General features: G+C 50.1%; 2 protein-coding genes across 10 annotated transcripts; one reads left to right on the plus strand and one right to left on the minus strand.

Moving 5' to 3' along the window:
* Positions 1-4,555: 4,555 nt before the first annotated feature.
* Positions 4,556-20,707, plus strand: SKP1 (S-phase kinase associated protein 1). The gene is made up of 6 exons (XM_039242299.1): positions 4,556-4,675; positions 8,129-8,225; positions 14,098-14,171; positions 17,500-17,643; positions 19,136-19,276; positions 19,986-20,707. The coding sequence occupies exons 2-6, from the start codon at positions 8,129-8,131 to the stop codon at positions 20,019-20,021; spliced, it is 492 nt and encodes a 163-aa protein (XP_039098230.1). The 5' UTR covers positions 4,556-4,675; the 3' UTR covers positions 20,022-20,707.
* A 6,648-nt stretch (positions 20,708-27,355) lies between these two features.
* On the minus strand, positions 27,356-59,877 carry TCF7 (transcription factor 7). Of its 9 annotated transcripts, none has more exons than XM_039242261.1 (12): positions 59,453-59,877; positions 59,226-59,292; positions 58,613-58,737; positions 36,315-36,426; positions 35,397-35,487; positions 33,880-33,972; positions 32,460-32,579; positions 31,687-31,849; positions 31,486-31,593; positions 30,984-31,032; positions 29,035-29,055; positions 27,356-28,909 (listed from the first exon to the last, which is right to left on the minus strand). In XM_039242261.1, the coding sequence occupies exons 1-12, from the start codon at positions 59,702-59,704 to the stop codon at positions 28,605-28,607; spliced, it is 1,506 nt and encodes a 501-aa protein (XP_039098192.1). In that variant the 5' UTR covers positions 59,705-59,877; the 3' UTR covers positions 27,356-28,604. The 9 variants fall into 9 exon arrangements, with proteins under 9 accessions (XP_039098192.1, XP_039098190.1, XP_039098191.1 ...); XM_039242259.1 differs by adding an exon at positions 30,107-30,179 and having other exon boundaries at positions 27,356-29,055; XM_039242266.1 differs by having other exon boundaries at positions 28,833-28,909; positions 29,035-29,078.
* Positions 59,878-69,775: the final 9,898 nt, after the last annotated feature.

The raw sequence follows: 69,775 nt of genomic DNA on the forward strand, positions 1-69,775 counted from the left end.
ATGGAGTGAGAGGGGAGGGGGCCGGAGGTTGTCTGATCATGGGTCATCATCTGCCTTCCTCTACTGCTCAGGGAGGCAGGCACCCCCCACCCCTGCCTCGCTGGTTGTGAGATATCATCCTTGATTTCTGCTGTGCTCACAGATGGCTGGATTTGTGCCAGAGCTTCTGGCTTGGTCAGTGTATGTTCACCTAGTTCATCCAGGTTCCCTTGATTACATCCCACAAGTGTCTTCTTGGTCGTCTATCCCTCTTCAAGCAGTTTCCATGCTGCTTTAGGGCTTCGGGACATATTTAGATGCTCTCTGGGATCCATACACATTAGACATGAGCCTGAGACACTTACAGGCCCACACACCTCGGCACACCTAGCAGCCATTTCTACTTGTCTGATCCCATATTTTCTCATCAGGAAAGACTTGAGACCTTTCTCACAGATCAAGGCATAGATTCTCTCTACTTTCAGAGCCTGCAAACGTTTCTGAGGGTCCTAATCTCTCCCTATCCCTGTGCAGAGAGGATCAGGGGAGGGAGTGGGAAAGTGTCCTTTCTCAGACAGCCACCCCAGTAGCTGACTGCAATGCTTCCTTTGCTTCAATTCTCCCCCCACCTCCCCCGCGCCCCGCAACCCTTATCACTTTGGAAAATTGGTTCTGGTCTCATCATACCTTCTTTTTCCTGACTCTGCTGTTGCTAGTATAAAATTTAAGATTTGAGTCCTTCGGCCCCTTGGGCTTTCAAAGTGCTCTCCTCTCTAAATGGCGGTGCAAGAATTTGGGTCACTGAACACACAGGCTTTTCTTTATGGTGTTGACAGAACCTACTTTATTCCAGTCATGGAGGAGGATTTAATGTTCAAGATCAGGAACTTAAGGAATTGTCCTGAAAGCCTGTCAAATCAAAATCTCATCCATTATCCTTATTACAATTTTGCACCAAATTCTAGCTCTATAACATTAAAACAAGTTCTTTTGAGTATTAAGTTGGACATCACAAAGTGCATTTAGCATTCTCTCTTCTGGAGTAATAAGGTAGCCTGATTTTTAGATGGAGTTTGGAAAAAGGAAGAAGGAAGGCCAGAGATCTCCTGGGGACTGAATTACTTCTTAGCTTACATGCTGTCCTATAGCCTTGAACATACATCCAGAGTTCAGAGTCTGTCCCTTGGGCTGGTGCCTGACAAAGGGAGCCTGAACTGACTTCTGGGCAGCAGAGTCCCATTTGAGATGGGCTGAGGGAACTGGTCCTCATAGGAATTCTTGTGTGAACACTTTACAGCAATGAAACTCGATTTACAAAGGGAGATAATCCCTGGAAATGAATTCACCATAAAAAGCAGATTTTCCACGGGTGCCTGAGTGGCTCAGTTGGTTAAGTGTCTGACTTTTGATTTGGGCTAGGGTCATGATCTCACGGTTCTTGTGAGTTTGAGCCCCACCTCGCTGCTATCAGTGCAGAGCCTGCTTTGGATTCTCTGTCCCCCTCTGTTGGCCAATTCTCCACTTCTCCACTCTCTCTCTCTCAAAAAAATAAAATTAAATTAAAATAAACATAAAAAAAAAAAAAGCAGGAGCGCCTGGATGGCTCAGTCAGTTAAATGTCTGACTTCAGCTCAGATCATGATCACGGGGTTTGTGAGTTCCAGTCCTGCCTCCAGCTCTGCACTGACAGCGTGGAGCCTGGAGCCTACTTCGGATTCTGTTTCCCCCCTCTCTGCCCCTCCCTGCCTCAAAAATAAACATTAAAAACTTAAAAAAAAGAAAGTCAGATTCTCCCATCTGTACTTGAATGTGGGCCATTTAGCTTCCCTGTAACAGTAGTAAATTAGAAAATATTCTGGGCATTTGAGGGCTGTAGCTAAAATTCACTATCTGTATAGCTGAGGCTGGAGCCTCACTCAACCCTGCTCTGCAGTGGCTGTGTGACAGTGGAAAAGTGTCTTCTCTTTCGTTTCCTTCATCTGCAGAACAAGGAGCTTTGATTACGTGGTGTGTGGAGTAACCGAACTTAGGACAAGACCTCAGCCATCTCAGGGACAGCTTTGAAGCCAGAGAACCTCCCTTTCCTCGCGCTGTTACTCGCCAAAGGGAATCTGTTGGAGCCAGTCCTTTGTGACCTGGGCTAGTGATTATGGTTAAATGAGAGGGGATCTGAGATCACCAGCCTGGACCCCAAAGTCCTGCAACTGACCTGTCCATCCTGAGAGGACAGTCTGAAGGAGGGTAGGGTTGATTCACAAAGTGTGGAGCTGAATAAATCACCATCGACACACGCTGCTGGCCCCTTCTTAGCAGTGCTTCATCACTGAGACCTGACTACAGAGGTTTTCCTACTTAGCCTGCGCTTAAGAATCACTTGGAGAATTTATTTTTATTTTTATTTTTTTATGTTTTATTTATTTCTAGGAGAGAGAGAGAGAGACAGCGTGAGCAGGGGAGGGTCAGAGAGAGAGAGGGAGTCACAGACTGAAACAGGCTCCAGGCTCTCAGCTGGCAGTCAGCACAGAGACCGACGCAGGGCTTGAACCCACGAACCGTGAGATCACGACCCAAGCGAAAGTCGGACGCTTAACCGACTAAGCCACCCAGGCGCCCCGGAGAATTTTTAAAAGGCAGAAAAACCTGCCACCAGGGAATAGGAGTCATTAGATCAAGAGTGGACCCAGGAATCTGCGTTTTCTTGACTTGGTGCCAACTTACATTTTGAGGTAAAACATTTTTGAATATGTAACATTCATATGAATTGAAATCCAGAAGATAGAAAAGGTTATAAAGTGAACACATCACCAGAACCCCTGTCCCCCAGTCACCCAGTTCCCCTCCCCATGAGGCAATTTCTTGTGTATGTTTTCTGAGATAATCTATAAATAGAATAGAGTGTATATGAATAAATGAAATCTGCATTTTGTTTTTCTGATGTTTATTTTTTGAGAGAGAGAGAGCATGCAAGTGCGAGCAGGGGAGGGACAGAGAAAGGAGGACAGAGAATCAGAAGTAGGCTCTCTGCTGACAGTGGAAAGCCCAGTGCATTGCAGGGGCTTGAACTCACAAACCATGAGATCAGGACCTGAGCTGAAGTCGGACGCTTAACAGATTGAGCCACCCAGGCGCCGCTGAAATCTGCATTTTAAAAACCAGTATTTCTGGATGATTCTAATATTGGGGGTCCCCAGGTATATGTGGAAAAACATACACCTACTTCATACTGGGTCCTCAGGCTGGATGTGTGACCCCGCATTCCTCAGTCCTGCTTAGGATGCTTAACAAGAGTTTACAAGGCGCCACCTTGTGTGCCATGGGCAAGGTAGCAAAGGAGCTACAGGGCCTTGCCTAGGGAACCTGAGGCTAGAGGTGCGGAGGGCGGGGCTGTGTTGTGGAAAAAAAGTATGAGAGCCGTGGGCCCTTTCATCTCCCTGCCATCAGCTGTGGCACCTGGCAGACACTGGATACCACAGCTAGTAGACAAAGACCTGGAAACCCAAGAAGCTGCTTGGCCTCCCTGCCCAGTCCCATCCCAGAAGAGCTGGAGGCCTCTGATTTCTTTAGGGGGCCCTGTGTGGAAGTGTCTTTTGTCTCCCTGGCGTCAGGAATCCCATCACATGCCTGGTGGTTAGGTGAGCCAGGCGCCTCAGTCTCCGAGGGAGGGGTGGCAAGGTTCACGGAACAGCCAAAGGGTGGAGGCCAGCGAAGCCCCTGACCGGGTGGCATGGGGCTGGGGGCCAGTGCTTTGCCAAGCTCTAACCCCTTTCCTGCATCGCTGGCTCCATCCTGTGGACCCAGACGAGAGTTCTGTGCAGGGTGCACCCAGGCTGCATGGTACACCCCAGAATCCACCAGCACCGCTTCACACACAGTTTGTTCAATACACGTTTGCGTTTGCGGGAGACGCCTGGACTTGGGGGTTTCCCTGCCACAATGGTTATTTTTGGCCTGGAGGCCTTTTCAGAAAACAACCGTAGGAAACAGCGGTTAGGAGCAAGCACGAAACTGTGTCGTTCTGAATCTGTTCTCAGGCATCAAACAGGAGAAAGGGTAACGCTTCACTTCATGGGTTAGTGGGGAGAGTGAGCTAACGCAGGCTGGGCTCAGGGGATGACTGGCACCCAGCGGTATCTCACAGCGGTGACTGCAACCCCCATCTGCCATGACTCCTCTGAGTCCTCTTTCTCCGTCGTGAACGCGGAGCCACAGCCCCTCCCGAACACTACTCCTCCCCACCCTCGCTCCTCGCACCCACTAGCAGTTTCTAGGTTTTTCAGCACTGGGGTCTTTAATTCGGCTTAGGCCAGTCCCTGCCTGAAGGACCCTTGCAGGCTGCTGAGAACCCCAACCAGGCCCGCGCTTCTGCTTTCAGGACAGCTAGCCGCGTTGTCGGGGTTGCGGTGGGTGGGGTGGGTGGGGTGGGTGGGGTGGGAGGGTAAGGACGAAGCCCCGCCCCGGGCCTCGCGCCCGCCGCCTCGCCATCCTCGGCCTGCGTCAGGCGATCTCCGCGGCCAGCCCCGCCGGCTCTGTGACGCCTTGGGCGCCGGGGTCCTCGGCGCCTGCGCCCGCTTCTATAAAAGCCGACGCCGCGCCGCGCCGCCGTAGTGGCCTTGTTCTCTGCCTTTCTCCCCTCGTAGTTGAGGCCGCTCCTGCTCTTGTCAGCCTCCGGCCTGCAGTCTCCTTGAGACCGAGCACCGTGAGTAGACGCCGGTCGAGCGGGAAGGGACGGTAGCGCTGTGGATTGCGAGCCGGGTGGCCTCACCGCTGCGGCTTTGGCCTGCCGGAGGCGGGAGGCACCTGGGCCTGGCGTTCCTCAGGCCCAGTGGAACCTGTCGCCGGCTCCGTTCTTGGGAGCTGCCGGCGAGCCCTGGTCTCCCGCCCCACCTCCCCCTCCCCCTCGACGGCGAGGCCTCTTCTGGCCGCGCGTCCTCCCAACGCCTCGTGGGCGCCCAGGCCGGCGGGCGGGAGAACGTGCGAGCCGGACCCGGGATTGGTCCTTCCTCGAACGGGGAGAGCGTCAGCCTGCGCGGAGCTCGGCTGCGAGGCCCAGGCTGCGGCCCCGGGCCTCTGTTGGGCTGGGGTGGCGGCAGGGCTTTCAGTGCAGGTCCATGGGCGGGTGTGGGCGTGGTGTGCGTGTTTGTTGTTTTGGTGTCCGGAGGGAGCGTGGTGGTGGGAGTCTGGGAGCGCTGCATTTTTGGCTCTCGTTCCTTCGCCGTTGTATCTGGCGTCCCTCGTCACCAATCCTGGCTGTGTTTGGGCCGCATGTTTGCTGATAGCCGCCGCCTCCTTCAGAATATTTCTCGGCATTATTTTGCCCCAGCCTGGAGTTGCTGAAACAACTGTTGAAATAGCAGATGCCCTAGTCATGGTGGTGTGACTTTTAGGGAGGCCTAACTCTTGGAAAGCCAGAGGCTTCGAGTTAAGTCTTCTTACAGGGTTAGAACGTTCACCTGGATAGGACCTCACATTTGGGCTTTGGGATTGTGAATTTATCAGAGCATCACAAAACTATCTGTGTCATAGAGCAATGCAGACTTCGCTCTCCTCTGAAAGGAGGTGCCAGAATTCAGATCACTTAAAACACAGGTTTTTCTTTATGTGGTTGAGGGAACCTACTTCATTCCAGTCATGGAGGAGGGTTTAATATTCAAGATCAGGAACTTAAGGAATTGTGTTGAAAGACTGTCAAATCAAAACCTCGTCCGTTATCATTACAATTTTGCACCGAATTCTGGCTCTATGACATCAAACAAAGTTCTCTTTTGAGTATTAAGTTGGCATCACAGAGTGCATCCGATTACAGATTAACCGATTGCCTCCCTGCTTATTTAGTAAGATCTCAACTCACTTAAGAGTAACCTAATACAGGGGCGCCTGGGTGGCTCAGTCGGTTAAGCTTCCGACTTCGGCTCAGGTCATGATCTCATGGTTTGTGGGTTCAAGCCCTGTGTCAGGGTCTGTGCTGACAGCTCAGAGCCTGGAGCCTGTTTCAGATTCTGTATCTCCCTCTCTCTCTGACCCTCCCCTGCTCATGCTGTCTGTCTGTCTCTCTCTCAGAAGTAAATAAAACATTAAAAAAAAGAAAAAGTAACCTAATACAGGAATTTGACTATGACTAAGCAGATCTAATTATTTACCAAGAGTTATTTGAGAGAAATATGAAATGATCACCTTCCATAAAACTAATTTTATCAACTCAAGTGCCAGACTTATTCTGTAGTGTCCATTCCAGTACATATAGAATATAAAAAGAATGTAGAATGTTTTGTAAGAAAAATTGGGTTTATGTTGAAGTATTCTCTTTGGGGATACCTTTTGTTATTGCCTTATCACAGGGAAGGTTCTCTGCACTGGGCCCTTGTCCCTTGAACAGGACAACTGCATTATTGGCAAGCATTGAGCAACATGCAGGAACAGACATATTTGTGAACTGAAAAGTGAAATGTGATTCTAACCATTGATGAGTGAGAGGAGGGTATTTTCAGTGGCTGGTTTTAAAACATAGCTTTTCATTGTTGGTTTCTTTCTCTAACAGCTTTGTTTATTTGGGGGAATGGAGATAATGGGGGAAAAGCGAATGAATATATTAACTGATTTAATGTGTTTGAAGTCTTTGATCTTAAAATAGGTGCAGTGAATGTTTGAAAAAATGTTTTAGTGTTTATTTGAGAGAGATAGGACAGAGAGCATGCACAAGCTGGGTGGGGTAGGTTGGGAAGGGGCAGAGAGAGAATCCCAAGTAGGATTTCCCATGTCAGCACAGAGCCCTATGTAGGGCTTGAACTCACAAACCATGAGATCATGACTTCAGCCGAAATCAGGTGTCTGGTGTTTAACCAACTGAGCCACCCAGGCACCCCACAGTGAATGTTTTAAACGCCAAATTCTGCAATTTCAAGTTGCTGGTGACATTGCGGGATTATGAATACTCAGAAGCATGGGCCTTTGAATTCAATACTTGAAATTTGAAGAGATCGTGGATTAATGTTGAGAGTCACATATTGTTGCCCTTCCTGTCTCCCCCCAACAATTTGAAGATAAGAAATTGATGGCTTCGAACTTTTGATTTAAAAAAATATTTTTTAACGTTTTTTAAATTTTATTTTTGGGAGACAGGGAGACAGAGTGCAAGCAGGGGAGGGACAGAGAGAGGGAGACATAGAATCTAATGCAGGCTCCAGGCTCTGAGCAGCTGTGCAGACAGCTCAGAGCCTGATGCAGGCACTAACCCATGAAGCAAGGCAAGATGACCTGGGCTGAAGTCTCACACTTAACCGCCTGAGCCACCCAGGCGCTCCAAAACTTTTAATTCTAAAGCAGTATGTTTTTCAGTTTTTTCAGTTTTTTTGCTCAGGACTCAAGTCCTTTGAGATTAATTTTTATCTAAGAAGCGTCTTTTCCCAGTGACTCATAATTAATCTGAGGTAATAAACACATTTTTGGAGCACGTAATGGGTTATTTCTTTGAGGATTTTAGCAGAACTCAAACTTGGAAACCTGGACAGTCAGTAATGAAGGATAAGAACTGTTAACTTTAGGTACCTTATTTGGTTTAGTGAATTAGATTGATATTTGTTTATCCTTAAACGTTTTATTATCTTGTATATTTTACATTGATGCAAACATGGAAGTATATTCTCCTAATACTGCTTGGATTTGAACTCATTTTTCACTTGAAGTCTCACTCTTGGAAAATTAGTATCTTATTTGTTAGCTTTGTTTGTTTTGGACTGACCACCCTCAGGTTTGCAGGGTTTTTGTGGCAGTTAACTGTTCAGATGAGAGTAATCAGTACTTAATAAGAGCAGAAAAGCAGACAAAGATAAGTAAATAAGTTTATTTGAAATACGTTTTGCATCAGAAGTATTGAATGTAACTCTTAAATTCATACCAGTAATTAGGTCATTAGGGCAGCCCCTAAAAGTTTGTGTTCCTAGGAGTTATACTTTGAAAAAATTTTCTGCCCACACGTATGTGCTAGTCTGTGAATAACCACTTGCAGTGTTTAACAGGTTTTTATAGATACTACACGTTCTTAGGATTTTGTAGTTCATAAGATAGAGGTCTTCTAACAGCCATTAGTTGACCACATGTATAGAACTAATATCTCTTAAATTTCAAGTTCAATATAATACCTTTTTTTTTTTAGATGCCTTCAATTAAGTTGCAGAGTTCTGATGGAGAAATATTTGAAGTTGATGTTGAAATTGCCAAACAGTCTGTGACTATCAAGACCATGTTGGAAGGTAAGTTTATTAGAAAACCTGGGTGAAGGGAAAGCAGAAGTAATATTTAGGTGCAGATAATCTGTGAACATTGAGTTTATACAAGGCACAATTTGTCATTAAGTTCTCAAGAGTATGAGGGTTAAAGTTTACTTTTTTTTTTTTTAAGTTTTATTTATTTCTAGGAGAGAGAGAGAGAAAGAGACAGTGCGAGCAGGGGAGGGTCAGAGAGAGAGGGAGTCACAGACTGAAACAGGCTCCACGCTCTGAGCTGGCAGCCAGCACAGAGCCTGACGCAGGGCTCGAACCCACGAACCGCGAGATCATGACCTGAGTGAAAGTCGGACGCTTAACCGACTAAGCCACCCAGGCGCCCCAAAGTTTACATTTTTTAAATTAAAGAATTACCTACAGTTTTCTGATGCAGGTCATCCTTGCTATATTGTCTGAATTAATGAGGTGGGGTTTTTTTTTTTTTTGCCCATTACTAAATAGACAAGACCATAAACTAATACTGAAGTGATTTCTAGGCATCAGACAATAGCCCAGTTCTCTTTAAAGTAATTTGGGTTCACTGTTTTTAATGAGAAAAATAGAAGCCTCGATGGGGGTGGGGAGGCGCGGGCGCTGGAGCGGGAGATGCCTTCCTATATGGTAGCTAAATAGAGTACTTTGTTTCAGCAGAGGGAGTAAGCTGAGTAGATGGTAAACTGAGATGTTGGTCTTTTTTTTTTTTTTTTTTTTTTTTTAACTTCGTTTTCCCTTTTGTCATTCCTCTGAAAGTGCTGCAAAGCATATACACCACACATTAAAGAAGTAAGGTTAGAAAGCAAGTCCTGAAACATTTTGAAACTTACTAGTTTACGTGAATCTTTTCTTAATATTACTAATGGGCTGGTAGACATTCATAGTATATGGAAACATTATAAATCAATTTCTAGCATTGGTGAAGAAAAATGAATAGTAATAAGAATGTTCTTCAGTACTCAAATATCAAAGGTGTTTAGGTAGCTTATGATTCACCAAAGAGAAAAGTTGCACGCCAAGCAACTGGTTGTATGTTGGGGAAAGGAAGGTAAGTCAGAACCCGTCTTTGCCCTTGAAGGATTTATAAACTGAGAAGAGAGAAAGACACCAAACAAGACCAACTGTCATATGATGTAATTAGTGCATTAATCAAATGTGCCAAGAGGTGCTGGGGAAATATCTTAGCAGATAGTATTTTTCAGGCTTGTTTAGAGACCATAGTGGGTAGTACTAGTGAGGTGATATTTCAAATCTGGTAAAATGAGGATGTTATGGGAGGCTATTCTGAGGTAAAGTAGACAAATGTGTTAAAGTAAAATGAAGTTTTTAGTTGGGGTTTATTGGTGTTGCATGAGATTGTGATACTCTAGTTAGTAGAGCTCAGGAATGGGCTTGAGAGAAATGGAAAGAACATGACTTTGAGCTTGAACACGTTATGTATGTTTGGTTCTATCCCTCCCCCAGCCCTGCCAGAAGAGTTTTGTAACCATCTCCTTGGCAACTGAATGTGTGGATTGGTCCCTGAGCTGTAGACTACTAGAGATATATAGACTTTGTATGGTGGGTTCTAGGAGGATTTATCTGTGAAAGAAAACTGAGGTTGGCAGTCAGCCATATTGGAATGGGAGACGAGTGGTGTTAAGAGAGTAGAAGTCAGAAATGGAGAATCAGTGGAATAAGATTTGTAGAAGCCAAGGGAGACATTTTGAGGTGACCAGAGTGATTATCACATTCATCTGCTACAGACTCGTCATTTGGGATAGTAAGAGGATTTCTTACTGTATATATTAAGTTTGGTAGAGGCAAAAACTAAATTACAGAGGGTGTGTCTCCTATTTTCTAAGCTGGTAACTTCTGTTTGCTGATAAAAGCTGAACATATAATTCTTGTTGGTAATTGGTACCAATCATGTGGCACTTATAGTCCTATATCCTGGTAACTTACATAGATCACTTCTATTAATTTGTAAACCCCTTGGTATATCCCACAGTCACTGTTCTTCAAGTACCTGTTGAATGAAGAAATATGGTATGGTCATTAATAAAGAGTGTGAAAGCAATCCAAGTGTCCCTAAAGGCATGTGAGTAAGGCTTTGTCTAGAAGATGTAGAAACTGATAGACTTGCTTTGGCAATGAAAGTGTTCTTTATTTTATCTTAGTGGTGTCTGGCACGCTAATCTGTCCTGTCTGCTTCAAAGAAGCATTTGCCAGTATAAGAACATAGGGCTCCGTGAAGGTTTTTCATTCCTCCTTTGATCACTGAAGCAAGTGGAGTGATAGCCACAACTTAAATGATTCTTTGCCTTCATAGCCTTTGGGCATTATAGGTGAATGGTTTTTATCTTAAGTACCAGTGGTTTATATAAAATTCTAGCCTCTGCAGGATTGGAGTCTCTTGGATTTGGCAGCTTCCTGCTTTCCTTGTTTTGCATCTGCAGTATCTCTGATTATGGGGTTTTTTGTGACTTAGAAGACAAAAATAAAACCTAAGCACAGGATAATCAGAACTGAAAATCTTGGCATATGTACACGTGTACTGACTGATTTGTTCAGGTCCAGGATGTGGTATCAGGATACAGGTGTCTTTCAGAAGTCCTTGAAACTAAATAGCTTAAAGGAATGACTGTTGATACTTGTGAATTCAGTCTAAAAGTGGAAAAGACCTCGTACATCCTTAGTTTAAATGCTAGGGAAACGATCCTTGATAACTGTTGGATTTATTTTGAGAGAGAGCGAGCGAGCACATGTGCATGCCTAAGCTGGGGAGAAGCAGTGGTAGTGGGAAAGAGAGAATCCCAAGCAGGCTCCACAGCTTCAGCCCAGGGCCTGATGTGTGACTCGATGCCATGAACGGATCCGTGAAATCATGACCTGAGCTGAAATCAAGAGCCCGACGCTTAACCAACTGAGCCACTCAGGTACCCCATTAAGGCCCTTATTTTTAACAGGACTTAATTCTTCTTTCAAATAATATTTGGATCTAAACAAGTTGGTCTTCTGTATTATGGTTTCTCTACTATCTTAATTCTCCAAACACAAGTATTTTATATAGTGTAACTTCTTTTTCTGTCCTCTGATTAAAAATACTTTGCATTAGGGGTGCCTAACTAGCTCCTTTGGTAGAGTATGTGACTCTTGATCTCAGGATCATGGTTTCAGGCCCCACATTGGGCCTTGAGCCTATTTTAAGTAAGTAAGGAAGTAAATAAATAAATAAATTTTTAAAAAGGCATTTAGTTTCCTACCTTTATTATTATTTTTTTTAAATGTTTAGTTTTGAGAGAGCCTGAGCCCAATCACAATGGTGGGGGGAGAGGCAGAGAGAGGGAGACAGAGGATCCAGAGCAGGCTCTGACCTGACAGTAGGGAGCCTGATGCTGGCCTTTAACTCCTGAACTGTTAGCTCATGATCTGAGCCAAAGTCTGACACTTAACAGGCTGAGCTACCCAGGTGGCCCTAAATTAATTAATTTAAAAAATACTTCATATTAGCACAGGAAAAGCACAAGTGGCTTAATTCAAATTGAGATAGTCATTTTTATGCTTTTACTCTAGGTTGAGATGAGATCAGGGAATGACATTGGTAGAGGAGAGAAGAATGATCCATCTGTACAGGGAAATAAGATAATTTTTCATTCTACTCCCATCTTTACTATTCCCCTGGAACACTTGTTAACCTCATTGACCTCCATGTTGTCAAGTGCATCATCTGTTTGATTTCTCATCTAGACCTGTTGACAGCATATGATCATCCCCTTCTACATTTGACTTCCAGGACACTTCATGTAATACTTAACTCACAGCTTTCTATCCTCCCATTTTTAATTAATTATTTATTTAGAGAGATGGAGTGTGAGTGGGGGAGGGACAGAGAGAGATTGAGAAAGAGAATCCCAAGCAGCCTCCACATGGTAAGTGCACAGAGCCTTATGTGTGGGGCTTGAGCTCAAGAAACAGATCATGACCTGAGCTGAAACCAAGAGTTGGACGCTTGACTGACTGAGGCACCTAGGCACCCTTCTGTCTTCCAATTTCTAATATCTGTAGTTCCCCAAGGCTGGATTAATCAATCATTGCGCCTTTTCATAATATCTGTACTCTTTGATTCCCTTGGTCATCTCATCTAGTCTCAGTGTTACATGCCATCTGTACACCAGTTCCCAAAACTAGCTATAATTCTGATTTCTTTTAATTTTTAGATTTGACATATTTAAGTTAAACTTTTAAGTTCCTGAAACTTAGGAAACTAGAGTTCTTCATTTCTGCCTTTCACATTAACAGTTCTCTGACAGCCTGCTCCATATCAGTTAATGGGAACTCCAGTGGCACTTTCATCCATCTAGTTCCTCATGTTGTAAACCTGTCTTCTTTGACTCTTATTCTATTTCCCATTGTTGGCACACCTTTTTGCCTCTACCACCAAAATACATACAGAATTAGATCATTCTTCCATAGCTATAAACTTGTACAAACCACCAGCCTCATAGTTGGTTTCTTTCTTTCTCCTGATCTCTGCCACCTCTTCCCCATACAGTAGCCAAAGTGGACAATACCCTATTACCATCAGGTCCTCTGTCATTGGTCTCATTTGCTTTCACCCTTATTAATCCTTCTCTAGTAACACTAGATCCCTTCAGTGTTAGTAGAACAAGCCATACGTTCCTATCAGAAGACCTTTGCATTAGCTATTTCCTCTGCTTAGGTGTTCTCTCTCCTTTAGGGTTTTACTAAAATAACATCTTCTCAATGACACATCTTGAGCAATTCTGTCTAAAATTGCAACAATTCTTTCCATCCTCCTGTGTCCATTGCTGACTCTTCATTGCCTAGGACCCCTGTTACTTATCAGGAACTCAAGTGGTTTGACTCAACACTGGCCATGTCAGCATAACTGATACTTTGCTACAACCAGTATAGTGCCAAAGTAAGTTTGGGACTCTAATCCTGGTACTTGCTAACTAGTAAATAACTTTGGAGGTCTTTTTTAGTCACGTAGAAACTGAAGGATAGACCCATTTGGCATGAAAAATTCTCTTATTTAGAACCTTTAATGAAGGGATTTTATTTTTAAGGTTTTTCTTCAGAGTTCACCAACTACTTTGAGCATCTGAAAGTTAGGCCTTTTTACCAGGACAACCTGTAGTTTTAAAATTATAGGTAATAGGTACATGATGAATAACTTTAAACAGGTATACACTGAAACTGACTCCCTCAGCCCACATTCTTGTTAATTTTCTGCACAGAATATTGTTAATACTTACTTCTATATCCTTGTGAAGATATTTCAAATCTAAATACATAAATGTATACCCATTTTTATTCAGATAACATTTATTTTCTTAAACCTGGCTTTTAAAAACTTTAATCCTGAAATCATACCAGTATATAAGGAGCTACCTGCCTTATTTTTGTTACTGGTTGCATGATCTGCTATGTGTGTATATATACATCTTTGGGCTTGAGATTTTAATAGATTGAGATTCTATTCCTTGCAGTACTTTTTCCTCTGTTTTTGTAAACAGCATATCTAGAGAGTTTGGTATTAAGAGTAAGATGAAGGGTTGACTGTAATTTTTTCCCAAATGGCTGATCAGTCCTCTCAGTCCCACTTATTAAGTGACTTTTCTTCCTCATTAAGGATCCTATTTGTGTACTATTCCTAAATTTGTCTACTCACACAACTTTATATAGTCTTGGGTGTTTATGGACCTGTTGGGAACCACTAGTTTTAAATTCTCATAAGAGAATATTTTTAGTAGAGTACTTTTCATAGTCATCGACAACATTTTGCAGATTACTTGTTTGAGACACAGTCTCATTGGTATAAATAATGGAAATAATGGCAACTCTTTTCTGGTTTTCTTAGATTTGGGAATGGATGATGAAGGGGATGATGACCCAGTTCCTCTACCAAATGTTAACGCAGCAATATTAAAAAAGGTAAAGTAACAAACTATATACTTGGATATATGCTTTTCTTTTTCCATTGAACATCCTTGTGATCTATGCCACATAGACTGATGATGACTACGTATTTGTTGTATTTATTTAACCAAGCCCTGTGAATATTTGAGTTGTGTAGTCTTTTTGGTTAACACATTTAAATTACTGAAATATAACAGTATTTGCTTAGCAAAAAGGAAGAATTTGTCCTCAGAAAAGATGTGCTGCAAGGAGAGCTTGAGAACAAATATACCCACACCATTGATCACCTTACCTGTGTCTAAGCATGAAGGGCCATTCACATGAATTGAATTAGAGCTCTCCAGGGTATATGGCTCCTTAATAGTGCCAGCTCTTTAATTGGATGCTCATCTGAAGAAATAGCACCCAGATTTTATAAGGTGGAGGAAACTAGTTAGGCTTAGAGATGAGAATGGTTGGTTCCAGTTGGCCCCTTGTTGATTTTCAAAAGTCATTGGCTATCTGCAGTTTCATCTTAATGGTTTCTTTTGACCCTAGTGTGAGATGCAGCTGTGCTGCATACGTTTCCATATCCTACCACAATTGGGTATTAGCAGTTCTTTTAATTGCCCTAGACTAGGTAAAAAGTGATTCTCTAAGCCTGAACATTTTTTTGCATATATTATTGGCCATTTATATTTTCTGCTTGGTCTTTTTTCTTTTATGTGTTTTTCTAATAGGCTTTTTAAAAATTGTTTTTACGGGCACCTGGGTGGCTCAATTGGTTAAATGTCTGACTTGATTTTGGCCCAGGTCATGATCTCATGGTTTGTGGGATGGAGCCCTGTGTTGGGGCACTCTCTCCCTCTCTCTGTCCCTCCCCTGCTAGTGTGAACACACACACTCTCCCTCTCTCTCTCAAAATAAAACTACTTAAATTGTTATGAAATACACATAACATAAAAATTACCATTTTTGGGGTGCCTGGGTGGCTCAGTGGGTAAAGTGTCCATCTTTGGCTCAGGTCATAATCTTGTGATTGGTGAGTTTTAGCCCTGGGTTGAGCTCTGTGCTGACAGCTCAGAGCCTGGAGCCTGCTTCGGATTCTGTCTCTCCCTCTCTCTCTCTGCCCCTCTCCCATTTATGCGCTTGCGTGCGCGCTCTCTTTCTCCCTCTCATAAATAAATAGGGGCCCCTGGGTGGCTCAGTCAGTGAAGCATCTGAACTGCTTAAGTGCAGTCTGTTGAGTTTGAGCCCTGCGTCAGACTCTACTGACAGCTCAGAGACTGGAGCCTGCTTCGAATTCTCTGTCTTCTCTCTCTGCCCCTTCCCTGCTCATGCTTGCTCTGTCTTTCTCTGTCTCTTTTTCTCTCTCTCTCTGTCTCAAAAATAAACATTAAAGATTTTTTTTATACACAAATTACCATTTTAACTTTTTTTGAAGTGTATAATTCAGTGGCATTACGTACATTGTGCCATCACTATGACTCACCATCTCTAGGAATTTTCATCATTCCAAACTGACCAAAGGTGGTCAGGAAATGCCTTAGTGAGAAGTCGATCTTTGAACAAAGACAAGAATACGTGCGGGAGTAGAGTTCTGGGCATGGGCAGCAAGTGCAGTGACCCTAAGACAAGAGCATGTTCTACTTTTTGAGGAAAGGTGGGAAGGCAGGTGTGGTGACTAGAATACAGTGAACACACAAGGAGTTAGTAATGGGCTGGTGATAAGGGGCCACTTCTGAGAGTAAGTTTTTAAAACCTATACTTAGGAATATTTGAGCTTACATAATGAATAATTGCATGACCCAAAACTGCAAAAAAGTATACAGTAAAACTCCTCATCCTTGGCTCTAACTGCAACCCCCTCGAGTAATAATAATCAACACTAATTTCTTACATACACTTTTCAATTTTTTTAATGCTTACATAAGGAAATACTGCTGTTGTTTTCTTACACAACTGAAATACTTAAAAACTATTGTTTATTTCATTGAAACTCTTTGGCTTGACTTTCCCTTCTAGAAATAGCTCTTTCCTTTCTTTTTTTTACATCCTGGCAGTATATGTTCTCAGCTCTGCCATTTTTTTCTCAGCATTGTTTATTCTCCAGTATTATACTGAACAAATTTTAATCATACAGAAAAGGGAAACTATACAGCAAAAACCCATTTACCATGTAGATTCTACAACTTGTAACTCTTTTAGTGTTGATTTTGGTCTTTATGATGGTACATATAGTCTAACTAGCTCCCTGAAACTTTGTATTTGTTTATTCCCCTACTAAGGGAACTTGTGGGCTTTTCTTGCTTTGTTCTTAGACCTAGTAGTCTTGTGCATGTGTCAAGGATATTTAGAATTGCTTGGTGATAATGTATGCATAGCCTCATTTTCACTAGTAGTTGCTAGATTACTTTCCAGAAGGGTTATTACCTCTCCAATTTAAGAGTTAATGTTATCCTCACACTCTTGCAAGATTAATATCAGAATCTTTATTTTTTTTTTTTTTTGGTCAGTCTAAAGTAAAAACTCTAGTATTGGTTTTTGCATCTAATGAGACTGAGCATTTTCCCCTGAGATTTCTTTTGTGAATAGCCTGTTCATATCTGTAGCTCATTTCTTTGCAGTTTTGTTTGTTTTTCTTTTTTAAGTAGACTCTGTCCCCAGTGTGGGGCTCAAACTCCCTATCCTGAGATCAAGAGTCACATACTCTGAGCTAACCAGTGCCCGACTTTGTAGTGATTTTTAAGATTGATATTATAGAGGGGCGCTTGGGTGGCTCAGTTAAGTGTCTGACTTGAGCTCAGGTCATGATCTCCTGGTTTGTGGGTTTGAGCCCCGCATTAGGCTCTGTGCTGACAGCTCAGAGCCTGGAGCCTGTTTCAGATTCTCTCTGTCTCTCTCTCTGTCTCTCTCTCTCTGTCTCTCTCTCTCTGTCTCTCTCTCTCTCTCTCTGACTCTCTCCTGCTCATGCTGTCTCTCTCTCTCAGAAATAAATAAAACATTTTAAAAAATTTAAAAAAAATTGATATTCTAGAGAGTAATCCATTGCTGGTTGCTCATGTTGCATGTATTTTCCACTTGTTGTCTGTCTGACTTTATGTATTTTTTTGTACAGGAGCTTTTTAGTGTGGTCAAGTATAGTAATCTCTCTGCCTGGTTTGTTGTTAAGATCTTCTAACCCCTAGGGTTATAAGAAGATACCTCAGGCTTCAGTTTTGCTTTTCAATCTTGACTGCTAACTTTGTTACTCAAGTCAACTTGTAGCTAGTTCTTAGCCCAGTGTAAGAATAATCTTGCCCCAGTAGTGGAATGAGTACCTTGTGATGAAATGCCACAGAGGAATGAACTTTCATTGTTACAGGTCATTCAGTGGTGCACCCAACACAAGGATGACCCCCCTCCTCCTGAGGATGATGAGAACAAAGAAAAGCGAACAGATGATATCCCTGTTTGGGACCAAGAATTCCTGAAAGTTGACCAAGGAACACTTTTTGAACTTATTCTGGTATGTTCTTAATGCGTTCTTTAAGATCTCTCTAGTCCAGAGCCTTTAGCATTTCTGAGAGAGTTAAATTTGTTAAATTCATTGACACTGAATTTTAATTCTCTGTAATCTCCAGTACAGTGCTATATTTGAATTCACATATTAAGAATGATATTAAATGTAAATGTAAACGCAATAAAGGGTAGAGATGGTCACATTGAATTTAAAAAAGCAAGATTCAGCTATGCTGTCTCCAAAACACCCACTTTAAAGAGACAGATTTAAAGGGTGGGAAAAGATTAAATTATGCTAACAGTAATCAGAAGAAAACTTCAGTGACTGTAGTAAAGTAGATTTCAGAGCAAAGAGTATCATCAAAATTAAAGAGGGTCGCCGCATAATGATACAAGGATCATTTCATTATTAGGACATTACAGTCCTAAAAGTTTATTTGCCTAAAAGTAGAATTTCCAAAATGCAACAAAAACCAGTAGAACTCAAAGGATAGACAGACAAATCCACAATCATAGCGGTTTTAACACATGTCTCTACTTAATTGATGAAACGAGTTGAATCATTAAGGATGTAGAAGCTGTGAATGATGCTACTGACTGACTTGTGCTGATGGACATTTATAGAATGTTCAATATAATGACAACAGAATGCATACTCTTTTTCAAATGTGTACTACTAAGATAGACCTGTTAAGGGTAAAAAAGAAAAGTCCCAAATGTAAAAGGATTCAAGGTGCACACTGTGTGTGTGTGTTATCTGATCACAGTGAAATTAAATGAGAAGTCCGTAACAGCTATCTGAAAAATCTAAATATTTGAAAACTAACACTTCTCAGTAACCCATGAGTCAAAGAAGAAATCAAAAGAAAAATTAGAAAAGAATTAAAAATTGTATGCCAGAAAGTATTTTGGTCTGAATGGAAATAAAACCCAACACACGAGAATCTGAGATGCAGCTGAAGTAGTCTTCAGAGAAAAGTTGATAGCACTAAAGCACCTGTATTGGAAAAGAAGAAAAGTCTCAAATCACTGATCTAAATTTTACTGTAACCTAGTGAAAGATGAAATTAAAGCTAAAGAAAGGGACTATTAAAGGTGAGAGTAGAAAACAGAGAAAACCAAAGAAACCAAAACTTGATTGTTTGATATCAGTAAAGTATAATGCTGTTACTGCTTCTGCCACTAAATATTTTTGTCAAGATTTGACATGTGCTTGTGCACACACGTGCACATGCATACACACCCACAAGTAGCGGCTGTTCTCTAGCATTTGAGGTGGTGTAGTGTGCTTAGAGCAGCAGCAGGACTCCGGATTATAGAAGGTATAACAGAAGGATGTACAAAAATATTTCACAAAAGAATCTGGTTTGTTTTCCCTTTAATTTCACAAAATTAACTAGCATTTTAGTTTAGTTAATTAGATATGGATTGGCAGTCACTAAGTTTAGATTTAGGTTACAACCTCAAATAATGCTTTAATGAAAACAATCATTTCACAGGCTGCAAACTACTTAGACATTAAAGGTTTGCTTGATGTTACATGCAAGACTGTTGCCAATATGATCAAGGGGAAAACTCCTGAGGAGATTCGCAAGACCTTCAATATCAAAAATGACTTTACTGAAGAAGAGGAAGCCCAGGTAGGTTGCTCACAGCTTGTTCTTGATCACACACTTTTTTCTTTTCTTAAAGAGTAAAACTCACAACGTGCCCAAAAAAGATGGGTGCCTATCAGGGAATCTTGACTTAAAGTGTTACTAGGTTACCTTCTCTGTTACAAAAATCGGTCATTTTGAGAATGATCTGAGAGTGGTCTGTGAGTCTAGCTACTTGGAAAATAACCACTCCTGCCTAAGTACAAGAACGATTAGTTTTCAGCCAAAGGTGCTCTTTGACATTTACTCCGTTGCAGTTACTTGTTTTGGTACCTGGGACCTTACGTGTAAGCCAGAAATACTTGACTTCAGAAAAGCAACCCCTGTGGATGGTGTTATGTCAGGACACTTTAAAGCATCTCAGTGAGCGAGGAAAGAAATGAAAAGATCAGAACGTCGACACAGCTACGAACTGAAATGATGTGAATGAACTATTTGCATTTGTTCTGTCATGTCTGGTGACTGAAGCTTTAATGCCCATTTCCTTTGCTTTTTTGATAATTTCAGCAGGGCAGAACAAACACCTGGGGAGGTGAAGAAGGGTAACCAGGAAGTATACTTGTATCCTGGTATTTTTCCAGTTTTCTGTCTGTCCCTTTTGGACCCTCTTTACAAGCTGTTGATAAATCATTAGGTAGGAGTCTAAGGAAAGACTTGTTAAGTTAAGGTGCTTCCTTATATCTGTCTCTCCTAGGTACGCAAAGAGAACCAGTGGTGTGAAGAGAAGTGAAATGTTACGCCTGACACTGTAACACTGTAAGGATTGTTCCAAATACTAGTTGCACTGCTCTGTTTATAATTGTTAATATTAGACAAGCCGTAGACAAATGCAGCAGCAAATCAGTTGTTTTAGCAGAATATTGTCCTCCTTGCATGTGTAATTTGAGTACAGATTCAAAACTTAAGGCTGAGTTTCTTCTAGTATGATCACAAGTTTCTTTTTTCTTGACTCTGAATAAAACTCAATTGTGGGTTCTGAGAAGGTGACATTTTGGGATTTCCCTCTTTGCAAAACGATTTCTGCCTAGTTTATTGCCAGTTAACTTTAGTTTAATGACCTCTTAAAAGTTGGCATTGTAAATAAAACAAGTTGCAAAAAAGTTTTCTGAATAGAATTAACAACGTATTATCTTTATTCATGAGTAGGAAACTAGAAAAAGGCTACTTGAGGTAAAAGTTTGGAGTGGGGTTATTAGGATGTCTTCCAGCTTCCTGGAGTCAAGGAGTACCACTGGTATTGATGAGCCTATATGTAGTAGGGCTCCCTTAATTGGATCTAAGGACTTGTTTTTGGATTTTTAATCCTGAGCTTTGAATGTGTTGGCTAGAGACTCAGTTACTCCTCATTTGTTGTTTTGGGGGAAATATAACTAGATGGTCTGTTAGCTTTTCAATTAAAAAGGACAAATAACCTAAGTGATCTGTCATCTTTTTATAATCAGTGATTCCATGTGGGGGAAAAGTCACACTACTTGCATGTAAAAATAATTTAACCTTTAACATTAAAATGTCTGGCAAAACCTAAAAAGCATCCATCATGAATGCAAGATACTTTCAATAAAAAGTAAGTTGCATAGTAGGTGGTAAATGGTTTGCTTTTGTGTACTTAACTGTGTCTCTTCGCTTGTAATTAAATGAGTTAAATATACATATGGTTGTGTAGCTGGAGACAGCTTATAGGCAGTTCATGTCAGCTCACTGGAGGCTGGTGACAAACAATGGGGTTCTCATAGGCTTGTGTCTTTTCTGATTGCCAGTGATAGGGTTTGCTGGGGCCAGTGCTTTATCTTTTATTTACTTACTGCCAATGCTTTCATTCTTTTTTTTTTTTTTTTTAATAATGTTTTGTTTATTTCTGAGAGAGAGAGAGAGAGAGAGAGGGATACAGATACAGAGATACAGAATCTGAAACAGGCTCCAAGCTCTGAGCTAGCTGTCAGCACAGAGACCAACGCGGGGCTCAAACCCACGAACCATATGAGATCATGACCTGAGCCGAAGTCGGACACTTAACCGACTGAGCCACCCAGGCGCCCCCCAGTGCTTTAGTTCTTAACCTGTGTATGTGGCCCTGCAGGACTGCACCAATCTTGTTGCCAGCCTCTGCCCTCCAGTAGAATTAAGTTTTCTTGGTGGCTTGAGATGGCTCACAGATTGTTTTTATCTTTTTTCTTTCCTCCCTTATGCTCCTCTTTTCTTCCTTTGCCATTTAGCATCATATGTCTTCACATGCAGTCTCCCTGCATTGTCCTCATGTTTACGGTGAGCTTTTATGGCTCAGATTATTTGTTGACAGTAGTTTGCCCTTAAACTTCACCTCTCATTTGCCCCAAGTCTGTCGTAATTAATGAAGTCCCATGTGCTGTGTCCTATGAATTCCTGTTTGTTGTACCAGAGATTGCAAACTACAGCCCATATGTAGGTGAAATCCAGCCCACAGCCTATTTTTGCAGTCTTTGAGTTAAAAATTGTTTTTACATTTTAGAGGATTGGTTAAAAAAAAAAATCAATACAGGTGACTGTATTTGACCAAAAAGCTTAAAAAGTTTATTCTCTGGCCCCTGAGAGAAAAAGTTTGCCAACATTTATGACTACTTCTGGCTCCCTGGCTCCCTTTATTCTCAGGAATCAAGCTTGTTTTGCATTTGTCCTGGTTTTAGTGGGGAAGATGGCAGAATTGAACCCTAGCTGGAGTGTCCCCACTGCTAACTCCTGCCTGTCGGTTCTTGTAAAAAGCTTAACCCCACCATCTGTTCCCTCCCTAGCAAGATCAAGAAAATAAAAACTCTTGAAAGTCCAGGATGGTTAGCACATGCCATGTTTAGTTTGGAAAGGAAATATACCAGGTTCTGGGAAACAAAACCTCTTAGTTCTCTGTTAGGTCTCAGTCTGTATAACCCCCAAGAATTGTTGTAATTATACGACTAAATGATCTTACTATCCATATTTAAAGGACGCTAGGATTTTTCTCAATAGGGAACAATGAGTAGACAGACATTATAGTAAAGATTTTTGTTCCCTTCCTGACTCTGTAGACTATGGCCCTAGGTTGTAAACAAAACATCCTGGTAATCTTAAACTCTTAGGTTTAATAGAAATCCGACAGCTCATCCAAGAGAAAATAGTCCATTTGTGGACATTGTATGCCCACCGCAGTCTTAAGTATGGTGCTTAGAGGCACTTCAGGCTGGCTGCAGCACCTTGCCTACCCTGTTCCTTCTAACCTGTCTGCTCACTATTTATTTAATATGCCTACCAAAAGTTTCTAGGCCCTCACCTTATGCAGGGAAAGTAAGTGGCCCTTTCTCCATATCCACGGTAACTAAACCTATCTCCAAAGATAACACTTTGTCCCCACCCTCCTGGCTTTTCTAAACTAATACTGTGGCGTGAAGTCATACTGTGAGGCAGGACCCCCATTTCTGCCTTTTAGTGCCTACCTGTCCTTAGGTGAGTTGGAAATGGTAGTTTCTTTGGCTTCTCAGCTTTTCATCGACTATGTTAGTTATGATTGAGAGTAAACCAAACTACTTGTGAATGTTAGCTTACTCCTTTTTCTCTGACATTGTCATGGATTAAGGATATGCCCCCTCAGACACATTCTAATAATTCTTGTATTGTAGAAGCAAGTTACGTCATTTGAAGTGCTGCTATATTTTATTAGCTTGCCTTCATAAATCTATCTTGAACACACAAGGTAGGTACTGCTCTGCAGTTTTTATGCTTTTCCAAAGATGCACAGAGACATCCCAACATTGTTAACACATTCCTGAGTGCCATTACAGCTGTGATTTGTTTATTTTGCAACTGTTGGTACCCATCAGCTGCTGGACTTAAACAAGATCTATATTGTAATTTGCAGAATGTTAGGACTGCAGCCCTGGAATGTTAGGACTGGAACTAGCTGGAGGAGGAGAGTAACATTGACTTACTATGAACATGTGACTCCGAGCAGGCAGGTATTCCAAACCACATGATCTCTTAGCTTACTTAAAAATTGGCTAATCCTATAGTTTGCTGATCCAAGGTAAATTAAGAAATTAGGGGGGCGCCTGGATGGCTCAGTCGGTTAAGCATCCGACTCTGGGTTTCGCCTCAGGTCATGGTCTCCTGGTTGTGAAATTGAGCTTCTCTCCCTTCCTCCTTCCAAATAAATAAACTTAAAAAAGAATATATACCTACTTGCGGAAATCATGAGAATAGGTATAGGTTGCCTAGACTCTTCCTAGAGCCATTTATACAGGGATAGGAAGTGGTTTGTATGAGGAAAGAACTTAGGGAGCAGCAGCACCCTTTACCATATCCGTGGCCTGGAATGCTTTCATTTTTCCAAGCTTAACTTGTGCCGCCACTTCCACTTGAATATCTTTCTGGGTTTTCTTTTTCTAAAGCTCATTATACATTTAAATGGAAAGGAATCAAACAAGTGTTCTCCCTATGAAGTTGCTTGAGCTCGACAAAGATGATAATCTTCAGTTACCTGCTTTGTATGAAAACTGATTTTCAAGCTAAGACAGAAGACAGTAAGGGAGAAGATTGCAAATAAAGAGAAAGCATATGAAATGAGTGAATCCCTAAAGTGTAGCTCCTGGCTTCTCCTTTGTAGGAAGTGCAAGACATGGTTGCCCTCTTGGGAGCTTATTGCGTAGGTAATGAGGAAAAGCATAAATACTGCTAGGAGGGGATGAGTAACTGTTAAAAATGTTCCTGGACAGAACAAGGTTAATGAGCAAATGGGGGCTCTAGGGCTGGAAGAGTCTAGGAAAGTTCTGTGAAGAGAAACCAATTTGGTTTCAGAAGTTGTTTTGGTTGGGCGTGGAGGTATGCCAAAGTGAGGGGAAAGCAGTGCTCAGTCTGAAATTACCAGCAGAAGGCTGGGTGTCAGGTCTGCTGGAGGACAGAGGCTGAAAAGAGAGACATTAGGGCTGGATCATTAGCAGAATTTTAGTGACACTCAGAGAAGAGTAGTCCTCAGATCCATGTCAGGCAGTGCAGTTCTTGAGTATTTGAACTAAAACATTTTTTTAGTATTGTAGTAAAGGATTGTGAATATTGGGGGTTTGACAGTCCTATTTGATGCCTTTGTTTACTGTTAAAAAATCACTCTTTGCAAGACAGAGTGAGTAAGAGAATTAGCTGTGCATATCAAGGCTGATGATGTGGAAGTTTAGAACATATCCCTTGGCTCAACATAGAGCCTTTTGGACATCTAAGCAGTATAGACTGAATGCTGTCCTTACCGTCAGTGGATATGAGCCTGATTGGTGGCATAAAAGTGTTGGTCGGGGTGCTCTCATTGGATGGATTTCCAGTGTGGGACTTGATTTGAGTGTTCGTTTTAACTCCTGGATGGTATACTTGTTGTCTTGTGGTATTCTACACCATTGGTTACATCTGATCTGTGTGCCAATACTGAGAGGCATTTTGTGGGAAGAATACAGAATATAGTTGCTTACAATAGGTTTCTACATTCTGTGGTTCTCATGACTTTGTGACACTGCTTACCTTACAGTTTCAGAAGTACTTACTTAGCACCTTTATGTGCTGAGTGTGCTTTTCTACAACTTCTCTTACCTGCTTCAAATGCTTTGCAAATAATTCTCTCCCAGGAGGCTTTTAGGATGGGTGGGAATACAGAGAGCTACACTGTCAAAACTATATTCAAGAGGAGTTTCCAGAATGGCCCTTCCTTCTCTCTCTTCCTTTCATTCTTCCCCCTCCATATTTCTCCCCTTCTCTCACCCATCCCCCCCAAGACTGCACATGCTCAAAAGAACAAGCCTTCAGATAAAGAAACGAAAGAAAACCTGAGTGAAAAAAGAAAGACCTGGTCCAGATCCCCAGGTGAACTTGAAAACTATCAGGTTGAAGTGAGTAGGTATTTACTATATAATTCCATAGCCAATGAAATACCTCTTTTCTTGTATTGCCAGTGACTGCATTCTTGAGAGCTGCTAGAGATAGGATAGTTCTTACCCCTAGGACAGAATTTGCTTTTTCCAGTTACTTCTGTGCCTAATCCCATACTATCTTTAATTTCAAAATCTGCCCTGTCTTGAGCTAGGCTTTTATTCTAGCAAACCAGCCATGGGAATATCCCCTTCTAATGTCTCTCTGCTGTATAATTACATCATTTAGGGCTTCTCTCAGACCACTCCTGCCCACTGTGTGCAGGTAGACCAGTGAAGGTCCATTAACTGCTCTGCGTCAGTAGAGAGCCCAAGAGCCTGAGTTAGAGATCTGGGGGAGTTCCTGGGAACCGGGGTCTCCTTGGGTGGTGAGCTCTTCAAGCTCTGAGTGGACCTGAGAAAGTCCTGATAGAGGAGCCTTTCTAACTTGAAACAAAAACCAGTCTGCTTTTTTAGTAAGGAATTTGTTTTTGGTCTCAAATCTTCCTTGATACATAGGCCTGCCAGGTCTTGGTTACCTTTGCCCTTTCTATGCTGTTTTTTGTAGAAATGCAAGAATCGATTTCATTTCTTCTTTGGAATCATGGATAGAATCAATCTGCTGCCCAGCACGTGTGGCCTTCCTAGCCAGGCTTCCTGTACACTGCCTAGAGCAGGGCAGCGGTGCTTTGGACACATTGAAAATACACTTAAAGGTTAGAAAAGAGTATGGCCACAGGGCTTCCTCTATAAAAAGGGGAAACGTTCAAACTGAGACTTGAGGCATGCCTTGCCAGCTTGCTGAGCTGAGCCTTCGCCCTATTCTCTGAGCACAGGAGGGGCAGCTAAAGCACCAGGAGGGTGAAGATCTGTATGCTAAGCCAGCTTGCCTGTTCTCTGGGAAATGATTAAGGGAGGTTGAGGTTTCTTGTCGTAGGTCTTAAAAACGGTTGGTTCCTGGCCAGCGGGGAGATGGAACTGGTGTGCTATTTGAAGTTGAATTTGGGGCTTCAGTCTCAAGTCACCTGTGGCCTCAGGAATGTGCTGGTGTGATCTGGGAGGATTTGTTTCCTCTTAGAAATCAATTCTTTTAAAAGGCTGGTTTGATTTTAATGAAGTTGCCAACACCTCCCCTCTTCGCCCTCCTGTAAACAAAGGGTGCATTGTTCCTGTACCCAGTGTGCTCTAAATAAGACACCCAATCAGATGCAGCAACCCAGTCTTGCATAAGCCTTAGTTAAAATGTAGTTTTTTGAAACAATTAGGCCATTAGCCAGAGTGGAATTCTTTAAATGGGACAGATACCGAGAGAATGGTCTCCTCTAACTCTTTGGGGAAAAAAAGCAAGTCTGGGATTACAGCTTCCAGTGGCCTACTTTAAATAGACACTACTCTGGAAGATTACTTTATTTATAAATATTTTCAAACATAAAATCCCCAAAATATAACCCAGTGAAAAGAACAATGCATGATGGTGGCCCAGTGGCTGGCTGTTGTGATATTCTTGCCCAGCATTTGTATCTAACAGTTGATTGACCTATTGAGTTGGCTTTATGACCCCCTTTAACATTCATGATGGGTTTCAGGAGTTGGCTCCTGTATTCTTAAACATAATGGAAACTGCTGTGTAAAAGTAGGCTGTAGATTTATCTAACTGAAGAGGCTTTGTGTGAAATTTTGTATACGAAGATACTTCAAGCACCTTATTAGTTTTGGGGAGGAGGAAAGGGTGCTATTAAAATGCCCTTTTGAAATTTCTGATCCCAGGTTACAGAAGACTTCTGCTAGATCTGGTTTTCCTTGAAACAGGATGTGTACTTGTGTTCAGTCTTTTCTCTGCAGAAGGAAAATGGGGGGGGAAGATGGAGCCTGGTGGTTGTGTGGGTCTGTGGTAGCTGTTTCTAGCGCAATCTCGTGTGCAGCCTAGTCTGCAGCTGCCTCACTCATGAGGTCCGAGGATTGGGGAGTTAAGAGCAAGACTTAGAATGGGCGTTTACCCCTAGAATGAGCTTAGCTTTTTGTTGCATGAGGGGAGAGGAGGTGGACTTAAAGTATTTAGCATGTGTGTACCATAATAGAGGATAACCCCCAACTGTTATGGCTGTGGGGAAGAAAAGGAGTCTCTCATGCTCTATTACTGAAACAGCTTCTTCCTCAGGGTCAACTTTGAAAAAGAAACCCAGTAAAAAGTATCTTTATTCTCATGTTAAAAAAAAGTTTTGATGATGCATTAACAATACAAAAATATTTTGAACACTACAATAGTCCTTTTCTTTCTCTCAAAACTTCTTGCAGCACTACACTAGAATATATGATCTTTGGATTCTGAGATGCCAGTGGCTAAAGTAGAGGAACTAAAGGCTTTTGTTGAGGGGTGTGTGGGTATAAGAACAGCCCTTTTTCTTTGGGTTCAGGCTATATACAGTGAGGGTGGGGGAGTTAAATTAAAAGTTTGTTTTTTAAGGCTCAGGGTTGAAGCTTGGCTCAGAAATGGGTTAAAGGAGGCTGTGGTGAAAACCCACTGACCGCCACTAGAGGTTCTCTGGGCTCCTTACTTGGATGCCGAAGGTCCTCCTTCCTACACCCCCTTAGGGAAGCTGAAGCTGAAGCGGTGTCGTGCTGGAAGGTGGGCATCGGTTGTCATGAGGTTCGGTTCGGCCTCTCTTAAAACTGCCCAAGAGCCGCGTAGACTGACATGGACAAGCAGGAGATGGAGCTGTGACAGAGGCTCTTGGTGGAGGGAGGGAGGGATGCATGCTGGAGCTGGGACCATAATTTCTTGGGAGTTCATTCACCAGTGACAGGCATGGGACCTTGGTATCAGAGCTGCTTGGGAGGTTGAGTTTCTCTTGGAAACACAGCCAAGTAATATGAACTAGAGCCAGATACCTCTCACTGCGCATACTTGCCTGATAAGGTAGTGTCAGGTTTTTCCTACTGCCTGTGGTGATAGGCCTAAACTTAACCTGTTCCGTTCCCTCCTCAGCTTGTGAGCTCTTGAGGACGTGGCGAAAGGCTTACTCTGGTCCAGCTTACGATTAACTGCTTTTCTGTCAACAGAGCTTCTCCAGGCTCTTTTGAGAGAAGCACTGTCTTAAGCATGTGGTTGTGACCATGCTCACGTGTGGTTTCGTAAACCAGCTCATTCTTGGTCCTTGAAGTGTGTGGTATGGGGAGGGCGTGGCAGTGGTGAGGCCCAGGAGGTGTAGGGTGGGGAAAGCAGCTGGGCTCAGTCCAGCCTGTTTGCGACCTATAGCAGAAAAGCGAGGGGGGGGTGGCAGGGGCATCTGGCCAGCAAGACAGATGGTAAAAGGAATAGATGCAGGCTGCTGTAGGCACAAGGGATGCAGTTAGCCGTTAATCAGAAGACACACTGCAGATCTGGTTCCCACCATTTGGCGTAGTTTGAATTGATGGCCCCAGGTTCAGGCAGAAGTTGTGCAGCCTCGGAAGTCTCCTGGGCCCTGTCCCTGAGAGGGAGGTAACAGGGCCCCTGGCCAGTTTCCACGTGCTTTGGGGCTCTGTCGCTTCCTCTCAGAGGACGAGCCCCTGGAGGAGGCCAGGTGTCCTGTACACGCTGGGCTGCCTGTCTCTGAGGTGCCTGTCGTTGCAGCTGTGTACTCTGCAGGACGCTGTGGGGGGCCTGTGGGGGTCCAGGGGACTGGGAGGCTGAGAGAGGCCGAGAGACCTGGTGATGTAGGCGCCGGCTCCGCAGGGCTAGCAAGCAGTTCTGTGGGGAAGTGGGGTAGCAGGAGGTATGAGGGCGAGTCCTGGGGGGCGGGGGACCCGGGGCAGCCTAGAGCACTGTCATCGGAAGGAACTGGGCTGGGGCAGCGGCCTTCTCCGGGTAAGTACCGAATGCATTTCTTTTTCCTCCTAGGAATAGTGAAGAGAGTTATCTGTAAACAGAGGGTGAATTCAGAGTCATACACCACAACCAGAAAATGCTGTCTTTGCACAGGCCTAACTGACCTCTTGTCCCCTCTTCCCCAGGACTTGGGTGATGTGCCTGTGCCTTCGAACCTAGCACTGTGATTCTGCTGGGCCTGGCCCAGACTTCGAACAGGTGCAGTTCCCAGCACAGCCACAAGGTGGCCCAGGAGTCTTCTGTAGGCTAGCCCTGTGGGCTGCCTCCGGTTTTCCAGGGGAGCCATCTCCTAGTTTGGGCCTCTGAGCCTCTGCTTCACGTGTCTGTGGGGCTCCTATCTGCACTAAGGCAAAGGGCTGCGATGCTCATAGTGGTGCTCGGGCGGAACAACACAAATAGCCTCCCAACGTGTGTACATACACATACTTACACACTCCCCAGGTTCCTTTTTGCCCTTGGAGAGGAGCAGGGTCGGCACTTTGAGGGACTGGACAGTATTTGTTAGAGTCTATAAGGAGCTACCAGGTCTGGCTTCAACCAGGCAAACTTTTGCCACACGGTAGGCATACCTTCTTTTCACAGAGTCCTTTCTCTGTTGTATGGCAAAACCCACATTTAGTTCCCAGGGGTACCCCTGTTCCTCTGTCCCTACGCCTCCAGCCCTTTGGTCTCAAGTACAAGCCAAGTTGTTCTCTACTGTAGTCACCCTTTTTTTCTTAGATTTAAGGGGTCAGGATAATTCAGGCAGGGATCCCAATTTGAAGAAGTGAGGAAACTGGTAGCAGGAGCTTAGGCCACCTGAATGAAGTGGATGCTAAGCCTAGCATATCCACAGCAGGCTTAGCATCAGCCCATCATTAACAGAGGATTCCAGGCACTACGCACCAGAACTATCTTCCTGAGTCTTTCTCCGCCTCATTCTTAGTAGGGCATGGCTTCCCCAGTGTGGTATGCAAGGGGACTGGGGTACTAAAGGAGGGCTACAGGCCTAGCAGAACACGTGCAGAGTCAGGGAAGCAGCTTGAAGCAAAGGGAGGAGGGTGGTGGGGACAAACCCACCTGCACGGACCACACCAATCCGTCTGCTGGTTGAGGCCAAAGCGAGCACGACATTTCTTAGGCGAGCCAGGGTCTGCTCACAGCCATGCCAGAGGGGCAGAGCAGGGCAGAGGGCGAGCAGGCAGGCAGCAGGGCAGAGCAGGCCCCAGAAAGAAGAGGTAACATCAGTGTCAGCCAGTCATAGATACCCCGTAGGCCCCATAGGCAGAGGGCCTTGCCATGGCGCAGCCAGCCCCATTGGGCGCCCCGGGACCCAGAGCCAAGGTATCAGGAAAGGTGGACACCTAGCTAGACGGCAGACGCAGTGGGAAGAATGGGGGAGGTGGAGGAAGGAAGGGATCCTATCAGGTTGGCTCCTCGCAGGTTGCAGCACAGGAGCTGTGGGAGAGGAGCCCATGGAGGCTCACAGTGATCCAGCCTCTTCTGCCTCACCGCCCCCCCCCCCCCCCCCCCCCCCCCCCCCCCCCCCCCCCCCAGTCTGCCTGTCCCATATCTCCCTCTTGCTGTAGCTTAAACCTAGTCCATACACCTTTTCTGATGGAAAGTAAAGCTGTGTGACTGCTGGACCCAGACATGGCTGTACCTCCACCCACACAGGCCGCTGCCTGTCTCGGCAGAATCATGCAGTCGGTTTCTCTGAGCAGGACTAGTAAAGGTGGGGGATTGTGTGAAGCGGTACACCAGTGGTACATGGGTCAGGGGGCTCAGAGCCATTCTGCACACGAGTGTTTGGCTTCCAATAAGTGGGCCTCGTCTCCAGAGAGCCCAGACCTTTGAAGGTCTGTGGCTGAATACTCTGCCCCCCTCTGGGCCAGAGCAGGGTGCTCCTGAAATGTGGGCCTGGAGGGGCATCTGCACTGCTGAGGGAAGGCCTCACCTGTGTTGGACTCCTGGTGCTTTTCTCGTGACCGCCTCTTTTTCTTCCCCTGCAGGGAACAAAGGGAGGGATGCTCAGATCCAGGAGGCGGTCCCTTCATAACGCCACTGAGTTGGGAGACATGCAGCCCAGCTTGCTTACCGCTGAGATTCTGGGTACACGATCCTCTCCTACAGGGAAGGGCTAGTATTTGACTGCAATTTTTATCAGGGTACCATGGGGCAGCATTTAGAGGCTCCTCCTCCCTTTCCTATGCTGGTCTCCATTTTGAACGGAGAAGACTTATCGGGCCTTTCTCTCCTCCTCCCCCACTGCCTACTCCAAGGGTAGTTCCCTTGTTTAGCTGGCTTCTGAGCTAGCAGGGTGAGGCCTTGAGCCCTTCACTGCACCTTATCTGTGCCTTCAGTACAGTGGTCTGCCTTTCCCCACGGAGATTTGGCCCAGGGCATGGCATCTTGAAGGTTCCCCTACCCATCCCTACTGTTGGTCACCAGCCACTCACGTAGTTGTCCCGCGCCGACCAGCCTGGGTACAGCTGCATGTGCAGCTGCCTCTCTTTTCGGGCCAGCTCGTAGTACTTGGCCTGCTCTTCCCGAGACAGCGCGTGCCACTGCAGCAAGGAGGGGATAGATGGTGGTGCATCAGGGAGTCACCAGGCAGCACCAGGAGACACCCCTGCCAGCCCACCTGCCCATGGCCTCACCCTGCGGCCCAGGATCTGGTTGATGGCAGCGCTCTCCTTGAGTGTACACTCTGCAATGACCTTGGCTCTCATCTCCTTCATGTACAGCATGAAGGCGTTGAGTGGCTTCTTGATGGTTGGCTTCTTGGCCTCCTTCTCTGCCTTGGATTCTGCCTGTGTCTTCCTGAGAGGCACAAGTCCAGATCACACAGGAGCCCTCCAGTGTCCAGCTAATGTCTCTACCTTCTTTTGAGCATGTGTCCAGTGTGTGTGTGCCAGGGCATGCAGGCTAGGGTTTTGTAAATGGTATCTTTTTTAGCTGCCCCAAAATGGGTGATCAGAGCTGAGTAACTTCCTTACAGAAATACTGTACCTAAGTAACAAAATCCTGTTTAAGGACATCACAACCCCTCCCCTGTTGGCTCAAACTAAATCTTTGTTCCACACCCCATCCATTCCCTCCTGCCGCTAAGGATCAAAAAACACTGGTCAGGGACACCCGGATGGCTCAGTCAGAGGAGCATGTCACTCGTCTCAGGGTCGCGAGTTCAAGCCCCACACTGGGTGTAGAGATGGCTTAAGTAAGTCCATCAACTTAAACCAGACCCTGGTCTGTCAGCGGCAAGAACAAGATGGCTTGACCAGAGTAGGCGTCTGGCAGTCCCGGGAGTTTCTAGGCAGCAGGCACAGAGCCTCGAGGCAGGAATGTTTTCCCTGGCAGATGAACAGATGGGAGCCTGAGATCTGCTCCCGTGTTCCCCTCCCTCTTCCACACCGTGGGCCTTTTCACTCACAGGCTCCGGTCATATGGCTGCAGCTCCTGCTTCCCTGAGGGAGGTACAATAGCTGGGTGCGGGATGGCCGCAGGGTGACCAGGGACACCGGAGCCTAGCATCAGGGATGGGTGGGTGAACCTAAAGGCAGAAGGAGAGTTAAAATTGAGCCAAGATATACATACAGTACAGAGCTTTGGACGCACCAAGGCCCCTGCACAGTACACAAGCACAGGTGAACAGACAGCCCACCCTGAACGGCTTGCACACAAGTACAAAGATACACACCAACACAAACACCTGCTTCCAAAGTGTTAGACAGACAGTGCAGAAATCTGTATCATGTCATTCAGGTGGCTACTAAGTCAGTCCTGAATAGCTTTAAATCTGGCTCTTACCTTGTGCTGTCACCAGCTCAGCCTCCTGAGCCTGTAGCTGCCCCGTGAGCTTCCTTACTCTCCTGCTTGAACCCTGCAGGCCTCTCCACACAACTCCCAGAGTGACCTTTTAAAAACACGTGAGTGCTCTTGGCCCCTCCTGGAACTCCCCCAGTGGCCACAGAATAAAACCCAGGCTCCTCTGCAGGACCTGCCCCACCCTGCACGAACATCCTGCTGACACTGCCTAGCTCCGTCTTTCCCCGTTTTCCATCACTTTCCCTTCCTAGCCATCCCCAATTCATGCTGTTCCCTTTGTCCCCTCTGCTCAGATGTCATGAAGTTCTTCCACTCTGTGTCCCTGCCCTGGCTGGGGTCTGGTTGGGGTATTCCCATCACCCAGAGAGCCCATTCAGCTGTCAGTGCTGGGTCCGTACCTCCCACCCTGGGCTGTGAACTCCAGTACGGCTGGACCTGTCTGCCGAGTTCCTTATTCCACACCTGGTGTGGGCATTGTCACTAAGGGAGTTCGCAAAGCGAAGGGACACAAATGTATACACACGTACCTTTCACTTCGCTTTTCTGCTGTTCTGTGGAAACCACTCTGCCCTTGCTCCTTTCTCTGAGCAGGCAGTCCCCAAGGGTCCAAGGTCACAGACCCATGTAAAAGGTGATGCCTCCGCTTGGGCAGGGCTCATGGAATGCCCAGGAGAGTTGGCCTGTCCCGCCCTTCAGCAGCGATGCACAGCACAGGTGAGCGCTCACACACCTGCCCATGGGCTGACTCACACGTGCACAGAGGCAGGAGCACAAGCACGCGTGCGCACTCACTGGCCCTGGCTGCTCTAGGGTGCTCGGCTGCACTGTTTGGCCTGGGCTTAGGCCTCTGGCTCTCCCACTGGCTTCATTCTCAGGCACAGGGCAGCAGGAGGCTGCAGAATGACAGACGGACAGATGGACAGACAACTAGCACAGGGCAAGCACTGGCCTGGGCACGGCCTCATATGGGCTCTGAAGCCTGGGCAACAGGAAGCAGGAACCTGGCTGCAGGGTATGGGACTCACCTGGGGTAGGGGGCGCCAGGGGCTGAAGTGGGGGCAGGGAAGTGCTGTCTATATCCGCAGGAAGGGGACAGGGGGTAGAGAGGAGGGCTGGGCCTGTGGTTGGGAGAGACAGCTGTTAGCAGTCTGGTTACTGGCCAGATGTAGGGAAGGACTTCCCCCACCTTGCTAGGGCCTGACCCATAGTGTAGTAACAGCCTCCGCCAGGACTCCTCCAGCGTACGTACGAAGAATCTGCCACCAGAGGGCAACCTGTGCTGCACCTGCTTCCCTCTACAGACTTGTACTGGCACTTAAAGGGCAGCAAGGACAGTATTTGCCTGGGACCCAGCGTAGAAGCTAGACCACCACCCTCCGCCCCCCGCCCCAGCTCACTTCCAGCCTTACTCCCTAAAGTTTCCTCATCAGTACAGCATAGATACCTGTCCTAAGGGTTTCACAGTCACTGTTGACACTGACTGGACTGTTCTGCCCCCTTTGCCCCTTTCAACTCTTGGTCTTTGTTCAGCTCTTGCTTGGCTAAATGACCTTTTTTCTGAAAGCCCTGGAAATCCCAGGCTGGATGAGGCACTCCTCTGGGCTCTTACGGTTCTCAGTAAAAGCACTGCTAACACTGCCCTATAATTGCTGGGCCCCTGGCCCGGGGAGTACACCCAAGGATCGGCAAACCACAGTCCTGGGAGTATCTGTTGGTATGGTCCTGACTGGTACTGGGGAATGGAGCCCTGTCCAAGGAGAACTTGAGGATGGAAGACTGAGCTGAATATGGATAAAGAGCAAGTGGAAAAGGGCAGGTGGGCCTTGGCTTGGACCTCTGGCCTTCCCTACCTTCCTGGAAAACCAAGATTTTCTGCAGTGGGGTGCTGCCCCAGCCAAGAGAGGCTACAGACGCGTCCAGAACACACTGTGGTTGATGAGCAAAGGACCAACCTGCTCGCCAAGACCTGGCTCCAGCTCAGCCCTCTGGCCCACAACGGGTCTACTAACTCGAGGTTCAGGCCGGCTTTTGCTGGCCCAGGCTTCAAAGACCCTCTTACTAAGCACGCTTTTCAAGGAGCCGGCCAGGGGCTTGGAATCAAGCAGGCACCAGAGGGGCCAAAGAACACTGTTCCTCAGGGAGCTCAGCCAAGGGACAGTCTGCAATAGGCCCTGAGATGAAGGGGAAGTATCCCCCTGCCCACCAGGTGGCTGAGAGGCAACAGCACGTCTTGTGGTCATTTGTATCGTCCCCTCCCTGCTCAGGCGGGCCTGCCTTTTTCCCTTACATTCTCTCCTAACCCTGAGCAGCTCCGTGCCCCCCGCCCCCACCAAGTCTCAGACATTGAGGCAGATTTCGAATGCGGGAGGGCGGAGACCAGGAGGCCACATGGGGAACGGGAAGAGCTGCCGGACAGCCCCCGGTACAGACACGAGAGCTGGCAGCAGGCTGCTGCAAGGAGAAGGATGCAGGAGGAAAATGAAACGGTAGGTATGGGTCTCACCAGTGCAAGGTGCCCACTTCCCACTGGGTCCACACTCACCAGCTCACAGTGTGGGGAAGCTGTCCCATGCTGCCTGAGGTCAGAGAGTAGAAGCCAGAGAGGTCAGCGGTCTGCAGAGGCCTGTGAACTCCTATGGTGGAAAGGGGCCGAGTAAGCCGTCTAGCCTGACCTGGAAGCCACTTCTGCTACTTCCTGCCTCCTAGCCCCTCCTGTGAGGCCTTTAAGATCCCACCTCCGTCTGCTAGAGGAACAGACATACTGGTTTGTTCAGCACTATTTCAGGGTGCTAATGGTGCCCCGTTTATAGGCTCGGGAAGCAAGGGCAGAGTGGGTGGGTGACCCGCATAAGGATACAGGCTGCCAGTGGGCGAGACAGACACCCTCAGGAGTGGGAGGGCCAGGCCTCGCCGTGCCCAGGTCCGCCACTGGTCTCCAACTGGGGCACTCTGGCCTGGCTCTCTGGGCAGGAGGCAGGCCCCCTGGCCTGGGCAGCCAGGGTTCCACCCGCCCCCTCTGGCTCCCCAGGGTTGAGTCAGCAGGTTTCCCACAGCCGACAATGGCTGATTTCAGAATGACTTTCCCTGAGGCTGAGGTGAATCAGCCATCACAACCACCACTTTCCATTTTCTCATTGGGGGCGGGGGTGGTGGGGGTGGTGGAGGATACAGGTTTTAGAATCTTCAGCTTTACCCAGATGCCTGCTCCCATATACTGGCCCTGGGAGGTTGCTCAGCATTTAGGCTCCTACCTCCACCTGAAACCTTCCACATTTGACCTGGTACCACCTGCCCTCAGGCTCCCAGGCTATCTTTCTGGCATTTTCCTTAGGCTTTTGAGTTTGCCCAGCCCCAGGCTTTCCAGGTGTTAAAAAGGACCTAAGCCCCCTGGACTTAGAAGTCCAGGACTTGGCCCCCAGGCTCTGGGACCAGCAGGCCCCTCCACCTCCCAGCTCCGTACCTTGCTTCTGGCTGATGTCGGCTGGTGCAGGTGTAGGGTGTGGGCTGCTGAAATGTTCATAGAGAGGAGAGAGCTGTGGGACGCTGTGGGCTGGCTGACTGGCCTTGTTGTGCTGAAAAATGAGGAGGGAGGGTGTGAACGTGGGGAGACCGGAAGGAGGAAGGCACAGGGCTGGGGCATACATATAAACAGAGCCCCTTTTAGCTGTGCGGGTAGCCCAAATGTCAAAGGAAAGTGGGGGTGGTTAAAACCACAGGCCTCAGGGGAAGGGGGCACCACTCAAGCCATACTATGTCCAGTGGCCCTGCCCACCGTCCCCCAGACTTTGCTTAAGCAGTGCCATCACCTGCCTCTTGGTTTCTGTACACTCAGTACCAGGAGGTGCATCTCCCCTGTCCAGGAAATTTCCTGCCTCTAGGACTGAGACACCCCCTCCCATTACTCCGAGGCCCTGGCACTTGTCTGGGGGGCTTCTAGCCTCCAGCCCAAGACCCCAGGTACTGATCTGAAGACCTGGAGCCTGGAGTTCTCTTTCCTACTTCTCCACCCCCAGACTTGGGGTCCTAAGTCAGACCCTCTGTTCCACCGCAGGCTTAACAGGATTTGTGGGCACAGGGAGGGTTCCCATCAGCACTCTAACTCAGAGCAGGTGGGTAAGGTGGGGCCGGGCTTCCTCCAGGGCCGACCCACCCAGCCCCCACACTTCCTGTCTCCTCAGCAACGCAGGACTCTTACTTTTCTCACTAGTCACATGGACCTGTCAGGAGATGACTCATGCTGGGAAGGGGGCTCCCCACACGACCCAGCCACAAGGAGGTGCTGCTTGGGGCCAAGGCATAGTTCTGCACGTCCCCAGTGCACATCTGCACAGTTCAGGACCCTGGAAGTACCATTGGTGCTCGGCTTCCACTTGGAAAAGTTTACCTGTGCGGATTCTGCTGGCCAGGAGCACAGATAAGTGCCTCTGACTCATGGCACAGAAGAAACGGGACTGCTTTGGAGAAGGACGGCCATGAGAGGTGGTGGCCTGGGCTCCTTCCCACCCTGTGGGTGAAATTTCCCACTGGGTGAATTTAGCCGGACTCTTTAACATCTCTGGGCTTCCGTTTCCTCGCTTGTGTAACGGATGGGTTTCTCGATCCCTGCATCACTAGGTCTGGGGAAGAAAGGTAGCTTATGGGGAGGCAGCCTGGAGCAGGGCCCTTTGGATGGGCTGGCTGTGGTCTGGGCTGAGGGGAGAGGAGGTCAAGTATGAGCTGTGACTCGGCCTGCCTGTGAGGCTTCAGGTGGACCCAGGCTCCCACACCTCCCAGCTAACTGCCCTGGCCACCCTCTTCCCCACATCCCTGCCTCCGGGGAGCTGGAGGCTGGGTTCCAAGCCACAGCACCCCTCCCCTCGGGGCCCAGGGAAGGTGCTGACCCCGCCCTCCCGTTCAGTCCCGGGCTGGTTCATCTGCCCACTGAGAACCTTACACACTAGGACCTTCTGTCCTCAGGCACACGAGGGCTGGTGTCCCAAAAGTGGCTCCTTTGTGGTGGGCATGGCTGTGTGGCACCACAGTGCCTTCCTGAGCATCTGTCCCTGGAGCCCTCTCTCTGCTTCTGGGGGCAGCCTAGGAATGACCACACTGCGGGCCTGAGGAAGAGTCAGCTGACCATGTTTAATGCTGGTTCTAACGTGCGTGGCCTTTAAGAACTTACTATAATATCTGAGCATCTGTTTTCTGGTCAAATGGAGATGACCTTAGGGCGGCTGTAAGGGTAAAGCGACAAGATACCCAAGAGCTCTATTACCCAAGTGTAGAGTCACGAGGCAGGGACGTGCAGTAGGCAGCTTACACGCACAAAGCAAGTGCTGCTCGCAGTCCTTCCCTGGCCCTGTGGTGCTGACCTCACATGGGGTGGACGGTTTTGGTCTGAATTCACCGGAGGGGATCTGCCTGGAGATGGAAGGCCCACCAGGCAGTGCCCTCGGCAACATTACCTGGGGAGGCTGAGGACAGGGCCATGGTGTCTCCAGGCCCTGGGTGCCGGGGCTTTACTGCCGCTGCTCCAAGGCTTCCCGAGCAAGCCGAGAGGCCCATGCCACACTCAGGCCTTCTTTATCCCCAGACACACATGGGGACACAGTCAGAGTATGTGTGGGAATGCAAGGTAGAAAGTAGGATCCTCAGGCCTGCCTGCAGGGGCTGGCAAGAGTACTGAGCATATGTGGACGCCCGTGGAATCCTTCACATGTTGAGTGCCTGCCACACGCGAGGCACTGTGCCAAGCACTTTGCAAGCCCAGGCTCATTCCCACTAGGGCACCAACAGGCTGCCGTTTCTCCCATCTGCAAATCTTCCTCGGCCACCACCTCACGTCTTGCTCCCCCCTTTGTTACAAACCCCAGAAGAGCCATCCCCAGCCTCGGCTTCCTGTTCTTAGTCTTGCACTCCCTTCAGCCTAGCCAGTCCCCTGCCCCATCACTTCACCAGATGGCGCTTGTCAACGTCCCCAGTGACTGCCAAACTGCTGAACTCAACGGTCAGTTCTCAGTCTTCCTTCTACCTGACCTCTCGACAGCACTCCACACAACTGACTTCTCCCTCATCGGTGAGAAACTTTTCTTTGCTTGGCTTCCAGAATGCCACACTCACCTATTTTTCTCCAAGCTCACAGGGCCACTCTTTCTTGGGTTAACTTCTGGCTCCTCATCTTCCTGCCCCCACCCAAGATGGGCCCTTGACTTTCCATCTATCATCCTTCCCAGAGTAGTCTCATCCAGGTGGTAGCTTTAAATGATCTGATGACGGACATTTCTTTCTCAGCCCCTAGTTCCCCTAGGGAACGCCACTCCCCGAATGCACACTCACCGAGTCTACCCCTAAGTCTGAAGCGCTGCCCAAATCCAGTACGTCCAAAGCAGAGCCTCTGGTTTGCTGCACTAAATGCTCCCCTCCATCTTCCCCAGTTACTGGCAATGCTCTCCTTCCAGTTGCTGAGATACCTTGGCGTAATCCTGGACTCTCTTCTCTCACACCCCGTCTCCAATTTGTCAGGCAATCCTAACAGCTCAACTTTCAAAATAATTTAGGGTCCTAATAATTTAGGAGGGAGGGATAGGCTTCCCTCCTCCCTATCCCCAACTCAGTCCAAGCCTCGTCCCTGCCCACTCAGACAACTCCAGTAGCTTCCTACCCTCCGCCATTCCTCCATCCAGCACCCCCGTGTCTCAGATCACACTGCTCGGTCCGCCGAGAGCCACCAACAGCCTTAGACAACCTACAAAGCTGTGTGTGGTGAGGCCCCACTCCCCGCCCCCCCACCCCAAGCCCACTGCCTCCCTCTCTCCCCTGCTCACTATGCCCAGCATTTCCCTTGTGTCCTCCAGCCTCTAGACTCCATCTCCAGTTAGTGTAGGGGATATGTTTTTTTTAATTTATTTACTAGAGAGAGCACATGCACATCCAAGTGGGGGGAGAAGGGGCAAGGGGTGAGGGGGAAAGGGAGGGAGAGGGGGAGATAGGAGAGGGTGGAAGCGGGGATGGGGAGGGAGGGAGGGAGAGAGAGAATGAGAATGAATGAATGAATCTTAAGCAGGCTCCAGGCTCAGCATGGAGCCTGATGTGGGGCTTCATCCCACAATCTCGGGATCATGACCTGAGCCAAAACCAAGAGTCAGATGCTCAAGTGACTGAGCCACCCGGGAACCCCAGTCTAGTGATAACTTTTAAGTGAGCCACAATGCAAAGTGGGCTGGGAAGCATCAGCTCTCTCACTACAGGATCCTGGGTCACTATGCCCCCTGAAAAATGAGGAGGAGAAAATCAGCCCTGATTACCTCACTGATCACAGATGCAAAAACTCTGCTTCGTGTTAGAATTCTGGGGAGCAGCAGCCAAGGGCCTAGAAGCATCCTGGAAGCCTCTGGGGCCTATTTATCCTGATAGGCTCCCAGGACAGTGGTAGCCAGGCAGCATCAACCCCGACCACACCTTGAGACAGACAGAGAGACAGCCCAGGGGACCTTCTGTCAAGAACCTGGGACTCTGGTAGAAGGCATTCCACTCTTCACCACCTAAGAGCACAAATGCCCGGAGCCCTGGCTCATTAGGTGGAATGAGCTCCCTCCACAGGTCCCTCCATCCTGGGGGCTTCTAAGTGTTAGCTCCTGCTTCAGAGAAGGCCTTGCCATCTAAGTCCCAATTCTGGCTCTTTGGCGCCCAAGAATGCAAGCCTGGCTGGGGAGTGGGACTCTGGGAAGGAAGTATTACTACCAGAGCCTGGAGGGGTGCCTGGGTGGCTCAGTCGGTTGGGCGGCCAACTTCAGCTCAGGTCATGATCTCACGGTTCATGGGTTCGAGCCCCGCATTGGGCTCTGTGCTGACAGCCAGCTCAGAGCCTGGAGCTTGTTTCAGATTCTGTTCTCCCTCTCTCTGACCCTCCCCTGCTCTCGCTGTCTCTCTCTCTCAGAAATAAATAAAACATTAAAAAATAATTAAAAAAAAAAAAAAAAGAACCAGAGCCTGGGGTCCAAGGTGCCAGCTACAGGAAGATAGTCTCAGAGTCCCACCCTGCCTAGGAAAAAGGGGGTCGGGGGGGACGGCCTGCTTCAAGGCAGGGAGAGGGTGGCTCCACAGTACATTTCTCAGCAAACCACCTTCCCTGGGGAGGGCTAGCTTTGGCCAAGAAACCATGGAGAGCCCCTCACCCGAGGGAGGATCAGAGCGGCCTCTCCTTGGCCAGGCTGCTTAAGCCCCAGGTTGCAGCACAGCCCAGCTGGGAAACCTCAGAATCCAGCTCAGCCTCCAGCCTCTGGCCTGGGATGCGTGTGGACAGCAGGGGTGCTGAGTGGGTGGGAGGTAGGAGGCGTGGCCTGATGGTCACAGGGCTCGCCCTGTCCACCAGCCTTCCCTGGGAACTACGGAAAAGCCTCTAATTAAACAGGAGTCTGCAGCCAAACCCCAGGAGAGATGCCAGGTAGGCAGGGGTGGGGCAGAGAGCCTGCCAGCAGCTGGAGGGCCTGCGGTGGCCAGGGCTCTGGGGGGGGGGGGGCACTGAGGGCCTGGCCAGTCCTTCCCACATTTACGCACGCTGCCCCCCGAGCCTCACTCCATGGCCCTTCTGAGTCTGTGGTGGTAGCCAGGGGGAACGTCTGGCGGAGGGCCCAGTTCCTCACACCCCCCCCTCGGCCAGGAGAACGTCCCGCTCCACAGCTTCGGCACAAGGCTGTCCCGGGGCCACGCTGCCCAGACAAGGTGGGACTGTGCAGGGACTGGCATGTGCATGGGGAGCCTGATGCCTAGAGCTCCCCACCCGTCCTCCCTCTCATGATGCCTGCCTGGCAGGCCTGGGTTGACTGTCCCCGCCATGCCCTGAGCATCTCGACTACACAACCTCCCCTCTCTTGCGTGAGGGCAGAGTGCCAAGCACAGAGCTGGGCCCTCAGGATGCACAGCACGGTAGAATGCGTCCTCAACAGCAGCCCACACTCCTTGGTCAGGACACTCTAGGATCCCCTTCTTTGCCTCTGCGCCCCCCCCCCCCCCCCCCCCCCCCCCCCCCCCCCCCCCCCCCCCCCCCCCCCCGGACACGTACGCCAGACTGCAGCACTGCAGAGCGCATCCAGGACCCTGATGCCCTACAGCTGGGAGGTTGTGTCTGCTGTTCTTCCCGCTATTGGNCGCGCTCCCCCCCCCCCCCCCCCCCCCCCCCCCCCACGGACACGTACGCCAGACTGCAGCACTGCAGAGCGCATCCAGGACCCTGATGCCCTACAGCTGGGAGGTTGTGTCTGCTGTTCTTCCCGCTATTGGCATTGCTTTGACCATTCCTCACCACCCCGACTCCAAATCTGTTGTACCAAAGGTCGTCCTCATCTCTGGGACATTTTCACTAGCCTGTGGCTAGAAAGCCCTCTCTGTTGAGGCAGAAGGGGGGGGGGCGTGTCCAACGGTCAGGGGGGACAGGAGGAGAGAGAAATAAGGGACTCCAGGGTAGGTCTCTTCTGCTCTGAGGCTGAGCTCAGGCCCGGCTGGGCTGCCCTCCCTCACCCCCTCGCCCCCCTACTTCCTGCAGGCTCAGGTGAAAAATAAACACAGTCGGCATTTTCCCTGCAGACCGCAGCGGTCTGCTCACAGGCTGTGTGCACCCTGAGAGCCCTTGCCACCGCCAGCAGAGAAACTCCCTCGCCTCTGACGGTTGACTCTGAAAACCCCCAAACGCTTGAGCCCCACAACACTTTCCCAGCGAAGAAAGTTGCTGCTTCCTTGGGCCTCACGCCTGGGGGTGGGGGAGTATGTGAGGCCTGAGCGCGCGCTCCCCCCCTCCAGCAAGCCTCCCTGTGGCAGAGAGGGTGCCAGAAGTTCCCGCCCTCCTGTTCCCTCAACACCCCCCCTCCGCAACACACACCCGGATTCTCCATTCATCACTACTGGCAGACACATTCAGTCAGCTTCCATCACAGGACGCCTGTGTGCCAGCCAGAAAAATGTTTCAGATTGAGAGAAAAGCATTTCCCAAGGATAACTGAGTGGTTAGTGTGTCTCAGGCACAGTTCTGAGCACCTTACAGAGTTTAACTCATATGCCTTTAAACAAATCTAGGATAGAAGCGTATTATCCCCATTTGATAGATGAGAAAACTGAGGCACTTAGAAGTCACACGGTTTGCCAAGGATCGCACAATCAGTGGCAGAACTGTGATTTTACCCCCTGTGCTACGAAGGCCTTATGGTTGGTCATGGACAGAACCTAGGAGTACAGGGGACGGTGTGCCAGTCCTCTCACCCCATTTTCCCTTCTCCAGCCTGGTTGGTCAGAGTTCTCTGAACCACTGCCTCCCTGCCCCTAAAAATGCTTTAGTGGGTTCCAGGACCCCTGGGATTGGAGTTCTGGCCCCACTTCGTGCTTACCTACCTGCCAGGGCTGCTGGCACCAAGAGCATGCCTGGTGGCAACAACTGGACATGGCTCCCGCACCTTACTACATGTGCACCCCACTCATCCTCAACCAGCCACCACCCAGCCACGCCAGCTGGCCCTTCTCCCACCCTGGTGCCTAGCGCTTCCCTGCCTCAGCACCTCTACCCACCCCTCCTCCTTTCCTCATGACTTTCCACACTGCTTCCTGCTCTTTTCCATGCTGCCTCACTCCTCATTCTGACCTTAGTCTAAGGGTCACTTCCTTGGAAAGGACTGCACCTGGCTGGGGACCCACAGCCCAGCAGCGGTGCCTACTTGGTGCAGAGGTGGGCCTGGGGGTGCTAGAGGGCAGAACTGGCTTATTAGTCATCTCCACCCGTCCAGGTTCTGTACTCGGCAAAGGGAAGGCTCCAGAGTCCCTGGTGCCCCACCCAGTCATCTGCCACGGAGCGGACTGCAGTGGCCCAGTTCCCAGCTCCTTGTTCCCTATGCCTGTGTTGGAGCTGGAGAGAGGCCAGTGGGGACGAGCCCACAGGAGTGGCAGATCCACACCTTGAGCCTCATGCTCATTCCTGGGCCAGAGGCTGACTAGACAGAAAGGTGGGCTACTGATACGGGTACTGTTCTTTTCTGCCAGGTGCAAAGAGGTGACAATGAGTACCATAAATACCACCTGTGACAACCCATTCGAGTAAGGCAATCTCCTTCCTATCTTACAGATGAGGGATGTGAGACTCTGAGGTTGAGAGGGTGGCCTGTAGTCTCCACAGCCCCCTCTGTCAGGTGGGCTCTCAGTGTCTTCAGTGATGCAAAATAGCCACAGTCTCTCTCTTCCCCTCCCATCATTCCCTCTCCCCCTACCTGGCTTGACCAATTCCCATCCATCTCTGGGGAAGCCTTTCCTACCCTCCCCATGTAAGCAGGGGCCCCCTGCTATGGTCCACTGACCACGGTGCTGACTCGACTATGCTCAAGTGTCTGTTCACTGGTCTGTCTTCAAGGTCTCCCTCATACCTGAGACTGCGCCCTGCAGTGTTTCTATTACCTGAGTTAAAGCCTGGGCCCTCAAAGTCGGGTCTCTAGCAGTGGGGGTGGAAGGAGGGGTAGGACCCAGCACGAGCCAGTGTTTAGGGTGAATGTGGCAGGGCTGGACAAAGCGCTCTGGCTGGAGCTCGGCACAAGGCCACAGCACTACTCAGGAGGCAGGGAAGAGCTAGGGCCACTGCTTGGAGTCAGGGAGATCCTGCCTGACATTTGAGACCCTACGCCCCCCTTCCAACTCCCTCTGCCCCCAATCTCTTCCTGCCGGCAATAATTTGGCAGTCAGAATTTCGAGAAAGTGAAAGCCACGGCTGCTGCTAGTTCATATGGTACCTTTGTGCTAGTCAGAAAAATACGTCTTCCTGTGGACAGACAGGCAGACCCACACCGGGGCACAGGGCTTGGAGTGCATAGTGTAGCCACTCCGTGGCCCAGGGCCCTGCACAATTCCACACACTGACTGTGGTCAGAGCCCTCTGTAGCTCTCCCTTCTATTCCTCACACTGCCAAAAGCAGGTTCCAATCAGGGCTTGGCACCATCCACTCTGGCTTTGATCAGTTCCTCCTGGTTCCTCTCCCAGCTCTAGAGCCCACCAGGTAGCCCCACAGCCTCCTCAGACCTGGGACTGGAGCTAGGACCTACCGTCCAGCACCAGTGGTTGCTTAAGTGCCAAGGAGTCCGGCCAGCTGCTGAGTGAGAAGCTCCCTCAAGGCCTGGGACCTAGAAGGGGAGTGTCCACGAAGACAGCAAGCCCCCCTGAGACTTTCCAAGGTAGACTGGCCTACATATGAAGCGAGCCCCGATTTGTGAATTCCTGCAGACCCTACCTCTGCAGATATATGCCAGCAGGGCTCGTGCTGTTTTATACCCGGCCCCCGCTCTGGGCCCTACTGCCCAGGACATGGTGCTCTCCAGAGGACGGCCCGCAAGCTCCCCGCCCACAGCGTGCCGGACACCTTGTGCCCGCCGCCCGCCGCAGAGCACGGAGCCGTGGCCGTTTGGTCAGCTGAGCCGGAGGCCTGGGGGGTGGCTGGGCCATACCCTCACGGACCAGGAGGCTTTGGTCCCACCTGCCGGCACAGTATGTTGCCATGGTTGCACAGAGCCCTGCCAGGTGCGTGGGGCCAGTCTACCAGTCGCCTGGCCTCAACATCAGATAACAGGGCCCTGCCACAGCAGAGGTGAGGACCGGAGTCCCTGCATGAGGCCTTGGCAAACCACAGGCCTGCTCTAGACTCAGCCTGGCCCCAAGGCACCCTCAGAGCTAGCTGAGCCTCGCTGAGCTGAGTGGCCTGGCCCACAGCCTCCAGTGGTTTCTATGCATTCGTTTACTTGCATTTTCCATCCTCCTCTTTGAGGTGAACGCCCCTCAGGACAGGATGTTTTTAGAGGAAAATATAAGCTTCCGGGAGCTGCTGCAGCTGAGCTGCTAGTTGATGCTACCAACACACCGTGTGTGGGACTCTGCAGCAGCCGCAGGGCTGGGCATCCCTGCCCTCTCGGCCCTGCCAGCCCAGGCGGTCTCTCAGCCAGCTCGGGGCCCAGCTCTTTACAGGACAAGGCAAGCCAGACCACCTCAGAGCTCAGGCAGTAGGGAAAGCAAGGCTCCGCAGAAAGGGCACTAGAGAAGTTCGGGGATGTTTTTCCCATGGGAGCAAACCCAACGGGCTGTGTAGGACAGACAGGAAGCAAACGGCAGAGATGCGGATTCAAGAGATGGTAGCCCTCACTAGGAACAGCCTGCTGTATGCCCGGTGCACTGCAGAGTTGTACTGCCCCACCACAGTCCAACCAGTCTTCCCTGGTCACTTGAGGACATGTGCAGACCTTGCAGATGGGGAAAGGGAAGCCCCAGAGAGGTTACACGACTGACCCAAGGCCTCATGGCAAGTAGCGACAGATCTGGATTGGAATCCAGCCCTTTAGGGTTCCTGGCCAGAGATCTTCACCACTCTGCGACGGGTCTCACAGACCAAGGGTAGTGTGCCAGCATGGAGACCACACACGTGAACCCAGTGGTCCCTGGGTCCCCCTTCCCCCACTCTGAGTCTCTGCACAAAGACCTCCAGCCCACCAGGGACCTGGGATCTCTGACTTTGCCAGTAACACCCTGCCAAGAACCTTCCTTGGCACAAAGTGACTAGCAGTACAGCTGTGACCTCCACTTATCCTTGTGTGAAAGATGCCTTCACCCTGTCCGCACAGGAGCTGACTCAGTTTCTCAGTCATCAATAACTAAAGGAAACGTGAGAGGTCATCTCTCTCACAGGGTCTGGCCTGTGCTCACCCCTCCACATGTGAGAAGCGGGGTGGGTAAGGACAGCTGCTGGCAACTGAGGTGGCACTCACCAGGCCCTGCTGCTGCCCAGGAGGGAGAGCAGGGGAGCCCAGGCAGAGCCCAGGAAGGCGGAGGCTGATGGTACCTCCAGGGCGGGGGGGACGACTTAATCTTGTCTGCAGCCTCAGCCCTGCATTTCTGACCCTGATTAATTCAAACAGGCCTCTGAGGAACAAAGACAAGATGGGGTCTCTGGTCTATACCGGCTGTCTGTACCAGCCCCAAGAGGACAGTCCTGCCCTGGGGCCATGGTCAGGAAGGTCATTTGGGTCTAACCTTTGCAGCTACTGCCAGTTAAGACCCATGGGGCTCTGTCTGAACCAAATCCAGCAGTTTCTCCAAAGGGACACAAGGCACGGTGCGGAAAGGAGCTGCTGCAGGCTTCGGTGCTCACACCCAAGCCCTACAGGCCTGGGGTACGGACAGGGAGGGGCAGGGCTGCTCCGCCAGCCACCGCGGCGCTCTGAAGGCAGAACCCCCTAATGAGACTGAGTTAGGGGGTTCCAAAAACCACACCAAACATTCTTACAGATACCCACCTGGGTGTAACAGAATAAAAATACATGGGAGAAGGGGAAATACAAAATTCCTAGAGGGTGAGGAGTGGGGAGGGCGGGTATGGGGCAGCCAAGGGGACCCAGTTGGAGCTAGAAAACCCCCCTTTTTTTTTTTCCCCCAAAAAGCAGTAGACAGGTGTGTTGTCTAAGAGGCAAGGGAGCATGGAGGTAAGGGCAGGAAACAGAGATGCCTGGGATCAAATCATTCCACCAGCACTTCTAAGGTGCACGTCTCCCCAGCTATATAACGTTCATATCTCACAGGGTTGAGGTTGGGATTAAATTAATGAGGAATGAAATAAAAGACAAAACAGACCAAGGCTTTTCAGGAAAGCCAGACCTTGCGCCAGGCTGGGGCCACGGCTCTTGATTTCCTTTGGACTCCTGCCTGATCGCCAGGAGGCCAGACTGCTGAGCTCCTGATGGGCCTTCACTGACCAGAGCCAGGGGGCTGGAGGCAAAAGCGGGCAGCGATAACAAGAAAAAATTGCTCTCAAAATGCCCCACCAGGGCTTGCCCACGGTGCGGTGGGAGGTGACACAGTGACAACAGTGACAACACACCCCCAGGGACACCTCAGCTTCCTCAGTCAACCCATTCCCAGTGACTCAGGGCCTAGGACCCTCACTAGCCCAACCCCACATGACAGAGAGGAGGGCACCTGATCCAGACAGACCCAACAGTGAGCTCCAACCTAAGCCAGGACCAACATTAGAGCAAGGGGTCCACCAACAGACAGTTCTTAAGTTTCATCGTGCATCCTTTTGTCAGGCATCAAACCTGACCCATCTTAAACGTTATGGGGAAACACTTTCCAGGGCGATGTTTATTCTGGAAGCCCTGGGCTCCTGCTTCCAACCAAACAACACAACCCTTTTGGTCCTAAAAGCCCTGACTTGTCAGACATCCAGGGAGGACAGTATCCATCCCTGACCCGGGCCCACAGCTGCGAGGTCACACCCAGGAGGGGCACTGAGGGCCAAGTCTGTCCTTGGGGCCAGAGAATCCAGCTGGATTCAGCTCCTGAACCCAACAGGAGTGGGAGTTCCACTCAGCGTGGGGACCGGCAGCGCCCCCATCGCCACATATTCGAGGGCAAAGGAGCAGAGCAATGGGGAGCATGGGTTTTGACGTAAAATAGGCCTAAGTCCAAGCCCTGACCCTGCCAGGCACTAACATGTTCTTACCTCTCTAAGCCTCAGGTCCCCCATCTGTAAAATGAGAGCAGTCTCAGCTTCTTCTGAGGACCTTGATACTGGGATTAAGAGCCCCAGGCACAGGCCTGGCACTTGGAAAGTTCTCGACACAAACATAATTGTTGATGTTGTTATTCTTCCAACAACTGTTTACTGAGCACCTACTCTGTGTCACATTCTGTGCGGGGCACTGAGATCCCAGCAGCGAAGAGGGCAGATATAGGCCTGGCCCAGTACATCTTTCCCATCCCTTTCGGATCCCAACCACCATCCCTGAAAACCCACCTCAACATGGCCGTCAGCCCTCGTGGGCTCAGCAATCCCACTGTCGTCTGTCCCTACACCCTGTGGACTACGGTCCCCCCCAAGCCCCACCCATGGGGCTGCCCACCACAGCTGGGCGGCTCCCACCCCCACACTGCTCAAAGCCGGCCAGCACGCTGTGGGGTGGCTGCCGCAGCCTGGCACACACGAAGTAGCCGCCCTGCCTGGACCCAGGCTGTACCCAACAGAGACCTCACTGCTGCTGGCACAAGTCTCTTCACAGGCTGCCTCTCTGTGTCCCTGAGGGCCCACCCACCCTCTGCCTGCTTGGCCACTGGGCCAGCCACAGAACCATCTGATTTGAATGAAACTTCAAACTTAATGACTTTCATGCTGGTTATTTAAAACGCAATGTAATTTTCTTAAACACCCTATTATTTCCTTTGATAGCTACAAAGCTTCCCCCAATCCCATAAGCATGTTTATTTTTAGGGAAAAGAGTGGTTTGCAGTTGGTCATAGAGACCATAGGGAGAGGGAACCCACAGAAAGCAGGGCAAAGAGTCAACCATGGCAGCCTGGAGATCCACAGCCAACCTGCCTTCCTGCTGCGGCCGGCTCTCCACAGACACTACAGGGACCTGGGCAGGCTCCTGACCTTCTGACGCCAGCATATCAGCCAGCAGCCCTCCTGTCCACCACCTGACACTGGCCAAGTCCGCCTTCTCAGGCTCCCTGTGCAGGCTGCCCAGTGTCCTCATCTGTAAGATGGTTCTACTGGCTTCCAAGTGAGCCTCCCACAGCCATTCCAGGCATGCACAGGGCTGGGAAAGGGGTCCTGGGTCCACCGACACACCCTCAGCTGCCTCCCTCTTGGCTCCTCCAGACATTCTGCCCCGGGTAAAGCCTTGGGGCCTGAAGCTTTGACCAGCTGGATGAGATCTTTGCCCAGATAAAGTGGCCCCAGGCGGTGGCTGCCCACACTGGGAGGCTGGGTGGGTGTGGCCCTGCCAGTCGGGGCTCCCTGGCAAGGAAGACAGCCTGGTGGTGGGTGTGCGTGCAGAGGTCAGCTGAGCCCCACCAATGCGGGGCGTCCTCTGGGAGTGGCTATTTTTAGATCCTAGGCTTTCATGTGGCCAAATGATGTAGAGTTTACAAAGCATCGGTAATGCGTTTCAGATGGCGGCCCAGCAGAATCGGAGGCTGGGCCTCTGCCACCAGAGCCAGGTCAGAGTTAGTCAGAACGCCCTAAGCCTGGACTCCTGTCACCTGTCCCTCTCTCCCTCCCATCTTTCTTGCCTGATGGGGAGGCTGGCCCTGGAGCAGCCCTGGCAATGCCCAGCAAGCCCCACCTGAGGCCCACCTGAGCCGCAGGTGTCTCCAGCTGTCACTTATCTGGACATCAGCAATCCTTCACGGCCAGGGATCCCCACTCCTGACTTAGACAAAGAAACTGAGACCTAGAGAGATTAAGAGATTTGCTCCAGATCACACAGCAAGGGGAGAAGTTGGGCCTGCCTTCTGGCTTCTCTGCCCATCACAGCTCCGTGCCCTCATGGGCTACCTGGGCTTTCAGGGAGGGAGGACCAGCCAGCCCCACCTGGGCCAGCCTGGATATGGTGGGCTGGGGCAGCTTAACTATGCAAACCCCCAGAGCCCACTGTTCTTGGGGCAGGCCACGTCCTGCCTGTCCACGCCTCAGCCACACACTAGTCACTGAGAAGACGACAGTGTGGGGCCCAGACAACTTTCCTGTCTCTGGACCGAGAAACAACTGGTTGTTTAAATGGGAGAGGTGAGGGGTAGGGCAAGCTTACTTGGCAGAATGTCTGTCTGCTTCCTCTGCTCTGCAGGGAGCTCTGGCTGTGGATTGGCCGTGGTACCCATCTTCCTCAAGGCTCTAAAGCCATGTGTACTGGGCAAAGCCCAGGCAGTCGGCCTCTGTGGGACCGTCCCTCACATACGAGGGGACTGCACCAAGGGGAGCCCAAGATTCTAGCAGGACCAGAAGGAGCCAAACCCTATGACCAGGACAAACCCACCCGGGCCGCACCTTGGAGACTTTGTGTATGCCAAGGCTGGTGTGGGCCACATCTTTTAAAGGGAGGGAGGTGGTGCCAAGACCAAACCCCTGGCATCATGGATCTGTCAAGTGAGGCACCAAACTGCCTGAAGGAAGAAGCTAACAACGCCCTGGATTCTCAGAGATCCTCCCTAGACTGCTGGGGCCTCAGAGTCTTGCTAAAGACAATGTTGATAAGAGGCGCTCTCCTCTACACCGTGGTTAAATCACCAATGTGCTGAGGGACCTGACCTCTGGGGTTCAGTTCTTCCCAGTAAACCAGAAGCCAAGACCCTGGAACCATGACCCTAGAGACTGACAGTCAAATGAAATAACATGAAAATGGAAACTTCCATCTCTGAGTCTCTCTTGCCTTGCATGTGCCAACATACTAGGTCTCCCTTGCCCAAAGCCCACCCCCTCCCTTGGCCTTGCCTGCACTCTGCCTATCAGCCCTGGGCCTCCCGCATCCACCCTGCACCAGCTGCTGCCTCTGCCTGCCTTTCCCTCCATGCCCAACTCAGACCAGCTGCCAATGGTCACCACCTGGCTCTTTGCTCTGCCAACACACCGCATGTGCCTACCAGCCACTCCTAGGCTCTGGGACCAGTGCTGCCTGCATATCAAGGTCACATGCTGGGCCCTCCCTGCTGGCTGTTCTCCAGCCTCACCTTGTAGTCCTCATGGGCCTTGGGCTTTGCGCTACCCTTCCAATGACCAAGAACACACTGATTTCTGCTCTTCTCTGCTCAAACTGCCCCTGCCCTGCAGAGCGTTCTCTCACTTTACCTGTGCAGCTTCCCGCCAGCTGCAACCCTGCCCTCTCAAGAAGCCTTCCGGGCTGCCCCCCACTGGCCTCTCCCTCCTTACTGCACTTCATCCAACCTGGTCAAAACCTCAAAGCCAGCTGTGAACCCTCAAGAGGGTATCTCTTCCTCAAGGGGAAGGGAGAGACTGCTGCCCCTCTGTGCTAAGCCAAGGCCAAGCATGCAGGGGCCCAGAAATGCCAGGAGGAGCCCGGAACCAGGCTTCTAGATACGGCAAGCACTCTGTCACCGGGCAACTGAGGCCCTGAGTCCAGACAGGCTGGATAGCTGTGCTCTGCACTGCCGCAGGGGAGCCGGATGCTCAGCTGAGGAAAAGCAGGCATGGGGCCGAGTCCCCCCTCAGCTCCAGGAACACTCCCCCTACCCGGCACAGCACCCTCTGCAAGAGCTGTTCAGCCCAGTGCCTGCACTCACAGCACCTGCCACATACCAGGGACCCCACATCCAGCGCCTCCTTCCATGCCCCAGGAACCTAAGGAGGTCAGAACCCTCATTCTCCTCGTTTCTAGATTGGGAAACTGAGGCTCGCAGCGGTTAAGTAACTTACTTTGGGCCTCTCAGCCAAGGAGTGGCAGAGATGGTGTTCGAGGGTATATCGTCCAGACAATGCCCTCCTTCTCCATGCCTCTAAGGGGACTTGGATAGGTCCCTTCCCTGACCTGGCCTTCCTGTCCCCACCAGTAGAAGGAGGGTAATGACCCAAAGATCTGTGCACTATACTGTTGGGGAAGGGGGAGCCCTGTGACCTGATAAAACACCTGTTTCCTCCACCAGAGTCTCATTTGTACACAGCAGCAGGAAGCAGCCAGTCACAAGGCGTGAGAGAGTATGACTATGGCTTCAGGATCACAGCTGCCTGCGGAGGCTCACAGGGCGGTGGTGGCACCCCCCTGCCCCTCCACGCAGCTGTACCACCCTACTCCAGCCTGACCTCAGCAGTCATTTGACTGGAGACCAGGGCCCCTGCAGCCCCTTCTCAGAGCTCGGCTAAACCTCCTTTCCTGCAGGGGCAAAGGGTGGGGTGTGGTCTTGTGAGACCAAGAGGCCAGGGGCTGCTAGTCTCGGGGAAGCCACCACCAAGCCCTCCCTCACCTATCTAGGGGCACCTGGGGGGCAGGCAGAGCTGGGGGAACATCCCCATCTGTCAGCTATGGAAACTGGCCTGGTGAAAGAAACCTTGGTGCGATTGGGTGAAGGATACCTGGGTCTCGGTGACCCGGGCCTAGGTTGGTCACCTAGGGTTGTGTCAGCCTCTATGCCTCACTGAGCTAGAGGAGTGGGCTGGCAGTCCTCTCTAACTGCAACTCCTGGGGATAGAGTGGGGCGGGAGCCTTCACCATGAGCGTCCTTGGTGCTGCTTTCCTGGCCCTGGAAGGTGCCCTGAAGGTAGTCACACCTTGAGGGCTGCAGATTTTCCAAATACCACAGCCAATACCACACAGCCTTCCAAGTCAGGAAGGAATGCAAGTCACAATAACTCTTAAGTCCCAATGCCTACCACGAACCAAACCTATTAAACGAACAACAGAGAACAAACTCCATGCTAGAGTTTGCACACTTAGGCCCTACAAGGAACCCGCAGCAAACTGGGGCCACAGGGAAGCAAAATGCTATGATTCTTCCTACCCTTTTTTTTTTTTTTTAAGATTTTATTTTTTAATGTAATCGCTACCCCCAGTGAGGGTCTTGAACTCACAGCCCCAGGATCAAGAGTTGCATGCTCTACGGGCTGAGCCAGCCAGGCACCCCCGATTCCTCCTGCTTTTTGACCCCATAACTCTCTTGAAGTGTACTGTTCCAGGAAAATAATCAAAAAATAAGAAGTGATTTGTACACGTCATCATTCCCACTGTAATGAAGGCAAGCTGTGAGCAAACTAGAAGCTACATGAGGGATAACAAATAAAGATGCTGTATGTGGGCACAGTCTGGGGGCCTGCAAACATGCACTCCCAGACCAGGGGAAAGGGAAACACTGGGGCAAGACACGAGGGGGTGAATGCAGAGCTAGCCGTGTGAGAAAAGGTATGAGCACGGCCTAACCAAATGGGTCTTTTCCCTATTTTTCTTACCAAATAGCTTAAGCCCCAGACATCTTCCATAAAGCGCTTCTACATGGCTGGAGAAGGGGGACCTCTTTCAGGTAACTCTCTGGGGGGAGCAGGAGAGAATCTCAGGATGGAGTGAGTAGTGATAGCTCCCATCCTGGCTCCAAGAACAGTACTTTCCCGCTCAAGAATCCCTAGATGAGGTAGGGCAGCAAGAAATGGGCCTGTATACCTAAGTCCCTGCCCCAGAGCAGGCCCCAGGGTTCAGATCCCCAGATGTTGGGGTCCAAAGTAGAGATACAGCCCTCCAGATGGGAGTCTATGCAGGGCCTACCAGTGAGCCACCACTAGCCCCAGAGGAGCCAGGAGAGCAGGGAGAAGGGACGGGTTACTGCCAAACTCCCACCCCTTGAGCCCAGGACACGCTGGGCACTTCCTGGAACTGATGGCCTCCAGTCTACACTCCAGCTCTGGGAAGAGGGCTCGCCACTCCCATTGTGCAAATGAGAAAACTAAGGTTGAGAGATACTTTTGGCAGATGGGCTGCCTTTGGTCTAAGTATAGGGAGTACATCATAAAGCAGTGCCAACCACCATGGCCTGAAGAGCTACCAAGGTGGGCCAGGCAGCTGATGCCTGGGGGGGAATGATGGAGGGTCCCACTTAGATGTTCACAGGAGGTCTCTCTGGGAAAGTGATATTTGAATTAAGCCCTGAATGAAGCATGAGAAGGTGGCAGCTACATGAGAGAGAGCTGGGGAAGAGAGTTCCAAGCTGAGGAATTAAGTACAAAGGTCCTGAGGGGGGAAAGAACCTGACGGGTATAAAACAGACTGGGACACTAAAGCTATTTAGGGAGACAGAGTATGGCGATGATGAGGAGGGGCTGTCAGCAGGAGCTGGCCACCCAGGCATTCAGGGTGTGGTGAGAGGTTTGGACTTTACTCCAGAACAGTGGGAAGCCACTGCAGGGTCTCATCAGGCAAGAAATGAGACCTGATGGAAGCTCGGCTGCTCTGTGGAACTTGGACTGAGGGTGAGGACATGGGTTCAGGTGGGGGCCAAGGTTGAGGCAGAGGGAGGCCAGAGGCAGCCATCAGTGCCTTCTGGGTGAATGATGGTGACAGCCTGGGCTTTCGGTGGCACCTGAGGCAGAAAAGTGAGAGATGTGGCATGCTTGGAAGGGAGCCCAGGTACTCTGTCCTCATCTGCACTTTCAGGAAGCTGCTAGATGGACCCTTCTCCACAGCCCACCGCCCACGTGGGGGCCGGCTCCACCCAGGATGCCCCAGTAGGGGCTTTTGTGACAGCACTCCTCCAACCAGGGTCTGTTTCCAGTCTATTCAACAGTCTCTTCTACTTAACTAGGCCACTCCCAGAGATAGAGAGGCTAGGTGTGATCCGTCTGGTGCCCAGCCTGGTACCAGACTCCTCCTAACAGGCTTCACTCCAACCACGGCTGGTGATCAACCACGACCAACCTTCCCCAGAAAGGCCCACCGGCTCCCTCTGTCTGAGGCTATGGAGGGCTGGGTGGGTGTATCTCGAGAGCTGCCCTGGACGTAGTGGTCTTGTGTCAGCAGCACTTCCTTCCCCTGCTCAAGTCTTGCTCATACTTGCACCTCCTACTCCCCCCCCAGGGCTCATGAGCACAGCCCTCACCTAACCCCAGACCTTGGTGCCGGGAAATGGGAGCTCCATGGCCAGGAGCCCAAGCAAGAGTCCACTGCCTCAGCTGGGCTCCCCCACATTGGAACTGATGCCTGACCCCTGGCTTGGGGCATGCACAGACACCAGGACTGCCGTGGAGCTCAGGGAAGAGCCAAAACGCTCAGCCATTTTTTTTTCCAATTGAGATCTAATTTGCACATCATAAAATTCAGAATTTCAAAGTATACAGTTCAGTGGCTTTTAGCATGTTCACAAGGTTGTATAATTTGCACCACTATCTAATTCCAGAACACATTCATTACCCCAAAAAGAAACCTTATAGCCATTGGCAGTCACTCCGCATTGCCCTCCTCCCTTGGTCCCTAGCAACTGCTCATCTGTGTTGCATGTCTATACATCTGCCTATTCTAGACACTTCATCTAAATGGCCAAAGGCTCAGCAACCTTCCAGACCAAAGACTCTAAGTGGAGGGGCCACAAGAGCAAGGGAGCTTCACATTCTTTCTGAGAAGAGGATTCGCACCAGACTGGCAGTCACGCACGTCCAAGAATCGAGGTTTCCCTAGGGAGCAAGGTCTTACTCATCCCAGAATTCCTTCAAAGTCAGGCCCAGTTGACCTTCTCCCTCACCCCTCCCAATCTCAGAGGAAAACAAAGCCAACAAAACAAAAACAAGCCGTGGCTACTGGTCTAGGCCAGGAACTGTCTACAAGCCTACATTAGATGCTTGACAAACATCAGCCATGAAATAGACTGTGACCAATTCTCCTTTTCCAAAACAGAATTCACAAGAAGCCACGTATCAAAAAGAAGCATCTTTTCAAGTAAAAGATCTCCCTCTGCCCCCTGGCAGTTGGCTGTGAGGCGGTCATCTGGTCCATCGCTCCTAGCAAGGTTTGAGTCTATGTCCTTTGAGGCAGTCAACACGGTAGCCACATGGTAGCCACCCACACGTGTGCACAAGAGGGCCCTGGCATGGGCTTTCCCCACTGTCTGGGGACGTTAAGCAACTGGCCTTAAAAGCTCTTCAGCACAAGTGCTGACCACTTAGATTCCCTCAGAGTGGCAAAGGGGACAGGGGGCCTAGGTCTAAGGCACAGGGGCTGGGCTCCGTGACATCTGTGCCCCGAGGAAGGGCTCAGGAAAGCAGAGCTTCCGAAGAAACCTCCCAAGGCAGGTTTTCCTCAGGGCCCCTACAATGGACTCCTGACCCACTGTAAGAGTATCTTTTCTGATAAACCTGTTCCCAAAACATCGATTTTGCTTTTAAAAACCAACCATAATTTAAATGCCCAACAACTTTTTGGGTAACACCAACAACTACTTCTATTTGTTATTCATTTCTTAACTATCAGGTTTGCTTTAAAAAGGTTCGCTTGTATTCATGTACCTCTTCCTCACCCAGTATCACCCTAGCCTAGGCCCACGCCTCTGTCCTTATTCCCAGCCCCATGACACAGCAGATGCCAGCACACAGAAAGCCAACTCCAGACCTTGCCTTCTTCCTCCTGTGTGCCCAGAAGGCAGGCAGTGGGAGGCTGAGGCTGGGTAGCGAGAACAAAGGGACTTACCTCTACAGCAGAGGCTGTGACACACAGAAAAGCATCCACTATGGCTTGAGAAAGATGCCGAAGTGGGGGAAGAAAAAAATGACACAGGCCAAGGGAAGAGTGGTGTGCCTGCCCTCAGCCCCCACCCCTAATCCTGACTGCTGGAGGTGGCCATCCGTCCGCCTACACTCTGACCAGTGTGAGCTAAAGGACACCAAATGGTCCTATCACCACACTGTTACAGAGAAGGGGGCCCTCCCACCCTTGCCCAGGCCATGAAAGGAACGCAGAAACCCCGCTGCCTCCCTGCAGCACTGTGGAATCACAAGAGGCTGGAAGAGAGCCTGCCCTCCTCGGACAGTTCTTGGTCTTAGGAGGCCTTTAGTCTAGGCATGGTTGTCACAGTGACCATAGTGCCCTGTCCAAGCAACTCCCCTACCGGTTTGCAGTGCTGCGTTATGTCAAGTCAGCCCCAAAATCTAAGGGTTTACTCGTAGGAGACCCTGAAAGCATCTATGTTAAGCGTCTGCTGGTGCAGGGTGGAGGTCTCTGGGGAGAGGTGTTGCATGAGGTGGCGAGGTCAAAGGGCAACCGCCTCCCCCACAGCCTTGAAGGAAGCAAACACCTCACAGACGGAGCCACCCTACAGCAGAAAGACCATTAGACCAACACACTCCTGCGTTTGAGAAAATGGGGAGGCCAAGGAGCTCATTTCTAGAGTCAAGAGTTTACCAGGTTTTCCATTCCGCGTTTCTGGAGAGAAGAGGCAATCTATCTTCTCACCTCCCACTGGCCTCGGCACGAAAACAGCTTTTAGAACCAAATCTCCTCACCTGTGATCTGAAACTGCCTGGCAGTCACCGCCTGGCAGTCACCATGCTCCCTCGGGGTGAGCCCCACTTGCCGTGTGAGCCTGCTGCCTGCTGGCCCCTCCTGCACTGGGCCTCCTCTTGCAGCCCTGAGTCCCCCAAACATTTCGTGTACTTAAGGAGCTCTAGTCTCACCTCTGACTTGGGCCAGCTGAGGACAGTCTGAAACTCTAATCTCTTTTTTTTTCTAAGTGCAGCTGCACTGCTCCAATGCACTCAGAATAGGCTCTTCACCCTTTCGGTCATTGGTACCAATGAGGCAGAAAAGCATGGTTTGTAATGATCATGGGAGTCTTTCAAAGCACTGAACTTATATTTAATTAGCAAAATCATTCACCAGGTCCCTTATCCACACCACTGATTTGAAACACCTCTGCAAGCCCTTCCTGGTGCACGGGAGAGCAAACCAGCCTCATAAAAACCCACTTTCTACCCACTGCATTCGTGGTCTTTCTCTGGCAAGGGTGCATCCATGCCAGTAAGGACAGAGTGAATACAGCCTGTTTCTCCTGCAGAGCCAGGAGCTCTGAAGCACCCCAGCATTTCTGCCCATTCCTCCTAACACCCAGGCTCCGTGCTCAGGCTCAGGGAGAAGGCTTAACTGCAAAGCTCACAGCTCAGACCACACTACCAACACCAGCACCTCAGGAGGGGAGGGGATGGTGTCAGCTCAAAACTTCTCGGAAGACTCTACCCTGGCATTACCAAGCATCAGGACGGAGCCTGCACCTGCTTGTGAGCAAGCTGGGAGAACAAAAGCCAACAGCTGGAGGGAAGGGGCTGCCTGGGCGGTCTCTTCTTCCTTCAGCTACTCCTGCCTCTGATCCCACGGGATGTATATGGGAAAAAACACCAGAACAGAGTTCTCACTTATCTATTTTGTTCTAGGCAAAAGTCACTTGTTGCCCCTGCCTCACGTACCTGGTCGAGGAGGTAGCAGGCAAGAGGCCTGCGGGCTGCCGGGGCCACTTACCAGCGGGGGCTGCGGCTGGGGGTGCTGCCCTGCTCCCGAGGGGGGTGGGTAGTGCATGAGCAGATTGAAGGCGGAGTAGACGGTGTCTTTGTACATGCCGCTGGCGCACTCCGGGGCCTTCAGGCCTGGAAAAACCACAGCTGGGTGAGAAGCGCCCGCCCGGCCAGAGGGGTCGGCTCTCCAGAGAAACAATTGCCGAGGCGTCCCGTTCAAGTTTGGGACTGAAGAAGGGGTGCCTCGGTACCGAGTTCCGACGAAGGACCCCGAGTCCAGGCCTCCCCTCGGCGGCCCCTACTTGACCCCCAGCCCGCCCCTCCGGCCAAGGAACCTGGGCCAACGTTTTCTCCTCAAGACTGGGGATTAGTCAGTCACCTGGGCAGGAGGGGAGGCGGAGATGGCGGGGGTCTGTTTACTCCTATAAAGGTCAGGGCACCGGAAGTGACTCGAGCCCGGCGGCGCCCGGGAAACCCGCCCCCCACTCCCCCCCCACCGGTTTTGCCGCCTCCTTTAGTTGCCGTGAGGCGGGCACCCCCCTCCACCCTCCAGTCCCCGGTGGCCCTCCCCTTTCCCACCCGGGCCTTAGCGGGTGGAGGGAGGCCAGGCTGTAACTCACCGTCTTCCAGAGACTCTGGAAGTTTGTCGGGGAAAAGTCTCTGCGAAGTGTGTTCCCTCCCGAGAGCCTGCGGGGAGATCCACAGGGGCCGTGAGGGGCAGGGGGCTCTCGGCCTGGGGCAGGAGGGGTCTGAGGGACGGGTACCCCAGGGGCCGGGGAGGGCGGGGCCAGCGGGGCGCGGGGGGCGGCGGGAGAGCTAGAGGCGCAGGGCACGGGCCGGCGCTCACCTCCGCCCCGACCTCCGCCTCGCCGTGGGCCCCGGGACCGGTCCCCGGGACCCCCGCGCCGCCCGCTGCGCCTTCGGACTCATTGACCAGCGACGACTTGAGCTCGGCCAGGTCGCGCTCGGGGCCCGCGGCGCTGTCGCGGCTCTTGTCGTCCTGCTCCTCGCCCTCGTCCTGGAAGGCCAGCAGCTCGTCAGGCGCGCCGAGGTCGTCGCCCCCGCTCGCGCCGCCCCCGCCCGAGTCCAGCTGCGGCATGGTGCGCTCCACCCGCGGGGACGCGGGGCGCGGGAGTGCGGGGCGCGGAGCCTGCCCGGCAGGCGGCGAGCCTGGAGTCCGGACCTCCGAGCCCGAAGCGCGGCGGGCGGAGCGCGGGCTGACTCCGCCTGGGCGGGCTGCGGGCGCGGGGCGCGGGCGCCAGGCTGAGCGGCTCCGGGAGCTGGCGGGTCCGAACATCAAAGGCGCCGCCGGCCGAGTGCGGGGGGCGGGGCGGGAGCGCCGGGGGCGGGCCCGGTGGTGGGCGGGGCCCGATCGCTCCGCCCCGCTCCTCCTCGCCTCGGAGAGGTCGGGACTCGACCGGCGCGCACAATCTTAAAGGGCTCGCTCTCGCGGGCGTGACTCTGAGGCGTCCGACAATGAAAAGCATCACCCTTCTGAAATGCGAGGACTCTGAACGAGACTCTTGACCCTACTTCCTCACCTACAATATGGGTTTCCCTGTTCTGCACCCAGGTTTCTCCACCTAGGCCCTGGGGGTGACCTAGAACGCAAGCCAAAGTGTGAATTGCGTCGGCCAGTACGTCAAGGGCTTGAAACGGGGACTTCCTAGAGATGGAAGGCTGTTCGAGGCCGTGCTCCAACCCCAGCTGGCAGGGTTAGGGTTCCTCAAAGTCTCATTCTCTGCCCTATTCTGCAACCCTAAACCGATCTGGGACTTCCTTCTAGGCAGCCCACATACAGCGCGAACACAAGCACATGCCCATCACACATTTACTCAGCGTCTGTTGCATGCGGAGCTAATGCATCACACCCCGTGACGTTTCTCAGCCATGTGGCATCTCCGAGGCGCGAAACAGCCAAGAGGATGAGGAGGAAGGATCCTCCAAACCCTCCAAACCCGGTGCCGATCTTTCACCGCCTCCCCCCCCCCCCCTGCCAAACTCAGTTCCTTGCCTAGAACCTGCGGCGCAGGGATGCGAGGCATTGGGCAGCCACGTGGGCCGCGGGATTCCGACGAGGGGCGGGTCGTCCTAAGCAACTCAACACGGGAAGTCGCATCGCATTTCCAAGGAGCCAACGGACTCCGAGCATGACACTGGCGGACTCTCGCAAGATCCAAGCGGCAGGCTCTATTAGAGCCAGAAGAACGCGGGAACGTGTGCCAGCTTCCATCACCCAAGGCACCCGGGGTCATGTCCACGCGGGCCTCCAAAAGACTCTTGGCCTTGGCTCGGCCACGGCATCTAGTTAAGACATGGGTCCTCTAGGATCGCAGTGCAGTGAACCTCACCCCCCAGCAGGTTTCTGAGCTGGATTCACTGTAGACTTTCCCACCTCTCCCGAGGGCACAGGGGGAGAGAGTATTTGGGAGGGAGGGTGTCTTGGACGCCTCTGCCGCTCAGAGCCCCACAGGACCCCTGGCAGCAGCGCAAAGCCGGGCCGGAAGAGGGCCGCCCCGCCCCTCCGGGTCCAGGCCCGGCCTGGCTGGCTGCGGATCAAAGAGCCAGAGCCGTCCTTTTCAGCGTTCAGATCCTATCTGCGCCCGCTCAGCGGGGCGGCTCGGCCTCCTACCTCACGGCTGGAGTGCCCACTTTTCCTCCCTTCCGGGGGCTGGGAGGTGGGGGTTACTAGTGCTCAGTTTGGCGATGGAGATGTGGAGAAGATCCTGCCCATTATGTTCCCCCAGTCTCCTTTTCGGGATGTGAGCTTGCTGCTCTGTCTCACTTTGTCCCCATTGGGCGGTGGGGGCTGGGAGGAGGCTCCAGCAAGTCACCCCAGTAGGGAGGGGAAAGGGTACAGGAGGAGGGGCACATGCCCTCCCCTACTTCAGCCTCCGAGGTTATAGGATCTGGCTTGGGATGAGCCTCCTTTGGGAAAGTTTTATGGGAAGATGGATCTAAGGCTTTGGGGGCTCTTCTTGCGTTTGAGGGTGACCCCAGCTTAGCAGGCGCCTTCTCCAGGACAAAGGTCCCCAGACTCATGAGTGAACACAGGACAGTGGGGTTGTTTTCTCCAGTCCAAGGAGAAAGGAGAGAAGTCAGGGCAACAGTGAGGCGGTTTGTTTTTCTCAATAAGGCTGAATTTTTTCAGCTTAAAGTATTAGCTTTTAATCAGAGATTATGGATTTTCTGCTTTATTGGTGCAAAAACAGCTTTTCTTTGCTAAAATAATGGTGAAAATTGATTTTTTAAAATGTTCTTATTTGGCAAAAGAAAAACTTGGCTGTTCTAGCCACGGTCCCACCCCAAATCTCTTTGGATATTTTTTAGGGCTGTGAAATCCCAAAGTCTGGGAACCACTACTGTACAAGGTCATGACTTTAACCTCTTGCCCTGCGGGGTGGAACCAGGGGAGAAGGCAAGTGAGCAGGGAGCATAGGGAAGTGAGGAGGGGAAAGTAAGACAGGGACAAACCAGCTGAGTATCAGACATCTACAGCCACACCAAAATTAGCTTGAATGCCTGCTAGGAAGAATCTACTGTGTACCTAATCCTGAACTCAAGTTGTGGAGAGAGGAGAGACAGTGAAGGGGGTCCTATTCTCTAGGAGTCACTGTCTGCTTGAGAAGCTGAGAAGTTATTAGAGCCAAGTTTGTTGTTGATATATCTACATAGACCGTGGGCAAAGGGAGCTCAGATATGGTGAAATCAATGTGGCTGGAGTGGTCAGGTGGGCTTCCTGGAGGAGGCAGACTTCATCTGGACCTGGAAAGCTCTTTAGGGTTTGGAGAGGTAGGGAGTTCAAGGAGCTCCAGCTTGTCCACAAAAGGCAGGAGGCAAGTGTGACCCTGCAGCAACCCCTTGTCTGGTCAGCACTGATTACATCATCATCGTCGTCATTATCACCTGCACAATGACTTCATATTACTGTGTGATTGCTGTGTGCCAGGCATCAGGTCAAGAGCTTCACACACATTATCTCATTTAATCATCATACCAATCCTATGACATAGGGGCTATTATCCCCATTCATGAACAAGGAAACCAAAGCTCAGAGAGCTTGAATAAGTCACCTAGGATGTCACAGCTTGGAAGTGAGAGTATCAGAATTCCAAACCTCGACAGCCTGACTCGTGAGCCCAAACTCTAACTACCATGCTCTAGTGTTCCATCATGACCTCTAAAGTCCCAGGGCGGGGGGTGGGGGGGGAGGGATTCTTATCTGCTCCGTGGTTTCTGCAAACAAATGCTGATGAATGAACTGTTACCAATAGAGTCCTGGCTTTCCTGGTTGTTCATGGTGCGTGGAGGGACCATCAGGAGGACTCAGGAAACTCCCTGCTTGGTCTGTATAGGATGGCTCATGCCCTTTGTTAGGTGGGAGGGCCGAGTGTCTCCCTTGAGTCAGACCTAGTGTGTACCATCTCTCCTCTGGGCCCACCCTAGGCTACCTGTTCTGGGCACTGACTCACATCCCATACAGACACAGTGGCTGTGGGCTTCTTCCACAGAATGGTGGGTGAGATCTGCTGTGGCTGCTCCTCTGGCTGTGACCAGGGAGTTTCAGGATGAGGGCCAGAGTCTTCTGCAGGAAGGCCCCAGAGTCTTCTGGACTCATGAAGTTTGGGTCAGAGCTGAAGATATCATGAGGCTTCATCTTCATGCAAACAAACCAGGTGGACGCTTGCTGTCCTCAGAGGCTGGATACAGGACAAAGTCAGAGCTCACAAGGGTTAAGGGTCTGAGCGAGAGAGCTCCAGTTTAGGATTTAGGCAGACCTATCTGAGTTTCCCTGCCCTTCCCTTTACTAGCTGGGGGATTCCGGACAAATCACTGACCTCTGAGCCTCAGCTTCCTCCTGGGTAAAATGAGAATCACATCTCGCACTGAGTGAGATTGAGATGATTTCCGCACCCTAGGAAAGAGCTGAGTACAAGGCCTGGCACATTCCAAGCGCCCTAATAAATGGGTGCTTTTGAGCTAGACAGTTTTCGGAAGTTGTTAGGCTAATTGGCTCTTCATGTAACGTCATGTAAGTCATCTAAGTGTTCTCATGGCCTGGGCCCACCTCATCACAGTTAAGGCTAAAAATGTACTTTTCCTTTCCTTTTCTTTCAAGTTCCTTAACATGAAAGGCCTGTGTGAACTCTCTGACCTTTTCTAACGGGGAGACCCTTGAAATGTGGCATTTCCAGAAAACAACTCAAAGGAGCCCCAGATGGGTTTGGTAAATTACAACGGGGAGAGGTTCGGAGCAGCAGCGGAGCAGCACGCCTTCCTGCCTGCCGGCAGCCTGGCATCCTGCTGGAGCTTGCCTACTGCAGCCCAGAGGCCTGGCTGCCGGCTCTGGGCAGGAACACTTCCCGTGCAAGCCTCCTCTCTCAGGGCACAGCGTGGCCACACGTCCTAGAGGCAGACTGTGGTTTGTTACTAGAAACACAGTTTGCTCTCTGGAAACTGTGTAGTTTCACTGTATGTTTGTGTCTGTGTGTGTGTCTCTGTGTGTGTGTTCGCAGGTAGGTGGCTGTGGCCTGAAGAATGGCAAAAACACACAATTCTGTGATGTGTCAGCTCTGGGTCAGATACCAGGCAGTTGCCTTTAAAATGAAGCAAGGGCGCCGGGGTGGCTCAGGTCATGATCTCACAGTTGGTGGGTTTGAGCCCCTCCTCCGGCTCTGTGCTGACAGCTCAGAGCCTGGAGCCTGCTTTGGATTCTGTGTCTCCCTCTCTCTCTCTGACCCTCTCCTGCTCACCCTGTCTCTCCCTCTCTCTCAAAAATAAAAAGAATAAAATAAAATAAAATAAAAAATAAAATAAAAAACAAAAAGAAAGAAATTTAAAATGAAGCAAGGGAAAAGGGGTACTTTGCTGACTCAGTTGGTAGAGCCTGCAACTTTGGATCTCAGGGTTGTAAGTTCGAGCCCCATGTTGGGTGCAGAGATTACGTAAAAATAAAATCTTAAAAAAAGAAAGAAAGAAAGAAAAAGAAAAGAAAATGAAGCAAGGGGGCACCGGCTGGCTTAGTTGGTAGAGCACGTGACTCTTAATCTTGGGGTCTTGAGTTCAAGCCACACATTGGGTGTAGGGATTACTTAAATAAGTAAATCTTAAAAAATAAAATAAAAATCATTTAAAAAATAAAATAAAATGAAGCAAGAAAGGTTTGGGGTCATTTTTTCCTTCTTTATAATCTTCCTTAATCCCTAGACTTTATGCAATAACCGAGAACTGCTCTTTTTTTTTATTTTTTTTTATTTTTTTTATTTCTAGGAGAGAGAGAGAGAGACAGAGAGAGACAGCGTGAGCAGGGGAGGGTCAGAGAGAGGAGGAGTCACAGACTGAAACAGGCTCCAGGCTCTGAGCTGGCAGTCAGCACAGAGCCCGACGCGGGGCTCGAACCTGTGAACCGCGAGATCATGACCCAAGCGAAAGTCGGACGCTTAACCAACTAAGCCACCCAGGCGCCCCGAGAACTGCTCTTAAAATAAAAATTTAATGAAAAAAATTTAATGGTAAACCTGGATGTTAGCTATTCCTGATGACACCCCAGGGTAGTTGGGTGAAATCGGCTTGAGGGGTGGTGGTGAGGTTACAGACAGCTGCCCCTCAGCTTTAGAGGGCTTGTTATGACAGTTTCCGCAGGCGAATGCCCCGCAGTGTGCCGGCCACTGTTCCCAGCTAGTGGGGCCGGTACTCGCTCACCAGGAGGAATAAATCATCCTGAGTTTCTACAGGAAGGGGTCTGGACTCAGAGGCGCCGATGTGTCAGCAGCAGAGGCAAGCCAGGAGTGGCTGTCGTATGCCAGGCTCTGTGCCATCAGAGTGAATGGGTCTCCAAAGAGCTTGGTAGTGGGAGGTCTGTGTCCTGGTCCCTGTACCACCCCCTGACCTGCTGGGTGAACTCAGATAAGTCCTCTGCCTTCTCTGGGCTCAGTACCCTTACCTAGTGTCAGAGATGCAGTGAAGAGCCCACAGCAATGAGGCAAGACAAGCAGCCTCACCAATGCAACAGGAAGTAGGGGACACTGAGGCCCAGTGTCCGCGGGGGAGTTGCCTGCAGTTTCACAGAAGAATGTGTCCATATTAACTTGTGCCTGCACTGTAGGAACAGCCCCAGACATAGGAATGCCTTACTAGGAAAATACCATTGGATATCTGGTTTTGAGACAGGGTTGTAAGGGCTTTGCTGCTTATTCCTAGGGCCTGTTACAGAGCTCGCCAATTACAGTGCTTGGAAACTTTTGGACTGGATAGATGGATGGGTGGATGGTTGGCTCAATCACAGCAATGATCACTTAAAATCTGGAGAGGAGGTACTAAGCTGAGTTACTTGCCTTCAAGGAATTCTTGTGGGAGATTTAAAGCCAGAGAGAGTTTCTAGGAGCCAGAGGTTCAGAAATAGGGCTGTTGTGTATATGTCTTGCCACACAACCTGGCAGTCAGGGAGGGCTTCCTGGAGGAGGAAGGTCAAGCTGGGAGGCAAGTAGAATTAAAGAGAACAGGGCTAGGGCATCTGGCTGGTTCAGTTGGTGGAGCATGTGACTCTTGATCCGAGGGTTGTGAATTCAAGTCCCATGATGGGTGTAGAACCTACTTTTTTTTTTTTTTTTAAATATTTTTATTTATTTCTAGGAGAGAGAGAGAGAGCAGCGTGAGCAGGGGAGGGTCAGAGAGAGAGGGAGACACAGACTCTGAAATAGGCTCCAGGCTCTGAGCTGGTAGTCAGCACAGAGCCCGACGCGGGGCTCGAACCCACGAACCGCGAGATCATGACCTAAGTGAAAGTCGGATGCTTAACCGACCAAGCCACCCAGGCGCCCCGTGTAGAACCTACTTTAAAAAAACAAAACAAAACAAAACCCAGGACATAGCTTTGATACGGCAAGGCAGTAGCCATACCCTGGGTTATGATGACTTTAGCCCCATGAGGTCTCTGGAGCTTAGGTGAACCAGGATCCTGGGGGAGAGTTTGGCCATCTATTGAGCATTACCCAGAATAGTACAGCTTCATGTCCCAGGTCCTACAGTCCCCCCATCCCCACCACCTGGGACAATTCCACTCCAGCCCCTCCCCAGACACTGGCTCTCCTTGGTTGTCCCCTCTCCTAGAACAGACTCCTAGGACCATAATCCACCATCTTCCACTTGGAGAGTGCCCCCTTTATTCTTAGCCCCTGGGGTGTTGCTAGAAAGACCGATGCGCCATAGTGGGCATGGAGGACTTGAGGAGAGCCTGTGCCAGACCCTGCAGTCACTGCCAGTCCCAGTGTATACAGCCGGTAAAGACTCTGAGAAGCCCTGCTCCAGCAATGTCCTGCCTAGCCTCTTTTAGCCAAGGGTCTCCCAAACTGATTTAACCATAAAACTATACTATTTTTATACTATTTTTTCATGTATAATTTTCCAAAGACCATAATTCTTCTGGAAGGCTTTTTAAAAATATATATATTTTAAGGGGCGCCTGGGTGGTTCAGTCGGTTAAGCATCTGACTTTGGCTCAGGTCAAATCTCACAGTTTGTGGGTTCGAGCCCCACATTGGGCTCTGTGCTGACAGCTCAGAGCCTAGAGCCTGTTTCGGACTCTGTATCTCCCTGTCTCTGTGCCCCTCCCCCACTCATGCTCTGTCTCTCTCTGTCTCAAAAATAAGTAAACAAAAAATTTTTATTATCTATATATATTTTAAGTTTTTAAATTTATTTTGAGAGCGGGGAGAGGGGCAGAGAAACAGAGGGAGAGAGAGAATCCCAAGTAGGCTCCAAGCTGTCACCACAGAGGCCGACGTGAGATCCATGAGAGTCCACGAACTGTGAGATCATGACCAGAGCTGAGATCAAGAGTGCAACCCTTAACCAACTGAGCCGCCCAGGTGCCCCCCTCCTTTGGAAGTCTGTTGGGGAATGCTGGTATCCTGGCTTCAAAAGGCAGGGAAGAACACTCCTTATCCAAAACAGACTCCAATTTGTGTCCCCGATATGGAAGAAATTAGCCGTAGTGGAGTCCCAAACTGGTCATCACACTCTAACCGGGCTTCATTCCTGCCCTACTGGGTTTTCAGCTTCTTGGGATTGTAAACCCTTCATCTGGGTCCTTGCTGAGTGCTCACATGGACCAAGCACACTGTGGTGTTTAATAAATGCCTGCTGCCCATGAGGTGGAACTGTTGTGGGAAGGTCCAACCCAACTTGGTTCCTCAAGCTGGGGGCACAGAGGGGAGGAGGCGGCTATTCCCACTCGTTTGTTCTTTGGGAATTCCAAAGGGGCTGGGTGTTTCATTTTTCAGGGCTCGTTTCTGGTCTCTCCCTCATTCGGGAGACTTTCCCACCTGCTCCTGTCCACAGGGATCTCTCTCCCTTTCAAATTCCCATCGCCTTTAGAATTGGAGTCTTTCAACTTCTCCTGAGCTGTTCGGTCTCTATCTTTGGGGAGTGAGCCTCCTGTTTCTCCAATGCTATCTCTTTGTTGTCTGGTAGTCAAGAGCTGGGCTTGAGGCTCATAGCCTGTGTGTAAACTGGGGATCCTCTGCCTACTCATTGTGGTTGGAAACTTGAGCCAGTTACCTCCCTCTTAGAGCCCTTGTTTGCTCATCTATTCCGTGGGGGCAATAATAATACTTGACTCAAAGAGCCAGGAAGATGGGATGAGTTCTTGCTTGCAGAGTACTTAGCACAGGATCTAGTGAAGAGTAGGTCCTTGCTAAGTGGTGTCCAATGTCATTAATTATTATTGTTCCCAGCCAGCAGCTCTGTGCTCAGGACTAGACCCTTAGAAGGGGCTGTCCCTCAACCCTACAGTCCTGCCAGTCGTGGGAAAGTGAGGCCCAGGGTGGGGTAGGCACCAAGAACCCTGCCTTCTGAGGCCAGCCCGAGGCTGCCAAGCATTCAGCTCCAGTGGAGGCTCCTCCTGCCAAAAGATGGCCATCTCCAGATGTCTACAGGCTGGAGGGAGCCGGCTGGCCTGCACGGCCCGAGGGCAGAGACAAGGCTAATGGGAGGAAATTACACGGAGAGATTTCATCTCAGCTCGAGGAAACACCAGTCAGAGCTGGCCAACCGTGGCCTGCCCAGGCTGCCAGCATAGGCAGTGAGCTCCCCATCACTGGAGGTGTGCGAGCAGAGACTGGGAGTTCCCAAGGGAGGAGAGCTGCTGAGGAGGGTTTCTACCATTGAGGCTCCTCAGAGGCTGTGGCCAGTTCCTTACACTTCATGCAGCTTTGCTCCTCACTTGGTTTAATGGAGCCCATCGCAGGCATCTGAGGTGAGTGTGAGAGCAAAGCCTGGACATCTCTGGCTCCATATTGGGGCTGGAGGCTGGAGGCTGGAGGGGAGTGTTGCTGCAGGGGGTTAATCTCAAGGGAGGGTAATAAAAACAACATCACCTTTTGCAGGGGGCAGCTTAAAGCAGTGGCTAGCAGCACGGAGCCTGAACCCAATCTGTGCCCTGAGACCTGCTGACGTCAAGGAGGACAGAGATTGGTGATTGGGGGGGGGGGGTGTCTTGTTCTTATATAAGTTTTCTCTAACTTGCTTCAACTTCTAAAACCATGGGCTGGAAGGAGAAAGACAGGAAGAAGCAGGAGAGAAGAGAGCCTGAGTTTCAGTTTTGGCTCTGCCACTAGCTAGCTCTGTGACTTTGGGCAAGTCACTTAACCTCGCGGTGCTTCAGTTTTCGTGTGTGTGCATGTATGCATGCTTCAGTTTTCAAATCTGTAAGATGGAATGATAATAAAGCCTATCTCACTAGGTTCTTGTAAGGATTAAGTGAGTTATTTGTCAATCGCTTGGAATAGTTTGTGGTCCATATTAAGTACCATATATATAGTTGTTAAATAGATAAAAATTAATTGAACAACTCAAGAATGCTTAGCCTCGTTATATGCATGGGGCTTTATAGCAAATATCTTGTTTAGTCTTTACAGAACCCTAATGAGGTTGAAAATACTATTATTAGGGAAAGTAAATCTGAGAAGCTTCTTTGCCCAAGTTCACATAGCTAGTGAGAGGTAAAGCTAAGACTTAAAGTCAGGATGGTCCGTTTCCTGGACGTGGGCTCTCAACCACTCACTCAGATTGGCTGCATCAAGGGTTTGTAGCCACTATAAGGGGAGTAAGGGAGGTAAAATGCCTTCAAGAGCAGGTCAACATATCAGCTGGCAGGAGGGGGTCAGAGAAG

The sequence above is a fragment of the Hyaena hyaena genome, unplaced genomic scaffold, assembly GCF_003009895.1.
Source record: "Hyaena hyaena isolate Hyena2069 unplaced genomic scaffold, ASM300989v1 scaffold_214, whole genome shotgun sequence".
In the NCBI taxonomy this organism is placed as follows: Eukaryota; Metazoa; Chordata; class Mammalia; order Carnivora; family Hyaenidae; genus Hyaena; species Hyaena hyaena.

Excerpts from the sequence above, each read along its gene's own strand:
- TCF7 (XM_039242259.1), bottom strand. The coding sequence starts at position 59,704 with ATGCCGCAGCTGGACTCGGGCGGGGGCGGCGCGAGCGGGGGCGACGAC. Across the intron at positions 36,427-58,612 it reads CCCAGCCGCAGCCCCCGCTG|CACAACAAGGCCAGTCAGCC; the intron begins GTAAGTGGCCCC and ends CTCATTTTTCAG. Across the intron at positions 31,594-31,686 it reads ACCAGATCCTGGGCCGCAGG|TGGCACGCGCTGTCTCGGGA; the intron begins GTGAGGCCATGG and ends TCCTTGCTGCAG.
- SKP1 (XM_039242299.1), top strand. The coding sequence starts at position 8,129 with ATGCCTTCAATTAAGTTGCAGAGTTCTGATGGAGAAATATTTGAAGTT. Across the intron at positions 8,226-14,097 it reads TATCAAGACCATGTTGGAAG|ATTTGGGAATGGATGATGAA; the intron begins GTAAGTTTATTA and ends TGGTTTTCTTAG. Across the intron at positions 14,172-17,499 it reads ACGCAGCAATATTAAAAAAG|GTCATTCAGTGGTGCACCCA; the intron begins GTAAAGTAACAA and ends TCATTGTTACAG.